This window comes from Ascaphus truei, chromosome 7, assembly GCF_040206685.1.
Source record: "Ascaphus truei isolate aAscTru1 chromosome 7, aAscTru1.hap1, whole genome shotgun sequence".
NCBI classification, from domain to species: domain Eukaryota; kingdom Metazoa; phylum Chordata; class Amphibia; order Anura; family Ascaphidae; genus Ascaphus; species Ascaphus truei.
In genome coordinates this window covers 64,404,373-64,473,019 of record NC_134489.1, presented here as the reverse complement: position 1 = coordinate 64,473,019, position 68,647 = coordinate 64,404,373, and the positions used below count along the sequence as shown (strand labels likewise).

General features: G+C 48.0%; 2 protein-coding genes across 3 annotated transcripts; one reads left to right on the top strand and one right to left on the bottom strand.

The window, feature by feature from the left end:
• Window positions 1–7,922: 7,922 nt before the first annotated feature.
• ARHGAP35 (Rho GTPase activating protein 35) lies at window positions 7,923–23,660 on the bottom strand. 2 transcript variants are annotated; one of them, XM_075608842.1, is made up of 7 exons: window positions 23,390–23,660; window positions 17,234–21,107; window positions 16,849–16,993; window positions 13,409–13,486; window positions 13,033–13,164; window positions 12,379–12,484; window positions 7,923–10,591 (listed from the first exon to the last, which is right to left on the bottom strand). In XM_075608842.1, the coding sequence occupies exons 2-7, from the start codon at window positions 20,906–20,908 to the stop codon at window positions 10,282–10,284; spliced, it is 4,446 nt and encodes a 1,481-aa protein (XP_075464957.1). In that variant the 5' UTR covers window positions 20,909–21,107; window positions 23,390–23,660; the 3' UTR covers window positions 7,923–10,281. The 2 variants fall into 2 exon arrangements, with proteins under 2 accessions (XP_075464957.1, XP_075464956.1); XM_075608841.1 differs by having other exon boundaries at window positions 23,436–23,660.
• A 118-nt stretch (window positions 23,661–23,778) lies between these two features.
• AP2S1 (adaptor related protein complex 2 subunit sigma 1) lies at window positions 23,779–45,147 on the top strand. Its single transcript, XM_075608843.1, has 6 exons — window positions 23,779–23,850; window positions 39,717–39,955; window positions 40,977–41,126; window positions 41,463–41,576; window positions 43,863–43,922; window positions 44,308–45,147. Exons 2-6 carry the CDS (start codon window positions 39,836–39,838, stop codon window positions 44,407–44,409), a joined length of 546 nt encoding a protein of 181 aa, XP_075464958.1. The 5' UTR covers window positions 23,779–23,850; window positions 39,717–39,835; the 3' UTR covers window positions 44,410–45,147.
• The last annotated feature ends 23,500 nt before the right edge of the window (window positions 45,148–68,647 follow it).

Below are 68,647 nucleotides of genomic sequence, written 5' to 3'. Positions count from 1 at the left end.
TTTAACTAAAAGAGCAGAAAATAGACTCGCCATAATTAATACCAGGAGCTGCCAGTATCTGCGATCTAAGCATTGGCATTTGATTGCAATCCATGCATGAACGAGGACGTAGTCAAAGATGTTGCATCACTTGAGCTAGGCTAGGAGCTGCTGGACTGATTACCAACCCATTTACCCTGTCATGTCCATCAAGCTGGGTCCCAAACAATGGTTGCAGCAAAAGAAATACCAATGGAAGATAATCACTGAAGGACCCAAGTAAGCAAGATCTCTTCCACCAGAGCCTCAACAAAAAATGGGTGAATTCCAACCAACAGTGGGAGAATGTTGGACTGAATAGGGCCTGTTCTGGAGCCCAAGCCACCCTCCTACCCCCTGAACCCACCACTCATTGTTTCCCTGGGGTCTCCTAAAATCCAGCTCAGTGTCCCTTCTCCCCTTGGATCTCTCTCCCCATACCTGCAGCTTCCTGTTCTCACTCGGCCACCGCACCCACAGCTACCATCAGCACTCTCCCCCCCGTTACCCCACTCCCACTCTTGCTCCGCTCAACCTATGGAGAGGGAGGGACAAGGGGTGCCCTGGTGGAATTGTCTAGGTAGGGGCGCCGTGTACCCAGCCTGCCACCTTTTTCCTGATATCCCAACTAGTCCAGGCAGCCGTATGTTAGTCCTCCTGACCTCCCTCCCCCTTCTGGGTAGCTACTTAAATTGATGTGAGTCTCTCCCTGGACCATCCTAGACTCTGCAATCCCTCCCCCACCTGCAACTACGTCTGGCCCGAGGACCCGTTCCAATCCCCACGGAATATAACCTCGCACAGCGACCTTTCTGTATGTTATAGGATTTTCGTATAACCTCCCCTTTATTTGGCTGCTGTCGACTTGTACCGTATCTTATCCCTTTTGTGTACTGCACGTTTCTCTATTAAACCCTATTAGTTTAAGAACTCTTTCCTTGTGACCTGCTGCTAGTTCATGTGATTCTTTACATTATATTGTGTGTGCTGTATCCTTTGGGGGGTATTTTGCTAGTGTGCTTTCAGGAAACCCTGTGACCTCTGCATTGGCTGAGGTCTCCTGGTCCCCAGAAACCACTGGGTAATAGTATAGAGGGGCACACTGTTTGTTATGTATTCTGGTGAGGGTTTTGCTGTGTGTTTTCTGGGAGCCCTGCGACCCCCTGAGTTAGCAGGCATCTTATTTCCCCAGAAACAATCAAGGTATGGTATTACGGTTGTGGCTGCCCCTGAGAGCCTGTGATTACTGGGAGTGGGTAGGCGGTACCCCAGACATAAGAGCGTAGCTCTTGGGTGGTCCCCCTAGTGATCCCAGTTGATGGTACTACCATCCTAGTAGGTGTTAGGCTATGATTATCTGCATGGGTGCTTGGACCCCATTTTGCCATGCCTCAGGCGGGATTCCCTCGTGGTTAATAGGACCAAGGCACTTTCCCTGGCGGGTGGAGTCACGCAGTGTGACATTAAATCACAAGCATCGGCAGCATTTGGGATGCCCTTAAATCCACCATTACCAGCACCTGCAATGAGACTTGGATTCTCTACCGGGAAACATCAAGACTGGTTTGATCAGAATGACGGGGAGATCAAAGGGCTCATCGACCGCAAGCGCAGGCCCCTTTGTGCTCGGCAGAGCAACATCAACTGATAGGAAAATACATTGAATCATCAAGAAGCCAAAGCAGTGGTCCAAAACAGGACTCGCAAGAAGAACAGGTGGTGGGAAGACAACATAGAAACATTACATTTTGACAGCAGATAAGAACCACTTGGGGCAGCTAGTCTGCCCATTTCCCCATCTGCTGTCAAACCTCCGACCATTAGCTTCCCTTTATAATTAGGGTAACCTTAGGTCTGTCCCTAGCATTTTGTTATTCCCTTACTGTATTAGCCTGTACCCCCTCTGTGGGGAGTCATGTCCATGATTCCACCACCCTCTTTTGAAGAAGTACTTCCTTACATTTCCCGAGACTGCCACTCTCCCCCTTCCAGCCTCAGCTGTTCATGCGTTGCAATTAGCTTTGAACAAAATGAGTTATCTGGGTGATCAAACTCAGGGGCGCTCAACTCCAGTCCTCAAGCCCCTCCAACAGGTCAGGTTTTCAGGATATCCCAGCTTCAGCACAGTTGGCTCAATCAGAGGCTCGGTCGATTGAATCCATTTCACAACATCATTATATAATTTGCATAGATTTGTTTCACCCTGAGAAATAACATCTATTTTGTCTGACCTGTTGTCTTTCCGAGCTCCTTTTTCAAATTCATACCCCGTTCCTACAAGCATCCTGCTGGAGACAGCATTACAGTCGTAGCTTAGACTATGTGTCACATATATTTGTTATATTCTTGGATCTAACAGGAGCAGTTTTCTTCAGTGACCACCACGCGCTATCACAGTGATTAGTCTGTGTTACGTTGTAGATATGACTGTCTGTAAGGCTATTGGAGTTGTTTAATTGCATATTGCTCTATAAACATTTACATGTAAGAGGATTTTTTTCAATGCTCACACTTTTGAGGATACGTCCGTGGTTTGATAATTGTCAATTGCGACATTGTCAAGATTAGCATCATTGGGACTGGTTTTCTCTTTAGATACAGGTACAATTTCCATGGATGTTTACTCAGTGTTTGTTTTTGCTATATACACTTAAAGTGTTCATACTGTTGTTATATATACTCTAAGAAACGTTTTCACTATGCCACTATGGGATCAATTAATATTTAGAGACGTCACATTATATTTGTCTAAATAAATATATCCGTACACGCTCTATATTGTTGCAATTTAGGTCTTTGGACTCACATTGATTCAAATAGTAACTGTCGCACCATTTCTACATAACCCCGGTCAGTATCAAATTTGTCTTGATTTTACCTGATTCTGTTCAGATGTGGAAAGAACACTTGTGTGATGCTCAACAACACATGGTAGATGATGCTGGAATTGCTTGAAAATAAAGAAAATCTTCAATGGTGCACCCTTCCAGTAACAGGATATAAATGCTCTAGTCTCAAGTATTAACTGGAAAAAATCCCACTATGCACTGCGGTGAAGATTTAACACACTCTGGTGTCCAGAAGAATATACATCAATGAATAAGAAATAAAAGACTCACATATAAGTATAAAACAAGTGATAGACAGCACTCAAGAGATAAATATTGTGCATGCAGGATGCAATGGGACCTAGGGGACCCTAATTCCCCTAAATCATATATAAAATACAAAGGTGTCCCAGCACTCACTGTCTATAAAGAAAAGTTCTACTACAAGAGTATGTCTGAAATATGCAATAAGTTTTAATGAGAACACAAGGAAAAAATGACTTGGAGTTGCACATCACATTGGAAACAGAGTCTTAGGGAGAGTGGGAAAGGGAGACAAGGTGACAACACACTACAAAAACAAGGGGAAAAACACAGTAAAAGGAGGAGGGTATGTAAGGCTAAGGCCCCGCTCCCTCAGTCAGCGCGCCTGCACTGCAGACAGGTGGGGCGCTGACAGACACAGACCGCGATATGCGGTCTGTAGGGAGTTTGGAGCCGGGGCTGGAGTGGGAGGGAGGGGCGTGGTTTAAGCGGAGGGACCCGCTACCCCAACCCCCCTCCACGGGCTCGGGCTCCCGGGCTGCAGGAGGGAGCTGCTGCGGGCTGCCCTACTCACATGCTGACACTCAGGCACACACACACACACTCAGGCACACACACACTCAGGCACACACACACAGGCAGGCACCCATGCACACACACACACAGGCAGGCACTCAGACACACACACAGACAGGCACTCACGCTGCTTTCCCTCCACACTCTCCTCCCCGCTCCCCGAAGCCTCCCCTCCTCCCGAAGCCTCCCCTCCTCATTGGCTCACAGCCACACCACGTGACGCGTTGACGCTTGGGATTACAATTCTCTTGAATCCCCTAGCGGCTGACGCGTCACAGCGTGTAGTGAGCTGTGCAGCCAGGGGGGACCGGGACCGGCTCGGGAGGATTCCCCTGCTGGTGGGGAACGCTCGTGCGGTCGCCCGTGCCGCCGGGCGCAGCGGGTCCCAGGCCTTAGGGGGCAACGACCGTTTCAAGGTACTAATCTCTTTCTCAAGCCCATTCTCTCTGATCCAAAGGGACCCAGAGGTATTTCCCTATATCCTCACTCCCCTTTATACAATGCATCCTGTCCTACAATAAGGAACAACTGAATATCTGATCAGGTAAGGCTATTGGTAATACAGATACGGACCAGCGCTTGTCAGTAGCAGAGACACAGAGGAGCAGTGACTCAGCAAAGGACGGTTTGCTTTCTTGACTTGTACATATTGCTTTATCTTGGACTCCTTTTGCTATTTCTCCATTATTGCTGCATTGCTACTTCTGTTTTGCTAATAACCTTGCCTGTCTCATATACTGTTGATCCTTATTGTAGGACATTTAAGTGCATACAGGGGGCCTTTACTGGATCTCGATTGCTTTATTGCTGGCCTTTGTTTGCTGTATTGCTGTATCTGCATTACCAATAGGTGTAGAATGTGAGGATACAGAAGGGATATCTTGCAGAATAGAATCCACCTTTGTGTTGAAATAGTCAGCAAAGTCCTGAGGTGAAATGGAAGAAAAGCAATAGGCAACAGACGTTGGTCTTAGTAGCGAGTAAAAGACAGAGAAGAGTCAGTGTGGGTTAGATTTGTGAGTGTTGATTAGTGAAGAAAAATAGGTTTATTTAGCCTGGGAGAGGGCAGAGCTGAAACAGGATACATTTGTAGGGAAGGAAGTGTGAGAGTGTGTGAGATTTCCTCCAGAAGAGCACATACAGGAGCAGAGCATGCGTGTGTGGCAGTTTAGCTAGAGTCTAGGGTTAGAATGGTGAGAGCGGGAGCAAAAAAGCTGGGCACATAGACCAAGAGAGGATAGTGCAGGGTTGTAGTTCCTGACCAGGTTGTCAGTCTGTAGCAGGGCTGAGAGAGGAAAGGGAGGAGCGCAAAGTGGAGAGAACATGCCGGGTATGTGTATATGCGAGATGCTGTTCCAGTTAGGATTATCCTGGCAACCTTGCAATGTTGTCCTTCGAAAGGTGAGGCTGCTGAGGGGTCAGAGAGTCAGATAGCTTGTTATCTGGTCAATTTAAAATCGATATTTGAAACTGTGGAGAGGGACACTTACATGAGCACTCAGGGACCTAAATATGGGCAAGTTATGATGAAGGGGAAGCAGTTAATGCTTATTGGAAGGAGCATTTCAAAGACATTCATTCGAAACTCTACTGTTGCCAAAGCGTGTTCTCAATTGCATCTCACTACACCCAAACAGGAATGAGCTCGGTACTCCCTGGTGACAAGGCGAGGAAAGCCATCACTCAAATGAAGAACAAGTCACCTGGAGCTGATGGAATCTATGACAAAATATTCAGATAGGGGCCAGAAGAACTCACATCACAGCTCTAAGTTCCTTAGCTTGTATACCTGGAATCCCAGGTGACCTTTGGGATGCCATGATTGCGATGATCTTCAAGATCTGCCCAACTGTGATAATTACAGAGGGATCATCCTGCCGACCACAGGAAAGATCATTGCGAGAACCCTCCCTAACCATCTCCTTCCCACTTGCTGAAAAACGCCTCTGAGAATCTCATTGCAGGTTTAGGATATCTAGAGGCGCGACTGCCATGGTCTTCACTGCAGCTACAGGTAAAATGTTGGGAACATACACATCTCTGCATGGCTTTCTTGGACCTCACCAAAGCCCCTGACTTTCAACGAGAAGCGTTGTGGAAGATCACTTTAAAGTACAGATTAGATCGGGAACCAGTTTATGGTTTATATTATTAACATTGTTCTGTATATACCCAATAATACCATCCTGCATTTTTTAGTAACAGAGCAGTATATACATTACTACAATGTGCTGCAATATATTAATAACATTGAGCTACCTGTACATAATTACAATATATCTTCCAGATGTGCTGCAGAATATAGTGGTTAGTGAGGTCACCCAGACCGCTGCACCCTGTATACATTCAGCCCCGGTCAGGGAATTCCTCTATCTTGATATTCACATGTTTACTTTTCTCCTCTCTGGGTCTCGAACTTCAATAGAGGCTGAATCGTGGACCCCAAATCTCATACGTCACTTTTTCGGGATGATTTACAACCTCAATACATCCCACTGACGAGGGGAGTTCAAAGCTCCGGAAAAAGCTAATGCACATATCGTTGTATACAGATCATATAAAGTAAGAGATGGAATATGATGGGTTTAACTACTCAGTACAATCACAACATGTTCTACTGAAGCAGCTTCCCAATAACATTTGTTATACTGTAACATACGGCATCTCTTTATATTTTTACTGTCAGTTTGGACAACATCCAGAGGCGGAGCTAGTGAATTGAGGGTCCCAGGGCAAGTGTATGAGCTAGGCCCCCATCGTAAACACAATGTCCAAAAAAATAAAACACAATTTGCAATGCCCCCTCCTCGCCATGCTCCTCCACACACAACCTCCTCATCATGCTGTCCCCCACATGCACCCCCTCCTCGCCATGCTCCCCCACACAACCTCGCCATGCTGTCCCCCACATGCACCCCCTCCTCGCCATGCACCCCACACACAACCTCCTCGTCATGCTGTCCCCCACATGCTCCCCCTCCTCACCATGCTCTCCCCCACACAACCTCTTAGTCATGCTGTCCCCCACATGCACCCCTCCTCGCCATGCTGTCCCCCACAAGATCCTTCTACGTCATGTTAAAATAAGCCCCACCGTGCCACATTTACACACAAAATGAATCCCCCCCCATACACCCCAAATTGCCTTACCTGAATAAGAGTTGCAGAGAGGCCTGGTGCAGAACAGAGGACCAAGATGCACATCAGTCTGTCAGTTACACAGGCTGCTCTGCATTGGTGGGGCTGGGGGGTTCATTCTGCTCCTCCTCACGGCAGGGAAGAGAGGGCGGAGGCAGAGCCTGCAGTGGCAGTGGGAAGCACACGAGGCAGTGTGTGTGTGTGTGCTGCTGACCCTGCAGAACAGCCAGGATGGGCCCCTTACTAGTCGTGGTCCTGATGCAGCTGAACCGGCAGCACATAGGGTAGTTCCGCCACTGACAAATCACTAGAAAATATTTATTGTCATAATACTGATCGTGATCATTATTTGTTTAAAAGGAAACAAGAGGTCATTCGACAATTTCATTTGTTTCAAAACATGTTTTCTAATAACTGTTTAAAATATATCATTTTAAAGGGATTCCGTTTCAACATTTATTGGAAACCGATGTTTGTTTTTTTTTCAACTCGCGTCCACTTCCTGGGAAGGGATTAAGAGGAGGGGCGTAAACAGTGTACTCCAGGGAAGAGGCACAGTTATCCAAGAGTAGACATAACAGGGGGTGTTAAAGAGGTGACATGTGATGGGGGTCTGGAAGAGGTTCGGCATAGATGGGTGTATGTAGTAGGGTACGTGTGTGTAATTGGGATATGATGTACTTATAGAGGGGTGTGTATGTAGGGCAGGTATGAAGTAGGGTACATGTGTGTACTTGGGATATGATATACTTATAGGGGTGTGTATGTAGGGGGCTATGAAGGAAGACAGGGGTAGGGCATCAAGGACAAAGTTACAAAGGTGGTGAGTGTGTGTGGATATGGAGTGCAGCGTCAGCCCTACCATCTCTGATGCTCCTGTGTCTTAACCTTGCTTGTCCCCAGCTCTCCCTGAAACCCCATATGAAACTCTCTATACAAAGACTTGTACCACCATATCGCAACATGGTGTACAAACATTCCTATCATATCACGATACAGGGTATACGTATATTCCCATCGTGCTGTGACACTGTGTATACATTCCCAGTGTGGAAGAGATGAGAAGGTTACAGACGTGTAGAAGAAGGGAGAGTGCTGGGAGTTTGTAACAAGATTTATTAGCTATGATACAAGTCACATTAAGGCCCTTGGAGTTTGTACACCATTCCAATTACAATAACAATACTCGTAGCAAATACATGATTCTTGACGTCAGCAGAAGTATCACATTCTCATGCACTAAATGACCTGACCCCTCGGTCAGAACAAATGGACAGCGATTTAAAAAAATCATAAAAAGAACCAGGAGGAATGAATCTAATCATCGACACTGCAGTAATCTCAGATCACAGCAACGCCTGCGAGGAGCGCTGCGAACAGGTCCCTCCACGCCACTTCTGTCACGTACCTCGTCCTGCACACGTGTTTACAAGTTTGGGAATTCATTCAGGGCGAGATTTAGGTTATACATGTGCTCCCTCCTGCAGGAGCCATATACACAGTTTACACATGCACTCTCCTGCACAAGCCGTATATACATGTTATACACATTCCCAGGTTACACACGCGTACTCATGCATGAGCCATATACACAGGTTATACACGCGCACTCTCCTGCAGGAGCCATATACACAGGTTATACACGCGCACTCTCCTGCAGGAGCCATATACACAGGTTATACACGCCCACTCTCCTGCAGGAGCCATATACACAGGTTATACACGCCCACTCTCCTGCAGGAGCCATATACACAGGTTATACACGCCCACTCTCCTGCAGGAGCCATATACACAGGTTATACACGCCCACTCTCCTGCAGGAGCCATATACACAGGTTATACACGCGCTCTCCTGCAGGAGCCATATACACAGGTTATACACGCGCACTCTCCTGCAGGAGTGATATTTCACAGGTTTATTTATACACGCACACTCTCCTGCACGAGCCGTATATAGACGCGCTCATGCAGGAGCCATATACACAGGGTATACACACGCTCTCATGCAGGAGCCATATACACACACGCTCTTCTGCAGGAGCCCTATACAGTTTATACACGTGCTCCCTCCACATAACACAGACCCTCAAAGAGTGAAACTGACCCTCCCTATAACATGTGATATCAGCCATCAGTGTGACTGACACTATATATACCCACTGACAAAACAATACATCTCCTTACATCTACTCTCAGCTGTATATACCCTATGTACCCACTGACAGTACAATACATCTGGTCCCAGTGTATACACTCTATACACCCACTGACAGTACATCTCATCTCGGCTGTATACACTAAATATCCTATCCTTACACTCTATATACTCAGTGATACCCCAAGAGTAGTCTGTTTTAGGAAAGAGGGGGGGGGGGGGTGTCAGTGTCAAGGGGGGCAGTCTCTGTTAAGGGTATTCAGTTTCACCCCTCATGCATGCGAAGATCCGGCCTTGCTCTGAACACAAATCAATGTCAAGTCCTGGGTTTTACTCAAGCTGTCAGGGCATTAAGGCACCTCAGGAGCTTAGTTACCACCAATGACCCCTCACAGGACAGCACTCCATGATCAACCAACTCCTGTGGTGCCTCAGGTGAAAAGCAGCTGGAGCAGCAGGGGTTAAACAGACGTTCACCTCTCAGACACATGTAACATGCGTGTGCACTCCAGCCCATCACACGTTAGTGTTTTAAATGTAGTGATGCACAAAGCATACAATGCTGAATTCATGCAGCCCCTAGTAATCCCACAGTGGGCCCCGTCTATCTGTAAGTGCTAAGATATGTAGTGTGGCATCAAGTTGTGCCCTCTGTATTAGTGTTCTAGCATCTGGCACAAAAGGGACAGGGGGTGGGAGGGCAGGTAACAGACTGCCCTCCATTTACCCTGGAATGGGGAGAATCCACAGCAACTACCCTCCCCCCACATACACACACGACAACACGGAGAGTCCTTGGTCCATATAATCCACCCTGATAAAACCCAGATCAAATTGTGACTCGTCTTGTAATCCACATGGAATGCTGCTCCTCTTGTAATCCACATGGAATGCTGCTCCTCTTGTAATCCACATTGAGTGTAGACTTAAAAAATCCAATTAATTTATAAGAACCCCTCCTTTGACTCACACAGGATGAAGGCCCCTCTCCCTTGTACAGTTCATGTACAAGGCCATTCTCTCTCACACTTGGTGTATGAGGACGCTTTATCTTGCACAGTGTATGAGGCCACTCTTTTGCACAGGTAGTGTATGAGGCTGTAGTGCACTCTCCCACTCTGTTACAGGGTCCATTCCTGGCTCAGACTCCCAGTCTCTCCATGACTGTTGTGGTCCCTGGAGCTCTGTCCTAAATATAATCCCGTCAGCTCCTCCCTTGGCCACTGGAAGTGGTCAGCGGGTGGCAGGGAGGGGGCAGACACTGCCTCAGGATGACTAGAAGCTGCTTGGGGGAGGGGAGGGTCACAGGGCGTTCTGCTCAACGGGTACCAGGGTCTGCAGGGGGGATACAGGGCTGAGTGGTGGGGACTGGGGGGGGGAAGGCTGGGTGAGGGTTGGTGTGGAGGGGGAGCTGGGTGTGGGCAGGTCCAACGGCAGGCGCTGGTAGAAGAAGTAGTGGCACTGATGGATGAAGAGCTCTATGATTGTCTGGTACGTGCGAGTTGCCGTCAGTGCATCCATCGTGGTGAAATCCGGGCGCATCAACGTCGGCCAGAAACAGATAGATAAATTCTCACTGGTCATCAGGTTCATGTGGTGAAGCTGGCTCACTCTGAGAGGGGGGGGGAGAGAGGAGAGACTTACTGGGAGAGAGGGGGGAGGAGAAGAGACTGAGGGAGAGGGGGAGGAGAAGAAAGTGAGCAGGGAGGGGTGGGGGAGAGTGAGCAGGGAGGGGTGGAGGAGAGTGAGCGGGGAGGGGTGGGGGAGAGTGAGCGGGGAGGGGAGGTGTAAAAGTGAGGGGGGGGGGGAGAGTGAGCAGGGAGGGGGGGGGAGAGTGAGCAGGGAGGGGGGGAGAGAGTGAGCAGGGAGGGGGGGGGAGATTGAGCAGGGAGGGGGGGGGGTGGTGGAGAGTGAGCAGGTGGGGTGGTGGAGAGTGAGCAGGGGGGGGGGGTGGGGAGAGTGAGCAGGGGGGGGGGTGGGGAGAGTGAGCAGGGAGGGGGGGCGGGTGGGGGAGAGTGAGCAGGGAGGGGGGGTGGGGGAGAGTGAGCAGGGAGGGGGGGGTGGGGGAGAGTGAGCGGGGGTGAGGGAGAGTGAGCGGGGGGTGGGGGAGAGTGAGCAGGGAGGGGGGGTGTTAGAGTGAGCGGGAGAGACGGCGGGGAGGGGGGGGAGGGGAAGACGGCGGGGAGGTGGGGGGAGACGCAGAGTAGAGATGGAGGGGGAGACGCAGAGTAGAGATGGGGGGGAGACGCAGAGTAGAGATGGGGGGAGACGCAGAGTAGAGATGGGGGAGACGCAGAGTAGAGATGGGGGAGACGCAGAGTAGAGATGGGGGGGAGACGCAGAGTAGAGATGGGGGGGAGACGCAGAGTAGAGATGGGGGGGAGACGCAGAGTAGAGATGGGGGGGAGACGCAGAGTAGAGATGGGGGGGAGACGCAGAGTAGAGATGGGGGGGAGACGCAGAGTAGAGATGGGGGGGAGACGCAGAGTAGAGATGGGGGGGAGACGCAGAGTAGAGATGGGGGGGAGACGCAGAGTAGAGATGGGGGGGAGACGCAGAGTAGAGATGGGGGGGAGACGCAGAGTAGAGATGGGGGGGAGACGCAGAGTAGAGATGGGGGGGAGACGCAGAGTAGAGATGGGGGGGAGTCGCAGAGTAGAGATGGGGGGGGAGACGCAGAGTAGAGATGGGGGGGGAGACGCAGAGTAGAGATGGGGGGGAGACGCAGAGTAGAGATGGGGGGAGACGCAGAGTAGAGATGGGGGGGAGACGCAGAGTAGAGATGGGGGGGAGACGCAGAGTAGAGATGGGGGGGAGACGCAGAGTAGAGATGGGGGGGAGACGCAGAGTAGAGATGGGGGGGAGACGCAGAGTAGAGATGGGGGGAGACGCAGAGTAGAGATGGGGGGGAGACGCAGAGTAGAGATGGGGGGGGGGGAGGTGGGAGACGCAGAAGAAGGGGGAGGGACTTGAGGACAGTATGTCTCATCTCTCCCCACTCCCCCTATATCTAATTGTCCATGTGTGATACAGAAAGGGTGTAGAGAGTCAGAGGAAGGAGGAAAGAGATGTGTGATAAAGTAAGGGAAATAGACCGAATGTGCGCTGGTGCATAGAAACATAACTGTGAGCTATGGGGGGGTGGGGAACAGGGGGAGAAAGTAATTATGTGAATCGGAGACATCGGGGGACATCATTATGGTTAGAGTGAAACAGAGAGGCAGGGTTAGGGTTATTTTGTGGGGTTAGGATTAGGGGAAGTTTACAATGTGGGGTTGACATTTGGGCCAGTAGCAGGGTCTCTCAATTGTTTACGTGAGTTTGGGTTAGGGGGAGATAAAGTGAGGGTTTAAAAGGGAGTTATAATATTGGGTTAGGATCAGGATTAGGAGCACTCACCGGTATAAGTGAGTTATGACGTATTTGAAGATTTCATGGTTTTCCTTGGGAAATTTCTTGAGAACGTCCTTCAGGGCCTGAAGCTTCTGTTCCAGATCATTAATCTCTGTGGGACAGGACACAGCTCTATACGGTCAGTGGAGGATCTATACAACATGCTGGTGTGCATGCATGTGCGTGTAACGGCAATCTATGTATATTATACCTCTATACTGTGTTACTAATTCTGTAAAGTGCAGCCATACATTGGTGGCACTACATAAACATATATACATCAAGTAAATACACATACCGACATGTAGTTAGCATGTATATAAATGGGCGCAGGTGTGCAGGCCAGTGCGTGCGTAGGTGTGCAGGCCAGTGCGTGCGTAGGTGTGCAGGCCAGTGCGTGCGTAGGTGTGCAGGCCAGTGCGTGCGTAGGTGTGCAGGCCAGTGCGTGCGTAGGTGTGCAGGCCAGTGCGTGCGTAGGTGTGCAGGCCAGTGCGTGCGTAGGTGTGCAGGCCAGTGCGTGCGTAGGTGTGCAGGCCAGTGCGTGCGTAGGTGTGCAGGCCAGTGCGTGCGTAGGTGTGCAGGCCAGTGCGTGCGTAGGTGTGCAGGCCAGTGCGTGTGTAGGTGTGTGGGTTTTTAGATTGTGTGTGTGTGTCGCCTTACTGTGCGCTTCCACCAGCTCTGCCTGCATATTATATGGCACCAGAGGGTCCGGTAGCTCTGAGAAAAAACTCTTCATGGCTCCGGCCACAGTGTTCACCGTGAAATCCTTCTCTGCCAGGTCCAGGCTCTGATCTGACAATTACAACAATGTGTGTATTAGATATATGAAAATGACAGTGCCACCATAACACACAAAGCTCATCCCTCACAAACATACACTGACTCCCCCCCCACCCAAGAAATCTGCGCCCGCTCCCTACCTGCACGTTTCCCCCAGTAATAAGCTCCCACTACATTCCTCCACGCTTCCCTCTAATCTGTGCCCACTGCCCACCTCAGCACGCGCCACTCACCTCCCCCCACCCCCTCACCATACCTTGATCAAACTGTCTCTGTAGAGAATCCATCTCAGACTTGTTCCCACTCACACGATAGATTCCTTCAGTGCTCATCCCTAGGTGGAAACACAGCATTATACAGATTCACCCTGATCCTACAAATAAAATCCCATGCAATCCCACAGACTGAACCTCCCAAACGCCCTAACCCCCCCCCCCTCCCACACACACACACAGACTGAACCTCCCCCCCTCACACAGACAACCTTCTCCCCCCACCGCCAAAACACAGACTGGACCTTCCTCCTCCCTCCTCCTCCTCCCCCCCCCATAGCGACTGGACCCTCCCCTCATACAGGTCAGACCCCCACTTGACACCCCCCCCTTCAGGCCTGGACCACCCTTCTCTCTCATCTTTTATTTTTATCGCACCAGCATATTTCGTAGCACAGTGCGCGCGTACGCAAACATTAACTAGTGCGCTTTGCCAATATAAATTCAGTGATTTTATTGAAGGTCAGCGTTTAAGGTCCCCAATATGGCATTTCTTAGCGTCTTGGAGGTCCTATAGGAGTCCAAAATTTCACTGCTCAATAAAACCACTTGATTGATATTTCCAAACCGCATGTTGGTTCTTGTTGATAGAGACAGATATAGATATGTATCCCTGATGTTTATGCACCTTGCTCTGTCGTTTAAAAAGAAAAAAAAAGCAACTAATATGTGTGTGTGTGTGTGTGTGTGTGTGTGTGTGTGTGTGTGTGTGTGTGTGTGTGTGTGTGTGTGTGTGTGTGTGTGTGTGTGTGTGTGTGTGTGTGTGTGTGTGTGTATGCATGCATATATGTATATATTGGTTGCGTTTTTTTTTTTAAACGATTGAACAGAGCAAGGTGCATAAACATCAGGGATACATATCTATATCTGTCTCTATCAACAAGAACCAACATGCGGTTTGGAAATATCAATCAAGTGGTTTTATATATAACAAAACAATTAATGAGGAAAAATAAATAAACAAATCCCAATTGAATATACAAGACGATCCGCAAACGTATAACTGAAGATGTAAGAAAATGTAACTGTGATATGGTGAGAAAGACTATCGAAGATAACAAAACCGCAGAGACAACAAAGCAGCGACTTATGGTTGGAAAGAAATCAAATCGTTGCACTCGACCAAGACGATGGGTCAACAATAAATGACCATGCACTTTCCAGTGGAGGACTTCTACATGAAATTGTACAAGACCAAAGATAACAGAACATAATCAAGCAGAAGACGAGCGCGAATAAACCACCAATGATGTACCATAAGCCCTTCCAAAAGAAGTGGCAAAAGCAATACAATCCACGAAGAATGGGAAGTCTCCCGGCGAAAATGGAATTACAACTGAAATCTTGAAAGAAGCTGGGGAAAGAGTAGAAAGAATCCTTGAAAAACTCTTTACATGCTGCTTGAACAGGGACATTCCAGAGTAATGGAGTAATGCCATAGCTATCCTCATCCACAAGAAAGGAGATAAAGAAGACCTCAAGAACTGCAGACCAATCAGTCTACCCCCAATCACTTACAAGATTTTTAAGAAGATACTCACTAATCGGTTGCAACAGACCATGGACTTTGCCCAGCTTCGCCTAGAGAACAAGCAGGATTTCACAATGGATACAACACAATGGACCACATCCATGTCGTACAAGAAGCGATTTCCCAAAGTAATGAATACAATCCACCACTCTGCTTAGGATTCGTAGATTACAAAGAAACATTTGATTCTTTCTACACTTCAGCGGTCCTAGATGCACCAAGACGACAGAACGTTGAAGAAGCGTATGTTGATATTATAAAAGAATATTTACGAGAATGCCACATCTACCTAATAATGATCAGCAAGGGAGTGCGACAGGGAGACACCATGTCACCAAAACTTTTCACTGCAACACTTAAAAGAATTGTTCAAGACAGATTAGGGAAAAAAAGGAATCAAAATAAATAGTCAATATTTGAGTCACCTACGAATTGCAATTAAATTCTTTTTGCCACAAGTCCAGAAGGACTCCAACAACAAATTGGAGAACTCAAGAATGTGAGCCCCTGTATGAAAATCAACAAAACCAAAGTGATGTTCAACAAACGTGTTAAGTCTGCAAAGATTTGAATAAATGGAATAGAACTAGTAGTCGAAGACTATGTCTACCTTGGCCGGCAAATAACAATGGTTGGGAACCTTTTGAATGAAATCAATTGGAGAATGAAGATGGATTGGAGCGCATTTGGAATAAACAAGACAATATTTAATGTAACCTTCCACAGTGCCTCAAGAAGGAAGATTTTAACCAGTGTGTTCTGCCCGTGATCATGTATGGATGTGAAATTTGGACCCTAAATACGAAGATAATTCAGACACACAAGACAACACAAAAAAGTATGGAGAGATGTATGCTGGGTATTTTCCTGAAGAGACGGGAAAAAGAATGAACAAGTTCAAAACCAAACATCTTCGACATCACGAGTGAAGAAATTAAAATGGCAATTTGCAAGAACAAATGACCATCATTGGAATTCCAAGGGAGATTAAAAGACCAAAAGTAAGCTTGGAGGATGAAATCAGAAAATTTGTTGGAGCAACTTGGAGAAGAAGTTTGCAATCGCAGTACCTGGAACATCATTGGGGAGGCCTACATCCAGCAGCGGATCGATAAGGCATGATTTTATAATATAATATATATATATATGTGCTGTGTTGGGCTTGTGCCAGTTGTCTAAATTCCGAGCATTACAACTGGCGCAAGCCCAACACTGCACATCACCCAGTCAACACCATGCCAACTGTCCAGCATGGTGGTGGCAACATCATGTTATGGGAATGATTGTCTTCTGCAGGGACTGGGAAGCTTATCAGGATAGAGGGGAGAATGAATGGTGTAAAGTACAGGCGAATCCTTGAGGAACTGGTTGAGTCAGTCAATACTCAAACAGAGGAGGAAATTCACATTTCAGCAAAACAATGACCCGAAGCACAAAGCCACACTGGAGTTGTTGAACAAGAAAATAATTAATGTTCTTGAGTTACCCAGTCAAAGTCCCGACTTGAATCCAATCTAACATTTATGGTGAGATTTGAAGATTGCAGTCCATCGACAATGCCAAACAAACTTTCAGAACTGGATCAATTTTCCCGTGAAGAATGGGCAAAAATGTCACCATCCCATTATACAAACTAGTAGAGACCTATCCAAAAACACTCAGCAGTAATTGCTGCAAAAGGTGCTTTTAACAAATACTGACTTAAGGGGTTTTATGCAACCAGTAAAATTCATTTGGTATTATTCCTTTGCTGACATTTAACCTCCTCCTCATATAACAGTGTTCAGTTTAACCACTACAGTTTTGTAACTTAGAATAAATAAAAAGTTAGTTAGATATATATCTATACACTCTCGTTCTTCCCTCTCCCAAACCCCCTCACCCATGTCTCACCTGTGTTCTCGATGTACTCTATACACTTCTCAATAAACACGGGGATGGGTCTATCCGGGGACACGACACTGCTCAGTGGGATACCAAAGTAATTACTCTCCCACGTGGTCTTGGTGATGGACGGACGAGATTTAGGCTTTGGCTTCTGGGAAGAGAAGAGCAGGTTAGAGGTCATCTAATGCATATGGAAAGAAAGGGGGGGTGTCATGGGGCGCATGAGAGAGCATCACGTACGTGTGTGTGTGTGTGTGTGTGTGTGTGTGTGTGTGTGTGTGTAGGGGAGCGCATTGTGTGTGTGTGGGAGTCCAAGGAGAAGGCATCACGTGTGTGCGAGAAAGGAGAGGGCAGTCATAGGTGCCCTTACATTAATACTGTTCTGAGGTACCTTAGTGGGTCTCCTCAGGCTCCGCAGGATGTTCCTCTTGCGAGGGTCTTCCCCATCTGCCTCGTAGGCATTCGCAGTGTTGTCCGCCTTGGTGCCCTGTGTTCCTGGCTCCTCCTTCTTGCGCATGGGTCCTAATTCGTCATCGCTGCCCACGCTGAGGCTGCTCCTGTAGCTGGAGAACTTCCCGAGCTTGGTGCACTTGGTACGGTACAGGACAGGCTTAGTGACGATGGATGCTTTACGTGCCCGCTCCAGGGAGCTGGTGTCCATGTCGCTGTCAGAGCCATTGCCACTGCCGTTGGCCTGGGGTTTGTTGGTGTTTCGGATGGTGATTATCTTGCCTTGAGTGCTGTCATGAGGAACAGAGTAGATGTTCTCCTCCTGGTTCCTTGGTTTCACCACAGAGTCCATGGGCTCAGCGTAGTCTGAGGGGTCGAAGGGGTCAGAGGAGGACCAGGTGACAGAAGTCAGGGACTTCCTATGTCCGTCCAAGCTCCCTGGCTCCAGGTATGACAAGTCAGGCTTAGAGATGTCGAAAGGGATGGGGGGCTTTGGTTTGAGGGGCGGAGGTACCTTGTTGTTGAATTTGCCCTCGTAGGCGCTCATGACGGAGATAAAGGGTAGTGCCCCGCTGTCCTCCAGCTCCATGGTCAGCTTTGAGTGGTCCCTGGGTGAGGCCGCCACGACCGGCTCATCCCGGAGAAGGATGTGCTGAGGGGATGGCTCCAGGTCTTCCTCCGATTCGAGCAGGTGGGAGTTGCAGAGAGGGGAGCCGGCACGGGGCGAGCTGAACACCTCCTCCGTGGTGCTGCAAGCCTCAGCTGTGTTGTCGTACATGTGCGAGGCCTCGATGATCACCTTCTTCTCCAACACATCCTTGAAGAAGGGGTTAAACATGTCCAACTTGGGCTGCGTTTGGCCACATGTCAGCATAAGGAACTTGCCCTCGATGTCTTGCGCAATCTCCTCCCCCTCCGTCAGCTGCTCTCGCGTCACATTGTCCAACATTCCCAGCGGCCCCTCAGTTAGTGCCACAAGCTGCACGGGGACAATGTCCTGCACTTCGCACAGGAAGGCACGCAGCATGGCCAGGGAAGAGCGACGCTTGGCCGAGTAGAAGACCATGTACCCATGAACCAGACGGGTTTTGCGGATGCTGAAGGAGGCATGATACGACAAGATGAGCAGCTCCAGCCGGCGCCTCTGACTCCCGATGGGCAGGTCGAGAAGCACAGAGCTGCTGAGCCCGCATTGTGACGGACGGTATGTGTGAGGCTTCAGCGCACTCAGCACATCTTCCATGTTGAAGGGGTCTCCACACATCAGGCACATGGCGATACGCAGGTCACAGTCGGCCAGGTCTTTGATGCTGGGTGTAGTACTCACCACGTTCAGGTTCCTCTTGGACTCCAGAAGCCCCCGCAGGATCTGGCTGATCTGCTTTTCATTGATGTTGCGCCCATAGCCAAGGCCAGTAGAAGCCGCGTCCAGGAACACACATTGCAGCTTGCTTGCGATTTGCTGGCCCTGCTGGTTTAGGCTGTGTGCCGTTTCCCCGCTTGTGTCCAACCTCCTGTTAACAAGGATCAGAGTGAGAGGCAGGTGGAGCAGGTGGTTTTCCCGGCGACCCAGGCTGCACTCTCTGCTCTTCTCAATACTCTCTACCACATAGGACAGCGACTCCTTGGAGTTATAGAGGCAGAGGCAGCCATGCGGTTGGAAAGTGGATGTCTGGAAGGAGTTGACAGGAAGTCGAACGTTGCCCTCGATGGGGCGTAGAGAGAGCTCGTACATCTTCCCGTCGATTACGTACTTGTCATCGTTGGTGCAGAGTGCTCGGATCTCGTTAGCAAGCTCCCGTGCCAGCCCATCCTTGCCCAGGATCACCAGGTTTATCCTGTCTACATTGAGGTCTTTGTGGGTTCTGTCAGACGGGTGTGTGCACCTGGAACTGAGCAGCTGTTCGATCTTGGTGTCCACACAGGAGGGGCTGCTGGGGCAGGTGTCCTTAGTGGGGTAATAGACAAAATGAATGTGTTTGAGGATGAGGGCATCGCGCTCCGCCTGTAGCTTCTGCAGAGCTTTGAAACGCTGCTCCTCGCCCAGTACCTCCTGGATCACACCCATTTTCTCTTTACTAGGCTTTGCATCTAACTCTAGCTCATAGAACAGCTCTGAATATTCAAGCAGCAGCTCTTGGAAGTCCTCCTTGGCCTTGTCGATGATTTCCTTCTGATGCCTGCCGTAGATTTCCAGGTAGACCGGTTCCTCAAGCCACTGGTAGAACTCCTCGCTCATGATGAAACTGCGAGCCTCCTCCCAGGGCTTCCCTGGGGTGATGAAGAGGGATGTGCACAGGTTCTCCTTGAAGGACCTCTTCATCTCTTCTTTCTTCCTGGCATTCCTTAGCTTCTCCAAATGGATGGTAAATACATCTGTGGCCTGCACCGTCTCTGTCAGGTCGTACGGTATGCGCTCATCCTCCATGTTGTCGATATGGCTAGTCAGGTCCCATGGTGTCTCCTCAAGGACCACAAACAACTTGGGAAAGTCGACCTTGGTCTCTAACAGCTTAGTCACCTTGTTCCAGCTCAAGTGGTCGATTTCCTCCAGGTTTGGCACGAGGGCATTGAGGGCGCGGGGCAGTTGTGAGAGGTAAACCTTGCGCCTCCGATCTATGTGGTCCAGTTTGAGCCGCTGCACGTGTAGCTGGAAGAGTTTCCTGGCCTTGTCAGTGCCCTCCAGGTACACATAATCCTGGTACTCGCTGCAGCTCTGCATACGCCGGCTGATGTTGAGCCACGTCTCATTGTGAGTGTTTACCACACGCCCCACCAGCCACTCATACTTGTCCTTTGCAGTCGCGATTTGGTGACTCTGTTGCTTCAGCGACTCAAAGTAGGGGATGATCTTGGACTTCCCACGACTTTTGTCAATCAGCTGCACCAGTGCAGTGAATGCCAGGTCCACGTTAATGTTGGATCGGGCTGAGGTCTCCACCACCTGTAGGTTCTTCTTGCTGAGGGCAAAGCTGTGTGCGTCACGGATGTAGCGCTCAACTCCTTCATCGCACTTGGTCAGAACCAGCACCATGGGCTTCTTGGTCTTGGCCAGCTGGGTGTATAGGTTGGACACAAACTTCAGCTGGTCATTAAAGTTCCTGTTCATGCCACGGCTAACGTCTATACACAGGAGAAAGCCATCTATCAGAAGCTTGCCCTCTGGCATCTGCTTCTGTTCAAAGTCTTGCTCCAGGCCCAGCTGGTCTGTACAGAAGTACATAAGCTTCTCAGCTGAGGCCAGCTTACTGGAGGCGGCCCGTTTGATGTAGGGCTGGAGGGCTGTGCTGCGATGAGGCTGGAAGGTCTGGTCATCTATGAACTCTGTCTGCTCCACCACGTGCACCTTGCATTCTATGCAGTCCTCCAGCGTCCTCCCCACCTCCCCCCAGTACAGGAAGTGGTCATTGTTCACTACGCGGCCCCCAAAGTCACTGGTGCTGAGAACAGACGTGTGGTCCAGGTGAAAGTTGTCTGCACTGGGTCGCACGAAGCGGTTACACAGGCAAGACTTCCCGATGCCGCACTGGCCCTTCTCCTTCTCCGTGCCAGACAAGCCCACCATGCTAATGCTGTAGGTGGGCACACGGACATCTTGTTTCCTAGCCATCATCATGGCGCTGTGCTCATCCTGACCACTTCAACAGCTGCCGAGGTGCTGTCTGGCTCCGTCGCCCCATGCACAGACGCTCCTCACAGGCAGGACACGTTAGAATGTTACTAAGAGGAACCCCCGCTCATCACTACGTCAGACATACAGGCCCCGGGACACACGCTGCGTTCAGGTGTCATATCCAAATACCGAGTGTAACAATCTGGAGAGAAAGAGAGAGAGAGACACACAGAAGTCAGCAGGGAAGACTAGAGAACAGCAAAGGGCACTAATGACATCATGGAAACTGTGTAAAATATATATGTATATGGAGAGAGCTGTGATGACACATTACACATGTAACTTGCAATGGGGCTCACATACCTCTGCCACCTTCCATTATCTCCACATCTGTATCACTGTGAAAGCAGCTACATCAGGGGTGGGCAACTCCAGTTCTCAACGGCTATCAACAGCTCAGGATTTCAGGATATCCCTGCTTCAGCACAGATGGCTCAGTCAAAAAACGAGCCACTGATTGAGGCACCTGTGTGCTGAAGCAGGGATATCCTGAAAACTCGACCTGTTGGTAGGTCTTGAAAACTGGAGTTGTCCACCTTTGGGCTATATGCATAAAGCAGGATTGAACATACACTGTGTACATTGCAGGGGAAGTATGTACGTACAGTATGGGTGCAACTATGCATTGTATATACTATATCAGCGGTTCGCAAACTGGGGGGCGCGAGATTGTCTGCGGTGGGTGCGGGTTTTAGAGGCCCTGCGCGCTTCCCGAAGGCACTTAAATTAAGTGCCGGGGAAGAGGCGAAGGCCTCTGTAAACTGCACTTACCTTGCTCCTGGAGACGCAACGCCATGGCAACGCGGCATCAAATGATGCCGCGAGGTCGTGACGCCACGTTGCCACGGCAACGGGACATGACGCCGGCACCAAAGTAAGAGAGGGATGGGGGGCGCAAAGGGAGGGGAAGAGCCAGCATGGGGCGCAGGGAAAAAAGATTGTGCTCCCCTGTACTATATACTGAACATTCATAAAGAAGGTGTATCTATACACTCAATATACTGCATGACAGGTTAAATATACATATAACAGGGGTGTATTTAAATGTATATGTCAAGTAACATCGCTACACACTGAATTTGTAGCAGGGGAACCTGGTTCAATTCCCGGTGTCGGCTCCTTGTGACCTTGTTGTGCAAGTCACTTTATCTCCCTGTTCCTCAGCTACAAAAAAAAAACAGATTGCAAGCTCTACAGGGCTGGGACTGTGTCTGCAAAAATGTCTCTGTAAAAGAGCTGTGTAAAACTAGCAGTGCTATACAAGAACAAACTATTATTAAACATACGGCTATACGTCTGTGTATCAGTCTGTCTACATACCTATCCACCAGCCAAAGAGTCTACCAGTCTGCCCGCCCACCTGTTAGTGTTTCAAATGTGCGTCTTGTTGTACAACTGTCTCTCTACCGATATGATTGTAACTTGGATTGTAAGCTCTTCAGGGCAGGAACGTCATTTTCTAAAGGTCTACTTTTATGTATGAAGCACTTATTCCTATTATATCATATGTATTACTGCTGTAAAGCGCTATATACATGGATGGCACTATAAAAATAAAGATAGACACCAGTCTCTAGAAGTGTGTGTGTATTCATAAGAACTACCGGTATTTTTGGGGTAGAAGGGCTGTACATGGCAAATCAGTGAGATACATACAGTACATTACCATAATGTATAAACCCAGAGGGGGCTGCAGTAACCCCTGTACCTAGTTCCAGGGTGCGCTGCAGCTGTCAGTCAGTCTCTAAGTATGTCTGGCTGTACAACTGTCTCTACCTATGTCAGAGATATATAGATATATGTCAGAGATATATAGATATATGTCAGAGATATATAGATATAGATATATATATAGATATATATATCTTACACATATACACACAGAATCTGTGCACAAAAATCTAATGTCATGATATCATGCTGAGGTGACAGGGATATGTACAGTATATACAGACAATGAATGGAAGATACATAGAGTAGAGGTGTATATATAAATTGTATCTATTACAGAATAGGTATACACACACACAGTAGGGATGTATATACACAACTTATATACTGTAAGGCAGGTATATACATAGATCAGGGCGTGTGTATACACACAAACACATGCAGCTATATATAACCTGTAATTGTGTGTGTGTGTGTGTGTGTGTGTGTGTATATATATATATATATATATATATATATATATATATATATATATATATATATATCTCTCATTTTATTTATATTGTGCCAACAGTGTACGCAGCGGTTTAGAAAATTACAATATAAGGTAAATAAAGTATAAACAAAAACGATTAAAGCAGCAAATAAAGGACAACATAAGGCAAACGGAGGCCCTGTCCCAAAGAGCTTACAATCTAATATATATATATAACACACACACACACACACACACACACACACACACACACACACCTGTAAGTCCTCATAATTCGGTATATATGTATAGACAGCTTTATACCTCCTCTCCCTCCGTGCACTTCTCATCTAGTTTCGCCGCTGTCCCCGGGGGTGTTCACGCCGCTTCTGGCTTTCTCCCGGGGATGGCCGGGTGGTTTCCGGGTGTATCCGGGTGACTCGGGTGTCTCCTCCTGTAATGGCGGCTCCGTCCTTCCTGCTCGGGCCTGGCGGAGGCGCGCGCGCGGGCACCTGCCGGGGGAGAAAGGGCGCGCGAGCCGGGGAGACAGCGGGAGCGCGCGGGGAGCGTCGCGATTGGATGGAGCCTCCGGAAGTCGCCCATCTACTTGCTCGGGAGGCTCCATGACAGAATTCGCCGGAAGTCGTGCGTCGCCATCTTGGTACACCCAGCCGTGGCCTTTTTTTATTAAACGGATCACAAACTGAGAAGGGGACACAGTGGTGTGCTGCATTACCAGGTCTCAGATATGTTTAACAGTGGAAGCACTCTGTCATGTAACAGCTTTTCGCCATCTTTAATCTCTGCCTCAATGTTTTTGATCTAATAGGTTTTCAAATGTAGAGCCAAAAGCCTCACTGGAAACAAGCTCCGCAGAGTGTAGCTGGATATATAAGGCAGAGTTCAGGGTGGCTGCTACGGACTCTTGTGTCCGTGCGCACATCCCCGCGTGCTCCTCCAGCCCAGCGATCTGTGTTCAGGCTGTAGGAGTCGGGTCGCGGCGTCTGGGGGCGTCTGGGGGCGTGGCGGGGGCCGGGGTGACGCAACTGCAGCCCCAAATATCATTTTTGGTTGTAGCGGCAAAATGTAGCAGCGTCAACGCTGTACTTTGCTGCCGGTGGAGTTTTCAGTTTGAACACTCCCACCGAACAACCCGAAATTGCGACAGACGTGTGCGCGTTTGCGTAGCAGCCACCCTGAACACGGCCTAAGGCTACGCTTATAGTGCCGGCGACGTCAGGCTACGTTCGCTGGAAAAATCAAATTGAGATGACTTCCAGCGATCGCGACCAAGCCGTCGCTTCGTCAGGCCGTGCGTACTATATGCGCACACGACAGCGGCAATGCATTTGTTTTGAAGCGGCGTTGCTGTCGCCGGCACTATAAACGCAGCCTAATGCGGATGGGCTGGGATGCTCACGCTCATAATACAATGGAGCACGGCTAATATTGCTGCTAATAGATAAACCTGCACACTGCACAACAGCGTCAGGGTTACAGGCAGGGGCTATACACAGTAGAGAATATATATCACAGTTGGAGGGGTTATATACAGCAGTGGGAGGGGTTATGTACAGCAGTGGGAGAAGTTACATACAGCAGTGGGAGGGATTATACACAGCAATGGGAGGGGTTATATACAGTAATGGAGGGAGTTAGGAATTTCAATACTGATCCCCACATATTTACACCTAAGGTATATGCCATTAATAGCAGTGATATCCGGTTGTATCTGATCAGGTGTTTGAACTACACAAATGTAACTGATAATAAATAATACATCACACTCGGATATTGTAAATAATATATGTAATGTTGATACAGCACAAAAGAGTAAGGAATTATATAGTACACTATATGATTGTATTGTATAATATACAGTTAGGTCCGGAAATAATTGGACACTGACACAATTTTCATAATTTTGGCTCTATACGCCACTACAATGGATTTGAAATGAAACAACCTAGATGCAATAGAAGTGCAGACTTTCAGCTTTAATTCAAGGGGTTGAACAAAAATATTGTATGAAACTTTAGGAATTGCAACCATTTTCATACACAGTCCCCTTATTTCAGGGGCTCAAATGTAATTGGACAAATTAACACAATCATAAATAAAAAAAATTAATACTTTGTCGAGAATCCTTTGCAGGCAATGACTGCTTGAAGTCTGGAACGCATGGACATCACCAAACGCGGGGTTTCCTCCTTTGTGATGCTTTGCCAGGCCTTTACTGCAGCTGTCTTCAGTTGTTGTTAGTTCGTGGGTCTTTCTGCCTTAAGTTTTGTCTTCAGCAAGTGAAATGCATGCTCGATCGGGTTGAGATCAGGTGATTGACTCGGCCATTGCAGAATATTCCACTTCTTTGCCTTAAAAAAAACTCCTGGGTTGCTTTCGCAGTATGTTTTGGGTCATTGTCCATCTGTAAAGTGAAGCGCCGTCCAATCAACTTGGCTGAATCTGAGCAGACAATATATCCCTATACACTTCAGAATTCATCCGGCTGCTTCTGTCTTCTGTCACATCATCAATAAACACTAGTGACGCAGTGCCATTGTAAGCCATGCATGTTTTACAGATGATGTGGTATGCTTCCAAGCCTTCTCCATACTTTTTTGTTCCCATCATTCTGGTACAGGTTGATCTTAGTTTCATATGTCCAAAGAATGCTGTTCCAGAACTGGGCTGGCTTTTTTAGATATTGTTTGGCAAAGTCTAATCTGGCCTTAATATTCTTGAGGCTTATGAATGGTTTGCACCTTGTGGTGAACCTTCTGTATTTGCTCTCGTGAAGTCTTCTCTTTATGGTAGACTTGGATAATGATATGCCTACCTCCTGGAGAGTGTTCTTCACTTGGCTGGATGTTGTAAAGGGGTTTTTCTTTGCCATGGAAAGGATCCTACGATCATCCACCACTGTTGTCTTCGGTGGACTGCCAGGCCTTTTTGTGTTGCAGAGCTCACCAGTGAGTTCTTTTTTTGTCAGAATGTACCAAACTGTTGATTTGGCCACTCCTAATGTTCCTGCTATCTCTCTGATGGATTTTCTTTTTTTTTTTGCAGCCTAAGGATGCCCTGTTTTACTTGCATTGAGAGCTCCTTTGACCGCATGTTGTGGGTTCACAGCAGCAGCTTCCAAATGCGAATGCCACACCTGGAATCAACTCCAGACCTTTTACCTGCATAATTGATGATGAAATAACGAAGGAATAGCCCACACCTGTCCATGAAACAGCTTTTGAGTCAATTGTCCAATTACTTTTGGTCCCTTGAAAAAGAGGGGGCTACATATTAAAGAGATGTAATTCCTAAACCCTTCCTCCAATTTGGATGTTGTAACGCGTAGCTCACCACAAACGAAGCGCGACTGCGGTGCTGAGGTAGATAATTGAGTAACGCCAACCCACAGCCATGCGGGCGTGCCTAGAATGTAGATTGGTCATGCAAGCCAGGTCAGGAGTATAGATGTGAGAGTAGTAGAGGGTACTTGCCGGATCAGGACTGGAGAGTAGCGGATCATCGGGGTACATAGCCAAGTTCAGGATTGGGGAGTAGCGGATCGTCAGGGTGCGTAGCCAGGTTCAGGAGTAGAGAGGTGCGGAGTCCAAGCTACGTAGCAGGTTCCGGCAGCTGTAGGATCAACAGACAAGGCAGGACAAGGCAAGCAGGACAAGGCAAGGCAGGAGATACAGGAACTGAATGCAGCAAGGCACGGCGTCACACAAGACTATGCTCCGCAATGGGTGTCTGGAGCCAGAGGGTATATAAAGGGAGATCCTCCAATGAGAAGCCAGGGCGGGACCAGGAAACCGAGTCCTATAGGCTACTGGTGCACACAGTTGTGCCCTATGATGCAGCCTGATCAGGAACAGAGGCGGGACTGAGCGTGCGCCGATCCACGCACGTCACTGAGGTTAGGGGGCGGAGACCGGAGCGCAAGTCACTCCCTCACCGGTCCTGTCCGTCACCAGGACGGTGTCGGAGACTGGGGCGTGAGTCAGAAGGGAAGCTGGATGAGCGCACTCGCCGCGCTCCGGAGCGGTGGGCGGAGACATAGCGGGCGGGCAGACAGGCTGCGCAAGATCCGTGTGCACGTAACGGGACCGCGAGGCTGCGCATCCTGGGGCGTCCGCGGCGGCAGGTGTTTTAAGGTGAGGAGACGGTCTCCAGCTACCAGGATGGCGGACCCTCACAGTACCCCTCCCCCCCCCCCTCTAGGAGCGACCTCCGGGCGACTCCACAAAGGCTTTTTCGGAAATTTCATATGAAAGATATGGACCAGTCTGGCTGCGTGAATCCGATGACTCGGAATCCAGGAACTTTCCTCTGGACCGAAGCCTCTCCAATGCACCAGATAATGTAGCGATCGTCTGGAAATCTTGGAATCCAAAATAGACTGAATCTCGTACTCTGGTTGGCCTTGGACCATATGAGGAGAAGGAACAGGAACCGAGTATGTGTACTGGACCACGGGCTTGAGACGTGAAACATGAAACACAGAAGGGATCCTCATGGAAGGAGGAAGAGAGAGTCGATAAGCAACAGGATTGATCCTCTCAGAGATAGAGAAGGGTCCAAGAAATCTGGATGCAAATTTCATAGAGGGAACCTTCAGCCTGATATTCCTGGATGACAGCCAGACCTTGTCACCAGGTTTGAGGTCCAGAGCCGGTCTGCGATAGCGATCTGCCTGAGTCTTCTGCCTATTGACCGCCTTCCTGATGTTAATCTGGATCCTCTTCCAAAGGTTTTGAAGATCCCTGATCCTGTCATCGGCCGCTGAGACCCCAGAAGAAGGTAGAGCGAGAGGAAGAGTCAACGGGTTGAACCCGTAATTCACAAAGAATGGGGATTCCAGGGTTGAACCACTACGCGCGTTGTTGTGGGTGAATTCTGCCCAGGGTAAGAGTTCAGCCCAGTCGTCTTGAGAGTCGGATACAAAACAGTGTAAATATTGTTCAAGGGACTGGTTGGTCCTTTCCGTTTGACCATTAGTCTGCGGGTGGTATCCTGAGGAAAAATGAAGAGCAATGCCCAATTGGAGTCAAAACGTGCGCCCGAACCGAGAAATAAATTGTGACCCTCTGTCTGATACTATCACCATAGGTACTTTGTGAAGGCGGAAAATCTCCATGATGAAGATATCGACTAATTTAGGAGAATTGGGGAGACCCTTGAGGGGTATAAAGTGAGACTGTTTCGAGAATCGGTCCACTACCACGAGAATCGTGTTCATACCCTTGGAGATAGGTAAATCAACAATGAAATCCATGGACAGGTGTGTCCAAAGCCGGTCTGGAACAGGCAGAGGTTGGAGAAGACCCGAGGAAGGATTCTGGGAGTTTTAGTCCTGGCACACGGGCATGCAGCTATGAAATTTTTTATGTTCTTTTGCATCCCAGGCCACCAAAATGTAAGGGAAATGAGATCGAGTCCTCCTGGTGCTGGGATGTCCTGCAGATCTGGAGGAGTGGCTCCACTCGAGAACTTTCTTGCGGTGCAGCGAAGAAGTGAAGAGACGAACCTGAGGAGGAGAAATGCCGGGAGGAATGTGACTTTGTTGGCGGACAATGTCGTTGAGTGCTACGAAAGAAGTGGCCGAAAGGATACATTTAAGAGAGAGGATGGGCTTTTGCTGATCCTCCGACTTGTCGTCCAGGGAGAATTGACGAGATAAGGCGTCAGCCTTGACATTCTTGGATCCAGGAAGATAGGAAATTATAAAGTTAAATCTAGAGAAGAATAGCGACCTTGGCTTGACGGGCTCTCAGGTGACGTGCTCCCTCAATGTATAACAATTTTTTGTGATCAGTCAGGATAATTATGGGGTCTTCTGTACCTTCCAAAAGATGTCTTCATTCTTCGAGAGCTAATTTCATGGTCAGGAGTTCACGATTCCCGATATCGTAGTTGCATTCCGCCAGAGAATTTAAAAAAAAAAAGAAAGCACAAGGATGCAACCTGAACAGGGTATTCTTTCTCTGGGACAGGAAAGCGCCTTCTCCAACGTCAGAGGCGTCAACTTCAAGAGTGAATGGAAGTTTGGGATCAGGAGGAGTAAGAACAGGAGCGGACACGAATGCCTTCTTGAGAAGTGCAAAAGACTGAAGCGTGGAAGTGGGCCATGAAGCAGGGTCCGCTCCTTTCTTGGTTAATGCCGTGAGCGGAGCCACTAAAGAAGAAAAATTCTGGATAAACCTGCGATAAGTTGAGAATCCAAGAAATCGCTGCACTGCTTTAAGTGTGGTGGGTTGAGGCCAATCCAGTACTGCCTTGACTTTGGCGGGGTCCATGGTGAGACCAGTGTCAGAAATGATATACTGTATCCAAGAAAAATAGTAGAAGTTTAATGTAAATGACATTTCTCGAGTTTGGCAAAAAGTCTGTTCTCTCTTAAGCGAAGGAGCACTTGTTTCACATGATTAACGTGTTTCAGTTCAGATTTAGAAAAGATTAAGATGTCATCGAGATAGATGATTACAAAGGAGTTGAGCAGATCCCTGAAAACTTCATTGACGAAATCTTGAAACATGGCTGGGGCATTGCACAGACCAAAGCGCATGACCAGGTACTCATCATGTCCATCTCTAGTGTTGAAAGCAGTTTTCCATTCGACACCCTGACGGATCCTGACAAGATTGTAGGCACCTCGTAAATCCAATTTAGAGAAAATATTAGCTCCTTGTAATCGATTGAAAAGTTCAGAAATGAGGGGAAGAGGGTAACGATTTTTCACTGTCATTTTGTTGAGTCCCCAGTAGTCTATGCAAGGACGTAAAGCCCCGTCTTTTCTTTCACGAAGAAGAATCCAGCGCTTGCAGGAGAGGTGGACTTACGTATAAATCCCTTCTGTAAATTCTCTGCAATATATTCCTTCATTGCCTTGGTTTCAGGCATAGACAACGGGTAAGAGGTTCCCCTGGGAGGCGTGGTACCTGGAAGCAGATCAATGGGACAATCGAACGGGCGATGTGAAGGAAGAACCTCAGATTTGACCTTATCAAACACACCCCGGAACTCGGCATACTCCTCTGGCAATGGTACCCTTTCCTTTTCCTCAGACACGGTGATACCCCCAATACTACTTGCTCCGAAGATGCAGTTCTTAGTGCAGAAAGAGCTCCATTGAATGGGTTCTTTGTTAAGCCAGTCCACCCGGGGGTTATGAATCTGTAGCCAGGGAAGGCAGAGGATCACGCTAATGGATGGTGTGTGAATAACATTGAATTGAATCTTTTCCAAGTGATTATTCCCAATTTTGAGATGAAGTACCTCTGTCTCTAGTGAGATAAAAGCCGGCTGATGAGGTCTTCCGTCAATGGCTTCAAGAGCAATGGGACTTCTTTTACGCTTGATAGGAACCAGATGACGTTCTGCGAACGCTTGATCAATGAAGTTTCCTGAGGAAACTTAATCGAGGAAAGCAAGCGTAGAGACTTGGAAGCCCTCCCCAAAGAGAGTGATAGGGAGAAGAATGCGAGAAGGGTTGTCAGTAGAAATAGGGGAAAGAGAAAGCATTCCCAATGAGACTCCCCCGGGTCACATGGGAACTTTGCGTTTCCCTACTTTTGGGAACAGAAGTAAGCAAAATGTCCAGATGCACCACAGTACAGACATAAACCGGCATTCTTGCGTCGTTGCTTCTCGGATTTGGAAAGACTGGTACCCCCCAATTGCATAGGTTCAGAAGTATCCGGGAGAGGAATCTCAGATTGGCTCACCTTACTGGGAGAGATCCGGGATGGAGTGGTACGATGATGAACCCTCTCTGATCTCCCTTCCTGTTGGCGATGATCCACCTTGATGCAAACGGCGATTAGTTCTTCCAAATCGGTAGGGTGGTCATAGGTTGCAGCTCATCCTTCAAAGCTTCAGATTGCTCCTGCCAAAAGGCTGCGGACAGGGCCTCATCGTTCCAATCTGTCTCTGCAGATATAGTCCTAAATTCGAGTGCATATCTAGCAACAGGGCGATTCCGTTGGGAGACATGGAATATTCATTATTTAACTGTAACTTGAATTTATTTTGGTACACAGCCGAAATAACAAAACTTGTATCAGTGTCCAATTATTTCCGGACCTAACTGTAGTACAGATAGTATAGTACAGTATAGGATAGTACAATAGTGGAGAATAAAATAGTATAGTGGAGGATAGTAAAGTATAGGATAGTATATTATAGGATAACTAGCTGAGAGACCCGGCGTTGCCCGGGATGTAAATGCGTAATAGGTAGTATTATTTATAAATCGTGGAACAATAGGTGACTATTTGTTGTAAAGGTTGGATAATAATGTTGAAAAGAAAGATGGAATAAAATGTAATACGATGTTGTTTAAAAATGGTTTATTGTAAACACACCACAGTACAATGTATATTTTGGTGACATAACAGATGTAAAAATGTGAGGCGTGTGTCCTGCTAGGGTGTGAGGCGGCAGGTGGCGCGTGGGTTGTGAGTGCTGTCTGTGAGTGGGGTTCCTGCTAGGGTGTGAGGCGGCAGGTGGCGCGTGGGTTCTGAGTGCTGTCTGTGAGTGGGGGTCCTGCTAGGGTGTGAGGTGGTGGGTCAGTGATGTCGGTGCGTAGGGGCGGGAGGCAGCAGGTGTGTGTGGCGGCAGGTATGTGTCGAGTGTGGCTGGTGTCTGTTGAGTGCATGCAGCGGCTGTGAGGCGGTGGGTGAAAGGCAGAGGCGGGCGCAGTAAGGGCGGGTGAAAGGCAGAGGCGGGTGGGCGCGAAAGCAGAGGCGGGGAGGCAGGAAGGCGGACAGGAAGGCGAAGGGTGGTGGGAAGGGGTGGAGGAGGGGGGGAAGGGGTGGAAGGGTGGGAGGGGGGAAGGGGGTGGAAGGGTGGGAGGGGGGAAGGGGGTGGGAGGGGGTAAGGGGGTGGGAGGGGGTAAGGGGGTGGGAGAGGGGAAGGGGGTGGGAGAGGGGAAGGGTGTGGGAGAGGGGAAGGGGGTGGGGGGTGGGAGGGGAGGAGGGGGAGGGAAAGGGGGGGAAGGGGGAAGGGGGTGGTAGGGGAGATGGGGGGAGGGAAAGGGGAGGAGGGGAGGGAAAGGGGAGGAGGGGGGAGGGGGGGAGGGGGAGTGAAAGGGGAGGAGGGGGGAGGGGGAGTGAAAGGGGAGGAGGGGGGAGGGGGAGTGAAAGGGGAGGAGGGGGGGGGGAAAGGGGAGGAGGGGGGGGAAGGGGAGGATGGGGGGGAAGGGGAGGAGGGGGGGGAAGGGGAGGAGGAGGGGGGGAGGGGGAGGAGGGGGGGAAGGGGAGGAGGAGGGGGAGGAGGAGGGGAAGGGGGGTAAAAGGGGAGCGGAGGGGGTAAAAGGGGGGCGGAGGGGGTAAAAGGGGAGCAGAGGGCGGGGGTAAAGGGGAGCGGAGGGCGGGGGGAAAAGGGGAGAGCGGAGGGCGGGGGAAAAGGGGAGCGGAGAAAGGGGAGCGGGGGGGGAGAAAGGAGAGCGGGGGGGGGGAAAAGGGGAGCGGGGGGAGAAAGGGGAGCGGGGGGAAAAAGGGGAGCGGGGGGGAGAAAGGGGAGCGGGGGAAAAAGGGGAGCGGGGGGGGGAGAAAGGGGAGCGGGGGGAGAAGGGGGGGGGAGAAAGGGGAGCGGGGGGGAGAAAGGGGAGCGGGGGGGGAGAAAGGGGAGGGGGGGGAGAAAGGGGAGGGGGGGAGAAGGAGGGGAGCGGGGGGAGAGAAAGGGGAGCGGGGGGGGAGAAAGGGGAGCGGGGGGGGAGAAAGGGGAGCGGGGGGGGGGAGAAAGGGGAGCGGGGGGGGGAGAAAGGGGAGCGGGGGGGTGTGAGAAAAGGGAGCGGGGGGGGGGAGAAAGGGGAGCGGGGGGGAGAAAGGGGAGCGGGGGGGGAGAAGGAGCGGTTGGGGAGAAAGGGGAGCGGGGGGAAAGGGGAGCGGGGTGGGAAAGGGGAGCGGGGGGGAAAGGGGAGCGGGGGGGGAAAGGGGAGCGGGGGGGGGGAAGGGGAGCGGGGGGGGAAAGGGGAGCGGGGGGGGAAAGGGGAGCGGGGGGGGAAAGGGGAGTGGGGGAGTGGGAGAAAGGGGAGTGGGGGGGGGAAAGGGGAGTGATGGGGGGAAAGGGGAGTGGGGGGGGGGGAAAGGGGAGTGGGGGGAGGGGAAAGGGGAGTGGGGGGGGGAAGGGGAGTGGGGGGGGAAAGGGGAGTGGGGGACAGGGTGGAGAGCAGTGGGCATATGTATTGTCATAATTTATGTATGTGCATGCCCCCCCCCCTCCGGGCGTCCGTCCCCCTGCTGGTTCGGCTGGTGGCCCGTTTCCCGTGACTCGGCCCCCCCTCCCCGTGACCCCCCCGTTCCCTGTTACTCGCGGCTCGCCCCCCCTGTTCCCTTTTGACTCGCGGCTCGCCCTCCCCCATTCCCTGTGACTCGTGGCTCGCCCCCCCCCCCCCCGTTCCCTGTGACTTGCGGCTCGCCCCCCCCCCCCCCGTTCCCTGTGACTCGCGGCTCGCCCCCCCCGTTCCCTGTGCCTCGCGGCTTGCCCCCCCCGTTCCCTGTGACTCGCGGCTCGCCCCCCCCCCCCGTTCCCTGTGACTCGTGGCTCGCCCCCGTTCCCTGTGACTCGCGGCTCGCCCCCCCCCCCCGTTCCCTGTGACTCGCGGCTCGCCCCCCCCCCCCCCCGTTCCCTGTGACTCGCGGCTTGCCCCCCGTTCCCCGTGACTCGCGCTCCCCCCCCCCCCCCGCGCCCGCTTGGTCCCCTGATGTGCCGTCCGGCTGAGTGAGGCGTGCAGGCGGCAGCAGGAAGCGCCCTGTGTGGGCCTGTGTGGGCCCTGAGGCGCGAGGCTGCGCGCCTGAAATAGGAGAGTTACTGGCGCCATAAGCTGAGGCGGGACGCGCAGTGCTGTGACTTACCTGAGGGGGAGGTAGCGCCGGGGAGGTAAGGGAGCGGCTGGGGTAGGAGGGCCGCGCTGAGGCGGGACGCGCAGTGGTGTGACTTACCTGAGGGGGAGGTAGCGCCGGGGAGGTAAGGGAGCGGCTGGGGTAGGAGGGCGCAGTGGTGTGACTTACCTGAGGGGGGGAGGTAGCGCCGGGGAGCTAAGGGAGCGGCTGGGATAGGAGGGCCGCGCTTCCCGTCCGGAGCCGGTGCAGGGCGGCGCACGTGATGGGGGGGGGGGGGGGCGGACAGAGAGGGTGTGTGTGTGTGTGTGTGTGGTTTTTTTTTGGACCTTTGGCCCGTCACTCCGCCTCAGGCCAATGAGAGGTGTGGGGGGTGGGCCAAGGGGGTGGTGTGAGTGTGTGAGGCCAATGAGAGGTGTGCGGGGGCGGGCGGGCCAAGGGACCAATGAGATTGCCGCTAGGGACAGGGAACACAGTGAAACATACATACATACATACAATGCTTTCAAAAATATATAGTAGATATACTCTAGTATAGTGGAGAATAATATAGTATAGTACAGGATAGGATAGTGGAGGATAAAATAGTATTGTACGGGGTAATAATGTACAGTGCAGGATAGTTTAGTACAGGATAGTATTTCTATAGCACAGTGCAGTATATATCATAGTATAGTACAGTATTATTGCACAGCAATGTCAATGTTACAGCAATGTACAGTTTAGAACAATATATAATTGTGGAACAATATATCATTGTGTAGCATAGTACATGTATATAGTACAGTATATCATTGTATGTCACAGTATAGTAGTTTAATTGTATTGGATAATACAGTATATCATTGCACAGCACAGTATAGTATACATGTATTCTATATAGTCGTTGTATTCTATATAGTCGTATAGTACATTATTTCATTGTATACACAGTTTAGTACTATATTATATATCATTGTATTTCATAGCACACCATATAATTGTATAGCAGACTGTTGTATAGTATATATGTGTATGTGTATATTACGGTATATTATTGTATAGTACAGTATAGTTGTAATATATAGCACAGTATAGACAGTAGATCATTATATTGCATTCGTACAGTATATTATTGTGCAGCACAGTATACTATAGTGTTTAATTGTATAGCACAGTATAACATTGTATAATATTGTATATCACAGTATAACATTGTATACTATTGTATAGCACAGTATATCATTGTATAGCACAGTATATCATTGTATAATATTGTATAGCACAGTATATCATTGTATAATATTTTATAGCACAGTATATCATTGTATAATATTATATAGCACAGTATATCATTGTATAATATTGTATAGCACAGTATATCATTGTAGAATATTGTATATCACAGTATATCATTGTATAATATTATATAGCACAGTATATCATTGTATAATATTGTATAGCACAGTATACATTGTAAAATATTCTATAGCACAGTATAATATTGTATAATATTATATAGCATAGTATAACATTGTATAATATTGTATAGCACAGTATAATATTGTATAATATTATATAGCACAGTATAACGTATAATATTGTATAGCACAGTATATCATTGTATAATATTATACACACAGTATATCATTGTATAATATTGTATAGCACAGTATAACGTTGTATAATATTGTATAGCACAGTATAACATTGTATAATATTGTATAGCACAGTATAACATTGTATAGCACAGTATAACATTGTATAATATTGTATAGCACAGTATAACATTGTATAATATTGTATAGCACAGTATAACATTGTATAGCACAGTATAACATTGTATAATATTGTATAGCACAGTATAACATTGTATAGCACAGTATAATATTGTATAGCACAGTATTACATTGTATAATATTGTATAGCACAGTATAACATTGTATAATATTGTATAGCACAGTATAACATTGTATAATATTGTATAGCACAGTATAACATTGTATAGCACAGTATAACATTGTATAATATTGTATAGCACAGTATAACATTGTATAGCACAGTATAACATTGTATAGCACAGTATAATATTGTATAGCACAGTATTACATTGTATAGCACAGTATTACATTGTATAGCACAGTATTACATTGTATAGCACAGTATAACATTGTATAGCACAGTATAATATTGTATAATATTGTATAGCACAGTATATCATTGTATAATATTGTATAGCACAGTATATCATTGTATAATATTGTATAGCACAGTATAACATTGTATAATATTATATAGCACAGTATAACATTGTATAATATTGTATAGCACAGTATAACATTGTATAATATTGTATAGCACAGTGTAACATTGTATAATATTATATAGCACAGTATAACATTGTATAATATTATATAGCACAGTATAACATTGTATAGCACAGTATAACATTGTATAACACAGTATAATATTGTATAGCACAGTATAACACTGTATAGCACAGTATAACATTGTATAATATTGTATAGCACAGTATAACATTGTATAATATTGTATAGCACAGTATAACATTGTATAATATTGTATAGCACAGTATAAACATTGTATAATATTGTATTAGCACAGTATAACATTGTATAGCACAGTCTAACATTGTATAATATTGTATAGCACAGTATAACATTGTATAACACAGTATAACATTGTAAAATATTATATAGCACAGTATAACACTGTATAGCACAGTATAACATTGTATAATATTGTATAGCACGGTATAACATTGTATAGCACAGTATAATATTGTATAATATTGTATAGCACAGTATAACATTGTATAATATTGTATAGCACAGTATATCATTGTAAAATATTATATAGCACAGTATAACATTGTATAATATTGTATAGCACAGTATAACATTGTATAATATTGTATAGCACAGTATAACATTGTATAATATTGTATAGCACAGTATAACATTGTATAATATTGTATAGCACAGTATATCATTGTATAATATTATATAGCACAGTATATCATTGTATAATATTATATAGCATAGTATAACATTGTAAAATATTGTATAGCACAGTATAATATTGTATAATATTATATAGCATAGTATAACATTGTATAATATTATATGGCACAGTATATCATTGTATAATATTATATAGCACAGTATATCATTGTATAATATTATATAGCACAGTATATCGTTGTATATCGTTGTATAGCACAGTATATCATTGTATAGCACAGTATATCATTGTATAATATTATATAGCACAGTATAACATTGTATAATATTGTATAGCACAGTATAACATTGTATAATATTGTATAGCACAGTATAACATTGTATAGCACAGTATAACATTGTATAGCACAGTATAACATTGTAAATATTGTATAGCACAGTATAATAGTGTATAATATTATATAGCATAGTATAACATTGTATAATATTATATAGCACAGTATATCATTGTATAATATTATATAGCACAGTATATCATTGTATAATATTATATAGCACAGTATAACATTGTATAATATTGTATAGCACAGTATAACATTGTATAATATTATATAGCACAGTATAACATTGTATAATATTGTATAGCACAGTATAACATTGTATAATATTGTATAGCACAGTATAACATTGTATAATATTGTATAGCACAGTATAACATTGTATAGCACAGTATAACATTGTATAATATTATATAGCACAGTATAACATTGTATAATATTGTATAGCACAGTATAACATTGTATAATATTGTATAGCACAGTATAACATTGTATAGCACAGTGTAACATTGTAAAATATTGTATAATATTATATAGCACAGTATAATATTGTATAATATTATATAGCACAGTATATCATTGTATAATATTATATAGCACAGTATATCATTGTATAATATTAAATAGCACAGTATATCATTGTATAATATTATATAGCACAGTATAACATTGTATAATATTGTATAGCACAGTATAACATTGTATAATATTATATAGCACAGTATACATTGTATAATATTATATAGCACAGTATAACATTGTATAATATTGTATAGCACAGTATAACATTGTATAATATTGTATAGCACAGTATAACATTGTATAGCACAGTATAACATTGTATAGCACAGTATAACATTGTAAATATTGTATAGCACAGTATAATATTGTATAATATTATATAGCATAGTATAACATTGTATAATATTGTATAGCACAGTATATCATTGTATAATATTATATAGCACAGTATAACATTGTATAATATTGTATAGCACAGTATAACATTGTATAATATTGTATAGCACAGTATAACATTGTATAGCACAGTATAACATTGTATAGCACAGTATAACATTGTAAAATATTGTATAGCACAGTATAATATTGTATAATATTATATAGCATAGTATAACATTGTATAATATTATATAACACAGTATATCATTGTATTGTATAATATTATATAGCACAGTATATCATTGTATAATATTATATAGCACAGTATAACATTGTATAGCACAGTATAATATTGTATAGCACAGTATAACATTGTATAGCACAGTATAACATTGTATAATATTGTATAGCACAGTATAGCAGTGTATAATATTGTATAGCACAGTATAACATTGTATAGCACAGTATAACATTGTATAGCACAGTATAATATTGTATAGCACAGTATTACATTGTATAGCACAGTATAACATTGTATAATATTGTATAGCACAGTATAACATTGTATAATATTATATAGCACAGTATAACATTGTATAATATTGTATAGCACAGTATAACATTGTATAATATTGTATAGCACAGTATAACATTGTAAAATATTATATAGCACAGTATAACATTGGATAATATTGTATAGCACAGTATAACATTGTATAATATTGTATAGCACAGTATAACATTGTATAATATTGTATAGCACAGTGTAACATTGTAAAATATTGTATAATATTATATAGCATAGTATAACATTGTATAATATTATATAGCACAGTATTTCATTGTATAATATTATATAGCACAGTATATCATTGTATAATATTATATAGCACAGTATATAGTATATAGTACAGTGTAACATTATATAGCACAGTGCAGTACAGTATATTATTGTGTAGCACAGTATAGTACACTATATAATTGTATAGCAACATCCAGTACAGTATATCATTGTATGGTGCCATACAGTACATCAGTGTATATAGTACAGTATACTTTATTTTGTAAAAGTATATCATTGTATAGCACAGTATAGTATATCATTGTATAAACAGCGCAGTATGGGGCAGTAAATCAATGTATTATATAGCACAGTATATAGTACAGTGTAGTACACTATCATTGTATAACACAAAATATCATTGTACAACCCAGTAGGGGGCAGTATAACATTGTATAGCACAGTATACCAACCGTTTGGTGTGCTCACTACATTATAGCAAAGTACAGTATTATTGTATTGTATATCATTGTACAGCACAGTGAAGTAGTTGTGTTGTATACAGGAGAAGGAGCGGCTGTATTGTATTTGATATCATCTTACATCATTTATTATATAGTGGTGTTTCTATCATTGCACCGAACGTATTGAGAGATGTCTCTCTGCGCCCTCTGCTGGTCACACACGGGCATTACATATCAGCGTGTCATTGTATTGTACAGTACAGTTACATTACACAGTGTAAATAGATGTCTCCTCTACGCCCTCTGCTGGTCACACAGTTATTATCAGCAGGATCTGCCTCATCTTTAATACCTCTTTCCGGTCCTCGAAGAGGTTGCTGGGAGGTTGTATGATCCGGTGCCGCGGGGACTGATGGGTGCAGCGCCCTTCTGGTTCCATGGACTACATTTCCCAGAACCCCATACGGTTCGACCGGTATTCCAGAGCTGGTGAGAGTGACAGGAAGGGTTGGACCGACAGGCAGAGAGAGCGAGAGATATTGACAACCGTAGAGATGGTGAGAAAGAGGATATATATATATATATATATATATATATATATATATATATATATATATGTTATATATCCACACACACGCATATATATCCACACATGCATATATATATATATATATATATCGCCCCCCCCCCCCCGTCCCCAACTGTGCCCATTCAGCAGGTACTGTACCTGTTTTAATGTCTTGTACCTATTTTTGCCAATGGTTAAAGCTCAGAACCTTCAGCTAATTAAAGCATCTCGGAGATTGATGACGTTTCTGATAACATAAGTATACACCAAACACCCAGAAATACACCTTGTATTGATAACCTGATCTTTGCATATTGTAAATTGCATGTGTTACAGAGCCTCCTTACGAGGTGTCGCAGGCTTGGAAGCACTTAATGTGTGCTTAATCACACACTAATGTAGCAAATAACTGCAGACCGAAACGTTGGCTGAGGTGCCTGTATTTCTTCAATACAATCTACATTTGAAATATACTGCTGGTGTGCTGACTCCAATCTGGTAATATTCACTATATATACACACACATATAGGGGATCGACATGCTGAAGGTGTATGTGTATGTATATATATATATATATATATATATATATATTTGTATTTTGTATCATCGTATAGTACAGTATATCATTTTACAGCACAGTATATATTTGTACAGCACGGAGTAGCATAGTGTATCCATGTGCAGCACCGTGCATCTTAGTGCAGCACCGTACATCTTGGTGCAGAACCATAGGCAGCAGCACTGACAGAAATGTCCTAGGTGCATTATGTAAAAAAATAAAAAAAGTCATACACAAATAGAATAAACACGCGCAGGTCTTAAAAAGTTTAGCGAAAATGTTTAATGTAAAAAAATCTACGTTTTGATTTTATCAAGAACATTTTTCTATAGAACCAAAACATATTTCTTTTTTGCATTAATATTTCCCCCTACTTGAGACCAGTGAGTGCCTTGTTTATACTATATATGTTTAATCTCCTATCTATCCACACTCCCTCTCTTCCCTCAGATCCGCTTCATTCTGATTCAGAACCGCGCAGGAAAGACTCGCCTGGCTAAGTGGTACATGCAGTTTGATGATGATGAGAAGCAGAAGCTGATTGAGGAGGTACATGCCGTGGTGACTGTCAGAGACGCCAAACACACCAACTTTGTGGAGGTACAGAGCCCCTTCCTGGGTGCAATGTGTGTCCCCCTCTCCCGTCGCCTTGCGTGTCTTCCCCTCTCCCGCCTGCATCCCCCTTTCCCACTGGTTCACGCGCGTGTCCCCCCCTCTACCGCGCGTGTCCCCCCCTCTCCCGCGCGTGTCCCCCCCTCTCCCGCGCGTTTGTGTCTGTCCCCTCTCGCCCGCCGGATCGCGCGCGTTTGTGTCCCTCTCCCCCGCCGGATCGTGTGTGTGTGTGTGTCCCTCTCCCACTGCCTCATGTTCTCCAACCGCCAGACTGTCCCCTCGCCCCCGCCCTTGTGTGTGTGTAACTCGCCCTCTCCCCCTCAGTTTAGGAACTTTAAGATTATATACAGGCGGTATGCAGGCCTGTACTTCTGTATCTGTGTGGATGTGACGGACAATAACCTCGCTTACCTGGAGGCCATACATAACTTTGTGGAGGTGAGTGGGGCATGAGGGACCCTGGGATAAGTAAGATATGAGAGGGAGGAGTGAGGGACCCTGGGATAAGTAAGATATGAGAGGGAGGAGTGAGGGACCCTGGGATAAGTAAGATATGAGAGGGAGGAGTGAGGGACCCTGGGATAAGTAAGATATGAGAGGGAGGAGTGAGGTACCCTGGGATAAGTAAGATATGAGAGGGAGGAGTGAGGGACCCTGGGATAAGTAAGATATGAGAGGGAGGAGTGAGGGACCCTGGGATAAGTAAGATATGAGAGGGAGGAGTGAGGGACCCTGGGATAAGTAAGATATGAGAGGGAGGAGTGAGGGACCCTGGGATAAGTAAGATATGAGAGGGAGGAGTGAGGGACCCTGGGATAAGTAAGATATGAGAGGGAGGAGTGAGGGACCCTGGGATAAGTAAGATATGAGAGGGAGGAGTGAGGTACCCTGGGATAAGTAAGATATGAGAGGGAGGAGTGAGGGACCCTGGGATAAGTAAGATATGAGAGGGAGGAGTGAGGGACCCTGGGATAAGTAAGATATGAGAGGGAGGAGTGAGGGACCCTGGGATAAGTAAGATATGAGAGGGAGGAGTGAGGGACCCTGGGATAAGTAAGATATGAGTGGGAGGAGTGAGGGACCCTGGGATAAGTAAGATATGAGAGGGAGGAGTGAGGTACCCTGGGATAAGTAAGATATGAGAGGGAGGAGTGAGGGACCCTGGGATAAGTAAGATATGAGAGGGAGGAGTGAGGGACCCTGGGATAAGTAAGATATGAGAGGGAGGAGTGAGGGACCCTGGGATAAGTAAGATATGAGAGGGAGGAGTGAGGGACCCTGGGATAAGTAAGATATGAGAGGGAGGAGTGAGGGACCCTGGAATAAGTAAGATATGAGAGGGAGGAGTGAGGGACCCTGGGATAAGTAAGATATGAGAGGGAGGAGTGAGGGACCCTGGGATAAGTAAGATATGAGAGGGAGGAGATAGGGACCCTGGGATAAGTAAGATATGAGAGGGAGGAGTGAGGGACCCTGGGATAAGTAAGATATGAGAGGGAGGAGTGAGGGACCCTGGGATAAGTAAGATATGAGAGGGAGGAGTGAGGTACCCTGGGATAAGTAAGATATGAGAGGGAGGAGTGAGGGACCCTGGGATAAGTAAGATATGAGAGGGAGGAGTGAGGGACCCTGGGATAAGTAAGATATGAGAGGGAGGAGTGAGGGACCCTGGGATAAGTAAGATATGAGAGGGAGGAGTGAGGGACCCTGGGATAAGTAAGATATGAGAGGGAGGAGTGAGGGACCCTGGGATAAGTAAGATATGAGAGGGAGGAGTGAGGGACCCTGGAATAAGTAAGATATGAGAGGGAGGAGTGAGGGACCCTGGGATAAGTAAGATATGAGAGGGAGGAGTGAGGGACCCTGGGATAAGTAAGATATGAGAGGGAGGAGTGAGGTACCCTGGGATAAGTAAGATATGAGAGGGATGAGTGAGGGACCCTGGGATAAGTAAGATATGAGAGGGAGGAGTGAGGTACCCTGGGATAAGTAAGATATGAGAGGGAGGAGTGAGGGACCCTGGGATAAGTAAGATATGAGAGGGAGGAGTGAGGGACCCTGGGATAAGTAAGATATGAGAGGGAGGAGTGAGGGACCCTGGGATAAGTAAGATATGAGAGGGAGGAGTGAGGGACCCTGGGATAAGTAAGATATGAGAGGGAGGAGTGAGGGACCCTGGGATAAGTAAGATATGAGAGGGAGGAGTGAGGGACCCTGGGATAAGTAAGATATGAGAGGGAGGAGTGAGGGACCCTGGGATAAGTAAGATATGAGAGGGAGGAGTGAGGGACCCTGGGATAAGTAAGATATGAGAGGGAGGAGTGAGGGACCCTGGGATAAGTAAGATATGAGAGGGAGGAGTGAGGGACCCTGGGATAAGTAAGATATGAGAGGGAGGAGTGAGGGACCCTGGGATAAGTAAGATATGAGAGGGAGGAGTGAGGGACCCTGGGATAAGTAAGATATGAGAGGGAGGAGTGAGGGACCCTGGGATAAGTAAGATATGAGAGGGAGGAGTGAGGGACCCTGGGATAAGTAAGATATGAGAGGGAGGAGTGAGGGACCCTGGGATAAGTAAGATATGAGAGGGAGGAGTGAGGGACCCTGGGATAAGTAAGATATGAGAGGGAGGAGTGAGGTACCCTGGAGCAAGTAATGGATAGGGGGGAGTGAGGTATGAGACGCTCTTGACTTGTTTCCTCTTCTCTCCGCCTGTACCTGTAGGTGTTAAATGAATATTTCCACAACGTGTGCGAGTTGGATCTGGTGTTTAACTTCTACAAGGTCTGTAAAAAGCTCCTACCTCGCACGCCTGCTGCCCTCTCCCCTTGCACGCCTGCCGCCCTCTCCCCTTGCACGCCTGCCGCCCTCTCCCCTTGCACGCCTGCCGCACTCTCCCCTCGCACGCCTGCCGCCCTCGCACGCCTGCCTCCCTCTCCCCTCGCACGCATGCCTCCCTCTCCCCTCGCACGCCTGCCGCCCTAGCACGCCTGCCTCCCTCTCCCCTCGCACGCCTGCCTCCCTCTCCCCTCGCACGCCTGCCGCCCTCTCCCCTTGCACGCCTGCCGCCCTCTCCCGCCGCCTCCCGCCCTCTCCCCTCGCACTCCTGCCGCCCTCGCACGCCTGCTGCCCACTCTGGCACTCCTCCTCTCACGCTTCTCTCTATCAGGTTTACACTGTGGTGGATGAGATGTTTCTGGCTGGTGAAATTCGGGAAACGAGTCAAACGAAGGTTTTGAAACAACTGCTGATGTTACAGTCCCTGGAATGAGTGCGATCCCTGACCTCTGCCCTCCCCACTGCCAAGCTCCTGTCCTCTTCTCATTCCCCAGGGACACACCTGTACATACATATTCTTCATTCCCTCCTGTCCTCCATCTCCCAGCGTAACCCTAACCCATTGGTAGGCACCAGACTGCCCTAGGGCAACGTTTTCCTGCTGAGGCTTTACTTGCGGCCCCTCAACCACTGGCCATCCCAGCTGCCCGTCCAGCATTCCCAGTGCTGAGGGAGTGGAGGTGTTGCTGGTGTGGATTGTAGCTTCTTCCCGCTCTCTGGGCTGCCTGATGACCGTGCTCATTGCTAGATTCCAGGGTAAGGAGAGGAGTGAAACAGTATTAAGGAGTGTGCTGGCATTAAGAAGCTGACGGGAGGGAGCGGAGAGAAGCTACAACTCACGGCTGCCTCAGAGAGAGATATTAATGACGTGCGGCCCGTTTGAGGGCGGTAAGGGTTGCACATGCGGCCCTTGAGGTATACCATCTTGCCTACCCCTGCCCTAGCCACTCATGCTCCCCCCCTCCTCTCTGACTCGCTCTGTTTCCTCATCTTTCTCCTTTTAGAACATTCCTTGCAGACTACACGCACGCTATCTCTCCGGACTCTCTCTTTCCTGTCTCATTGTGCTCTCTCGCTCTCCTGTTCTCCTTTGCTCTTTCCTGTTTTTCTATCTCTCAGGATTTTCTGCCTGTAAATGTGAAAACAATAAAAAGGGTCTGTGTATGAATCATTCTGTCTTAGCACTGTGAAGGGGCGGGAGAACACGCAAGAGAAGGGTGAGAGGGTGGACTGATGGAGAGGGGTGAGGAAGCGGGGGTGAAGATGGGCAGATGGAGGAGGTGGGAGGTAGAGGGGGGCCACTTAGGGAGGGGGGTGACGGGAGATAGAGATGGGGGGAATTGAGGTGGTGAGAGTGGGCGGGAAATAGAGGGAGGTGGGTGAGAGTGGGAGAGATTGGGGGGTGAGGGAGGAAGAAGAAAGGGTGCGAAGAGATTGGGGCAAGGGAGGTTGAGGATGGGGGAGGGTGTGAAAGATGGAGAAGGGAGAGGATTGGGAGATAGAGGGAGGGGAAGGAGAGGAGCAAAGGCAAGATCGTGAGAGCTGGGGGGGCAAGGTTGGGGGCAGAAAGACGAGAGTGTGAGGGGTGGTGGAGAGTCCTGAGGGAGGAAGAGATGGGGGGCAGAGGAGAGGTGAGAAGGCAAGCGAGCGGGGTAAATCAAGGGGCAAGGTAGATGTGTGAGCGAGCATGCACGACAGTGTGAGCGGTAGAAGAATGTGTGTGCAGTCAAGGGAGAAATGAGAGCCAGGAAAGAGTGTGAGCAAGAGCAGGCAAGGAATGAGTGAGAGGGTTACATAGGGCAAGGGTCAGATGACGTGACCGCTCCCAGGCAGTTTACAGAGTAAGCTGGAGGGAAGCATCAGCAAGATAACAATAGGGAAATGTATTTAAAAAATGAGAACAGCTAGCCTCCAATAGTGCATTCAAAGTGTTTATTAAATACAAAAGATTAAAATACTGTTACTGGTGCCTGTCTGCTCTCTTACCTGCTGAGAATCGCAGAATCTCCCCCCCCAGGTTCCTTGTGCGGAAAGAACCTTAGCGTAGAGCAGGCCTGCCCAACTTGTAAAGTGAGAAGGGCCGAACTGCTCCAAGGAAAAAAAAATTGGTCCGCACGGGTTAAATCATCATCATCATCATCATCATCTCTCCTCCAGCACCTCTCATCATCATCATCCTCATATCTCCCCCAGAACCCCTCACTATCAACCTTTACGATACTCCCCATCTATCTCTCATACCCCCATCTCTCCCCCTCACCCACACAATACCCCCCTCCACATCAAACACACAATACCCCCTCCACATCCCCATCCCATTCCATGTCAGCAGCCCCCCCCAAGTCAGCACCCCCCCCATGTCTCTCTTCCCTCAATATGACACTCTCTCCCCCTCCCCTAAATGACACTCTCCCCCTCCTCTCAATATGACTCTCTCCCCCTCCTCTCAATATGACTCTCTCCCCCTCCCCTCAATATGACTCTCTCCCCCTCCCCTCAATATGACACACTCTCCCCCTCCCCTCAATATGACACTCTCTCCCCCTCCTCTCAATATGACACTCTCTCCCCCTCCTCTCAATATGACACTCTTTCCCCCTCCCCTCAATATGACACGCTCTCCCCCTCCCCTCAATATGACACTCTCCCACTCCCCTCCATATGACACACTCTCCCCCAACCCTCAATATGACACACTCTCCGTCTCCCCTCAATATGACACTCCCAATCCCCTCAATATGACACTCTCCCCCTCCCCTCAATATGACACTCTCCCCTTCCCCTCAATATGCCACACTCTCCCCCTCCCCTCAATATGACACACTCTCCCCTCAATATGACACACTCTCCCCCTCCCCTCAATATGACACTCTCTCCCCCTCTCAATATGACACTCTCTCCCCCTCCTCTCAATATGACACTCTCTCCCCTCCTCTCAATATGACACTTTCCCTCTCCCCTCAATATGACACGCTCTCCCCCTCCCCTCAATATGACACTCTCCCCCTCCCCTCAATATGACACACTCTCCCCCTCCCCTCAATATGACACACTCTCCCCCTCTCCTCAATATGACACTCTCTCCCAATCCCCTCAATATGACACTCTCCCCCTCCCCTCAATATGACACACTCTCCGTCTCCCCTCAATATGACACACTCTCCGTCTCCCCTCAATATGACACTCCCAATCCCCTCAATATGACACTCTCCCCCTCCCCTCAATATGACACTCTCCCCTTCCCCTCAATATGCCACACTCTCCCCCTCCCCTCAATATGACACACTCTCCCCTCAATATGACACACTCTCCCCCTCCCCTCAATATGACACTCTCTCCCCCTCTCAATATGACACTCTCTCCCCCTCCTCTCAATATGACACTCTCTCCCCTCCTCTCAATATGACACTTTCCCTCTCCCCTCAATATGACACGCTCTCCCCCTCCCCTCAATATGACACTCTCCCCCTCCCCTCAATATGACACACTCTCCCCCTCCCCTCAATATGACACACTCTCCCCCTCTCCTCAATATGACACTCTCTCCCAATCCCCTCAATATGACACGCTCCCCTCCCCTCAATATGACACTCTCCCCCTCCCCTCAATATGACACACTCTCCCCCTCCCCTCAATATGACACACTCTCCCAATCCCCTCAATATGACACGCTCTCCCCCTCCCCTCAATATGACACTCTCCCACTCCCCTCCATATGACACACTCTCCCCCAACCCTCAATATGACACACTCTCCGTCTCCCCTCAATATGACACTCCCAATCCCCTCAATATGACACTCTCCCCCTCCCCTCAATATGACACACTCTCCCCCTCTCCTCAATATGACACTCTCTTCCAATCCCCTCAATATGACACTCTCCCCTCCCCTCAATATGACACTCTCCCCCTCCCCTCAATATGACACACTCTCCCCCTCCCCTCAATATGACACACTCTCCCAATCCCCTCAATATGACACTCTCTCTCCCTCCCCTCAATATGACACACTCTCCCCCTCCCCTCAATATGACACACTCTCCCCCTCCCCTCAATATGACACTCTCTCCCCCCCTGCAACTCACATCACACTGTCCCCCTGCAACTCACATCACTCTCTCCCCCCCTGCACCTCACATCACTTCCCCCCCCTGCACCTCACATGTCAGCAGCCCCCCATACATGTCAGCAGTCCAGCCCCCTCACATGTCAGCAGCCCACCCCCCCTCACATGTCAGCAGCCCACCCCCCCCTCACATGTCAGCAGCCCACCCCCCCGTCACATGTCAGCAGCCCACCCCCCCTCACATGTCAGCAGCCCACCCCCCCTCACATGTCAGCAGCCCACCCCCCCTCACATGTCAGCAGCCCAACCCCCCCTCACATGTCAGCAGCCCACCCCCCCTCACATGTCAGCAGCCCACCCCCCCTCACATGTCAGCAGCCCACCCCCCCTCACATGTCAGCAGCCCACCCCCCCCTCACATGTCAGCAGCCCACCCCCCCTCACATGTCAGCAGCCCACCCCCCCCTCACATGTCAGCAGCCCACCCCCCCCTCACATGTCAGCAGCCCACCCCCCCTCACATGTTAGCAGCCCACTCGTTTTTTTTTCTTTTCATTCCACATGTCTTCACCATTTTATGCTCTACCTATTTCTTTGTCCGAGCCGCTGTATACTGGACGCCCCCTCGCTACATCACGTCTTAATATTACATTTTATTTTGGTGCACTGTTGGTTCCCATTTCTAGTGAACTATCTGCCACTGAAATAGCATGACACTACGCTGCTTTATGATGTAGGGCAAGGGTTCTCCACTCCAGTCCTCAAGACCCACCCAACGGGTCAGGCTTGAAGGAGATCCCTGCTTCAGCACAGGTGGCTCAATAAGTGGCTCAGTCAAAGACTGGGATCTCCTTCCATCCTGACCTGCGGGGGGGGGTCTTGGGGACTGGAGTGGAGAACAACCCTGATGCAGAGAGTCGTTTACTCCTACCGTGGTGATTGTGCGTTCAACGAGCGAAACATTCAGGAGGTGGAGGATCGGGAAGGGGGGAGACCTCTCTGACTTGACTTTACAAGTCCTGTAATCCCAGCATTCAAGGCACCAACATCCTTCTAATTATACCTCATTAGAGGCTTTGGGGATTAGGTAATGGCTCACAAAATCACATCGTAAAGCATACCCTGGAGCAGAGCGCCACCCGAAAGGACGTCAGCCGCTGGATCTGCTGCTCCTGTTATAAGTGACGAAGAGCCGGGAGCGTTTGGCAGGCGCTCTGATATTAGACCATGTAGTAAGACCCTGCGCAGCACATAGGAATGCACAGTCATTTTATCGGTGACGTCTGGTAACCGTAATGGATAGTGACAGTGATGCCCCAGTAACAATAACGGATAGTAACAGTGATGCACAGTAGCAGTTACAGATAATAACCGTGATGCTTGGTAACAGTAATGGATAGTAACAGTGATACCTGGGTAGCAGCAATAGCGCCTGGTAACAGTAACCTAGTATGGGTGATAATGGATAGTAACAGCAACGTCTGGTAACAGTTCCGGATAGTAACGGTGACGTACGGTACATGGTAGTAATAATGGATAGTAACAGTGACGCCCAGTAAGAGTAACAGTACCAGATGGTAATATGTGTGTGTCACCTCATTTACAGGTACATCTTGAGCCTGTTTTTATAGATTTCCAGAGAGGGGCCTCTCCAACTATACGAGGCAGACTGATCCAGAGAGTGGGAGCAGCGTGGCTAAGAGCTCGGGCCCCAAAGGAAGTCAAGGAGATTCTGGGAACTGTTGGGAGTCCTTCATCTGCAGATGGAAGTGAGCGAATGGGAGTGTAGGGAACTAGAAGCTCTTTCAGATAGCGCGGACCCTGCTCATGCAGTGCTTTGAATGTCAACAAGCCTCCTACTCTTTGGAACAGTCTGCCTCGTACAATCCGAGAGGCCCCTCTCTGGAAAGGTATACAACATACTCAAGACCTACTCGTTTACCCAGGCATTTAACTAAAGAACCACAACCTGTCTGGTTTTTAATAGCTACAGTACTGTCCCAGCCCATCCTGTGTTGTATCTTTCCTTGTGTCTGGTCTCTTTTATAACCTTAAATGTTTCTTCTTTTTCCATTTTGGTAACTGAAGCCCCTTGAGTCTCATTGGGAGAAACGCGCTATACAAATAAAGTTATTATGATTTATAAGATTATGTTGTCCCCAGTTACACTTTCCTAACGTCTCAGCAAGTTTCTAGTGACAAGGGGACAGTCCTCTCTGTCACACAGCTCAACTCCTGCAGTGTCACTGAGCCCAGCAGATGGCACTGTCACAGCACGTGAGCTGTCTTTGCTTTGCAGAACATCGCTCCGTATTTATCTCCCAGCAGAGCATTGCTCAGCGCGTCTTCGTAGCTCCATGTTTCTCCAGAGCAGAGCATCACTCTGCGTTTATCTTCCCTGCGAAGCGTCAGTCCACACGTCTCTTCCCTGCAGAGCATTGCTCCGCATGTCTTTTCATTGCAGTGTCACTGTTTCTCTTCCCTGCGAAGCATCACTTCCCATCTCATCCCTGCAGAGCATTGCTCCACTTGCTTCTTCCCTGCAGAGCATTGCTCCGTGCAATGCACAATGCTGGCTGTGCATTAGTGTTTGTAGGTGGGGTATTCCTGAGTCATGCGAAGCTATGTAGAAATCTGATTAAATAAATGTATCCCTCCTTACCCAGCTCTAAAGGAGGTCACATTAGACTAGTGCGTGCGTGTGTGTGTGTGTGCAGAGGATACAGTGCAGCTGTGCGTGTGTGTGTGCAGAGGATACAGTGCTGCCATGCGTGCGTGTGTGAGCAGAGGATACAGAGCTGCTGTGTGTGCGTGTGTGAGCAGAGGATACAGAGCTGCTGTGTGTGCGTGTGTGAGCAGAGGATACAGTGCCGCCATGCGTGTGTGAGCAGACGATACAGTGCCGCCATGCGTGTGTGAGCAGAGGATACAGTGCCGCCATGCGTGTGTGAGCAGAGGATACAGTGCCGCCATGCGTGTGTGAGCAGAGGATACAGTTCCGTGTGTGTGTGCGTGTGTGAGCAGAGGATACAGTGCAGCTGTGCGTGCGTGTGTGAGCAGAGGATACAGAGCTGCCATGTGTGCGTGTGTGAGCAGAGGATACAGAGCTGCTGTGTGTGCGTGTGTGAGCAGAGGATACAGAGCTGCTGTGTGTGCGTGTGTGAGCAGAGGATACAGAGCTGCCATGCGTGCGTGTGTGAGCAGAGGATACAGTGCAGCTGTGTGTGCGTGTGTGAGCAGAGGATACAGAGCTGCCATGCGTGCGTGTGTGAGCAGAGGATACAGAGCTGCTGTGTGTGCGTGTGTGAGCAGAGGATACAGTGCCGCCATGCGTGTGTGAGCAGAGGATACAGTGCCGCCATGCGTGTGTGAGCAGAGGATACAGTGCCGCCATGCGTGTGTGAGCAGAGGATACAGTGCCGCCATGCGTGTGTGAGCAGAGGATACAGTTCCGTGTGTGTGATACAGTGCCAGTGTGTGTGTGCGTGTGTGAGCAGAGGATACAGTGCAGCTGTGCGTGCGTGTGTGAGCAGAGGATACAGAGCTGCCATGTGTGCGTGTGTGAGCAGAGGATACAGAGCTGCTGTGTGTGCGTGTGTGAGCAGAGGATACAGAGCTGCTGTGTGTGCGTGTGTGAGCAGAGGATACAGAGCTGCCATGCGTGCGTGTGTGAGCAGAGGATACAGTGCAGCTGTGTGTGCGTGTGTGAGCAGAGGATACAGAGCTGCCATGCGTGCGTGTGTGAGCAGAGGATACAGAGCTGCTGTGTGTGCGTGTGTGAGCAGAGGATACAGTGCCGCCATGCGTGTGTGAGCAGAGGATACAGTGCCGCCATGCGTGTGTGAGCAGAGGATACAGTGCCGCCATGCGTGTGTGAGCAGAGGATACAGTGCCGCCATGCGTGTGTGAGCAGAGGATACAGAGCTGCCATGCGTGCGTGTGTGAGCAGAGGATACAGAGCTGCTGTGTGCGTGTGTGAGCAGAGGATACAGAGCTGCTGTGTGTGCGTGTGTGAGCAGAGGATACAGAGCTGCTGTGTGTGCGTGTGTGAGCAGAGGATACAGAGCTGCTGTGTGTGCGTGTGTGTAAGAGGATACAGAGCTGCTGTGTGTGCGTGTGTGAGCAGAGGATACAGTGCCGCCATGCGTGTGTGAGCAGAGGATACAGTGCCGCCATGCGTGTGTGTGCAGAGGATACAGTGCCGCTGTGCATATGTGTCTGAGCGCAGAGGATACCGTGCTGCTGTGTTTGCACACAGGATCCTGTGCCGCTGTGTGTGCTTGTGCAGACGATACATGCTGCTGTGTGTGTGCAAAGAATACATTCCATTGTGTGTGTGTGGGTGTGCCCAGAGGATACAATTTTGCAGTCTCTGTGCAGAGGACGCAGTGCCGCTGTGTCTATGTGTAGAGGATACAGTGTCACTGTGTGTGCAGAGGGTGCAGTATTATTGTGTCTGCAGCAGAAGATGTAGTGCTGCTGTGTATGTATGTGTGTGTGTGCATACACAGAGCAGACAGTAAACTGCTTTGTGTGTGTGTGTGTGTACAGATAGAGGATACAGTGTTGCTGTGTTGGTTCGCGCAGAGGATATAGTGCCACTCTGTGAGCTGATGGTGCAGTGCCGTTGTGTGTGTGTGGGTAGAGGATACAGTATGTGCGTCTGTAAAGGATACAGTGGTGCTCTGTGTCTGTCAGTGTGTGTATAAAGATGATACAGTGGAGCTGTGTGGGTTCACGCAGAGGATGTAGTGCCATTGTATGTGCAGGGGGTAGTGTGTGTGGAGAGGATACAGTGCCACTGTGTGGGTTCGCGCAGGGGATGCAGTGCTTGTGTGTTTGCGCGTAGATGTGTCCTGTTTCCTTGATGGAGTTGGTGACAAGTAATCTTAGAAATGTCACATTCAATGTCACACACTTAGGTATGTCCCAGCCCAACACACACACACACCCTAATCCTATCACCTCTCCTCCCTCCCCCTCCTGCAGCTCCTCTCCCACTGACACCCATTACAGACCAGCGCCCCTACAATGCACACATAACATTCACCATCACAGCTGGAATAGCAGAGGGGGCTGTAGAGCAGGATGGAGGTGCAGTGACAGAGCTCTGCCTGGTGCGGGGGGCACTACAGGAATAGAAGGGTGGGTACAGAGCAGTGCAGTGCTGGGGGTTAGGGTTGAGGTACATGCGTGCTAGAATTGAACACGTTAAGTCACACGCTGTCTGTACAAGTTTTGGGTGGAGCTCTGGAGTCCTTACATTTACAGGAATTCATTAGCTGTAATTAATGTAGAAATTAGCCTACGAGGGGCAAGCAGAGCCATGATAGATAGACAGATAGATGCCGAGATAATGACACACACACAGATAGATGCAGAGATCAAGACAGAGAGATACTGTATAGATGATAGATTCCTTCCACAGAGCCTAAAGAGGAAAGAGTTTGATCAGCGTATTGTGCCTGTGCTCACGTATGGATGTGAAACTTAGACCCTAAATGTGAAGCTCATTCTGAAGCTTCAGGAATTGATGGGCTGTAAACCAGTCCCGAAATCCGGGAAAGATTAGAGGATTTGCCTGTATCCCATTTATATGGATTTTACTCAATAAATATTGCTGTTTGGTCACTGCGTCCAGCGTTGCTATTTTGCTGTGCACCGGCTTTTTTCCTATTCGGATCCTCCCTCTGACATTCAGACGCTTGAGACAACTCACAAACGAAGAGACGGGAAAAAGATTGCATGGGTTCAAAACAAAAGTCTGTGACATCATTACAAGGGTGAAGAAATGAAAATGGCAGTGGGCCGGACTTATTGCACGAAGAAATGACCAGATGGTACGCAACTGGATTCCAAGGGGAATTAGAAGACCAACACGGTGATAAAACATAAGATGTGTGAATGAAATCCGAAAATGTATTAGAGCAACTTTAAGAAGAGAGGCTGCAACCGCAGTGCCGGGAAGGTCATTGGGGGAGGCCTTCACCCAGCAGTGGGTCAACAAGGGTTGAAGATGATAGTATAAATAAAATTTAAAAATATATATATTCCCAGGCATTCTGCGGTCACCCCACTCTGAGCCAAACATACAGCCTGCTGTTCTTATTGTTGTGTGCACCAGGAATCCATTTTTTCTGTATATATATATATATATATATATATATATATATATATATATATATATATATATATATATATATATATTGGTGAAAGGCCGGGTTGCAGACCTGTTTAAGACATGTGAATGTGCTCACAAGTGATATTCTTTATTCGCTACAGTATATATATATGATGTTTGATGTGTACAGGTGTGTATCTATATATACTGTAGACGCACACACGCGTCAGTTAGTGTATATAATATGTATATATACTCACACATATCTGAGGTTTGATGTGTATGTGTGCAAGCGTGTATCTATATATAGATGCACACCTGCGTCAGTCAGGGTATGTATGATATATGGTGTATATATATATATATATATATATATATATATATATATATATATATACATACATACATACATATATAAATATTTATAAAGCAGAAAATAGCCGTGTTAGTCCAGTTGCGATATTGCAGAATAAATGAGTTCTTCAGTATTAGGTGATACCTATTTTATTGGACTAACAATTTATGTCATAGGACAAGCTTTCGAGAGTTATCCTCAGTATTGCTTGACCTGAAGAAGAGAGGATAACTCTCGAAAGCTTGTCCTATGACATAAATTGTTAGTCCAATAAAATAGGTATCACCTAATACTGAAGAACTCATTTATTCTGCACTAAATATATATACATATACATACACATATATATATATATATACACATATATATATATATATATATATATATATATATATATATATATATGTATATATATATATATATATATATGTATATGTATGAGGTTTGGTGTCTACGTGTACAGTCGTGTATCTATATATAGATGCACACACGTCAGTCCATGTATATATTGATCACTGGAAGGTTATTGTATATCCAGGACTGTGAGGAGGATGCAGTTTCCATGGAGACAACTCTTAACATGAGACCCGAAGGCGGCATCTGGTTACCACGGAAACCACATTTGATGAATAGCGAGCTGGGGGATAGTGAGAGGTATGAGGACATACACTTCCCAAAATACCCTGAAAGGAAACTGGGGTGACTGGAGCACAGGAAACATAATTATCAACAGGGTGACAGATCCAAGCTCACGAGTCACACACACAGTGTGTGCCATGCTGCAGTCAGGTGATATGGCACAGGATACACCTCCCGGCTGTGGCACAGTAAACAGCATCCTATTAAGCAGAAATAATACAGACACACCCTCACTATCTCGCTAGTCCTGGTAAGTCCGCCTCCCCCATTATCAAATCAAATCAAATCAAATAAGCTTTATTGGCAGGACGAAAGAAAATTTCAGTATTGGCAAAGCGTGAATAATAGGGGGTAGGGTACAAATGGTTACACAGTACTTAAATAATAGGGGGTAGGGTACAAATGATTACACAGTAGATGAATAATAGGGGGTAGGGTACAAATGATTACACAGTAGATGAATAATAGGGGGTAGGGTAAAATGGTTACACAGTACATGAATTATAGCGGGTAGGGTATAATGGTTGCACGGTACATGAATAATAGGGAGTAGGGTATAATGGTTGCACGGTACATGAATTATAGGGGGTAGGGTATAATGGTTGCACGGTACATGAATTATAGCGGGTAGGGTATAATGATTGCACGGTACATGAATTATAGCGGGTAGGGTATAATGATTGCACGCTACATGGGTAACGGGTTATTATCTCTCAGTCACACACATTCCTTCTCTCCCCCTCCCTTTTCCTCCAACTCCCTCCATCTTTATTCCTCTCCCCCCCCCCCCCCCTGTCACTGTGCCTCCCTCTCCCAGTGCCTCCCTCTTCCCCCTCTCTGTAGCTCCTTGGACCAGATGAGGAGAGTTGTACCCTGTGATTAGGATAAACAAAGGGAAGGGGAAAGGAATACAAAGGAGATTTTAAACAAGGAAGGAGGGGAGGTGCTAGTAAACTTCTAAATACTAAATGTAATTGGTTAGAAAGGCAGGAGGCAGCAGATCAGATAACACTAGCACAAACTGGTACAAACCATTACACATGCTTGTTAATGCGAGACGCCAGACAGATACAACGGGGGAGCTTGAATTAATAGCTAGATGGGAGCAGTATGATATCATAGGCATTACTGACACATGGTGGGATGAAACTCACGACTGGGCAGTTAAATTAGAGGGTTATTCCCTTTTTCAGAGGGATCGAGCAACTAGAAGAGGTGATGGAGTATGTTTATATGTGTAGCCCCCGCTCCCCCCCGGGACTCCTAATTAGTGCAAGGGGTTAACAGCCTTAATGGGTTAACTGTGGTATTGCCCCGCCCCACTATGTGATGTAGGATGTCTTGTGACTAGTGTCGGGGCTGGCTTGTTGGCAGTGCTATCGGTGCCACTGCACCAAGCCCCATGACATCTCCTACCTTGTCCGGCGGCATCTCCTCCTGCAGCGTCTCGTTGCCATAGCAATGTGAAGTCCCATGGTGCCATGTTGCCATGACAATGCAACACAGTATGGTGCCACATTGCCTTAATAATGTGACACCACATGGCGCCGCAGTGTCATGACGCTGTGTCGTTGGAAGAGGATATGCCACGCCGGAAAAGGTAAGAGGCCTCGCAAAAGCCTCTGCTCCGAGCCCCACAAAAATCCCAGCAGTGGAGAGAGAGAATGGTATATATAGCTCCACCCAATGATTTTGAACCGTGGTTCGGCGGCCGCCAGGGGGGGGAGAGCTGGGACAACTTTCCCATCTGTCCCAGGCCTGGTGGTGCGGCAGCACCCCACATAGCAGTGACCCGGCTGCTCTGGAGCTCAGCAGTAGCAACTGCCCGGTCGCTGCGATCCTTCCTCTCTCTGCCTGCTCCAGTTGGCGCCGGAAGTCGCATCAACTTTCGGCTTACAGAAGGGAGAGGAAGGATCGGGCACACGTGTTTGTGAGAGGGGGAGCGTGTGTGTGTGTGTACGTGCACGGGCAAGGCGGAGAGTGTGAGGGGGAGAGAGGATGTCCTGTCACCATTTATTGTTTTTAGTTAAGGAATGTGCCCTATTTAGTTAGTGCCCATAGTAATGGCCCAAGATTGTTCTCATGCAGAAAGAGGTGTCAGCAAGGGCTCAGTAGTAGCTCAGGAGCCTAATCAGATCGTCCCCATCGCAAGATCCTTAGCAAAGGATCCAATATATGGACAAATAATGCCGTACACAATAACGGGTAATGAGCCCAGAAAGTAGTGTGTCCCCTAACACGGGTCCACCTGAGATGGGGCATTATAGACGCTACACAGGAGATTGCCAATCTAACCAATACTAATGGAAACAAGCATAAGTACCTCCCCAACGTAGGAGTGAGAGCTACAAGGGGCAGAAGCACAGAGTAACCATATTGTTTGCCACCAGTTAATGTCCGTAGAGACGTCTGTCTTTTGTATGGCGAGCATTATTAACGGATGTGAATAACGCTCTTATTGGTACTATAAATGTTCCTGGCGCCCATCCTTATTCTATCTGCATAGCCACACCCAGCCTGCACCCTGAACAGGTTTGAGACTGAGCATTGCCATGTATAGTGTTCAACTCAATGTAAACTCCTTTAGAGCCAGGCAAGGAGGGTTTGATATGTTAAACCGGATTTAAAACCTATTATAAGGGAAAATGTTTATGAATAGATTATGAAAATGTAGAGACCTTGTGGACAGAAATTAGCAGTGGAGGGAAAAGCACAAAGAAAATGTTTGTAGGAATATGCTATAAACCACCAAATATCTGTGAAATTGACGAAGCCAAAATACTTTTGCAAATGGAAAAGGCAGCAAAACTAGGTCATGTTTGCATAATGGGGGATTTTAATTATCCAGACATAGACTGGAGCAATGAGAGTAGCATTATAACTAAAGGGAACGGGTTTTGGGGGTGCTTAAAGACAATTACATGACCCAAATGATTGTGGAACCAACCAGGAGAGGGGCTAAAGATTTGCTTCATTAGATGGGTGTAAATAAATGTCCCACCTTTCAGTGATATATCAAATAGTCCACAGCCCGGTTCTTGTCTCAATTTATTCAGAGGCAAATAGAACACATCTTTTACAGCATCAGTTCAGTCCGTTACATCAGGTTTTCAGGCAGACATATAGAATGTGGGTATAGAGTGGAGAATCTTCAGCTTGGTTGATGTTAAATTATTCTGAATTCCCTACATCTAAGCACAATCTTTATACATTTTCCTTAACTTAGTAATCACCAGTTTTTCTCACTGACAGCAATGTCCTTGGTTAATCATCAGAATTAGAACAAAGTCTCTTAATTTAGCAATATTTACTTTGATTTACAAAACCCCTTGTCCTGCCACTAAGTAACTATAGGATTAACTGTGTTCCGTGTCCCCGATCTCTATTGTATTGTTTTACTAACTCACTATTTAACTAACCTTTGATTAGAAACTCGTGACCCTATACTATTCAACTCAGCAGACATTAAACATACCAAGTTTTATACAAAATGGAAATGAATAAAACAAGATAGATTCTTAAGTCGCATAAAACATTTCTGCACCTGCCTGTCTTCAGACTGATTTATGCCTTCTAATCTTTGCAGAGGCAGCTAATCATTTTCCAATATCATTTCTAACTTAATACTAGTACTAGTAGAGAAACAGAACCCCAGCGGAGAGCACTCAACAGTGCACAATATACAATGGAAGAGGTAGTGTGGGATGTAATATGTATAGTGAGTTTATTAAAAAAACATTTATTAGAGTCTTAACTCAATTAAAATAAAACGGACGCTAAGTACCAGGGTGATAGGTGCTAGTAGGCCAAAAAAGCGCAGCGAAAGTAAAAAATCTTTAAGATTTACTTACTATATACACAGATACCTGTGGCTGTTTACAACATCTGACTTTACCCTGCACATATCATCAAGGGTAACAGCCAACACTTTACACTTGAGGTCTGGTGTTTTTTACTTTCGCTGCGCTTTTTTGGCCTACTAGCACCTATCACCCTGGTACTTAGCGTCCGTTTTATTTTAATTGAGTTAAGACTCTAATAAATGGTTTTTTAATAAACTCACTATACATATTACATCCCACACTACCTCTTCCATTGTATATTGTGCACTGTTGAGTGCTCTCCGCTGGGGTTCTGTTTCTCTACTAGTACTAGTTCATATCCACCCCTGATTGTAGCACCACAGACTTTACTTTTCCAGCAGTTGCGAGGGTATATTCCTTCCCTTCCCCCTCCCCAGCCTTTCCCTGAGTTCGTAACTTAATACTTGTCACGGGTGCTCACCACAAACCAGGACCTGACCACGAGGCTGAGGTGGGGATATGAAAACACCGACCTAGGCCGCGAAGCCGGGTCCAAATTGCGCAGCTCGTGGTCGTGGTTGCCGGGTCCGGGCAGGAGAGGGTAGGATCGTAGGAGGTACTTGCCGTATCAGGGTTGGAGAAGTCGAGAGTAGTCAGAGTCCGAAGCCAGGGTCGTGGGCAGGAGAGAGTAGAAGTCCGATGAGAGAGCCGAGTCCAGGGGTGCCAGAGGTCAGGAGTGCGGATACAATGCTGCGATCTAAGTACAAGGAGACAAGACGAATGCAGAGACGTGGCTTGTAGCAAGCACAACTAAGAACTAACTATGCTCAGCAATCAGCCCAGGGCTGATTGAACTAAATAGCCGTGAGGAGCCAATGAGAATGGTAGGCGGTGAGGTCACAGGTAAGTGGACCGCTGATAGGCCGAGGCTGGGTGCAGGGCAGGTGCTGAGTATTCCAGGAGATTGGTAAGGGCAGCCATATATATGCGTGCGCCCGCCCGCAACTGAGGCTCAGAGCTGGGAGGCGCTGGTGTGCGCGGCGGTCTGCCCCGGCGGCGCACGCAACCCGCAGCAGGAGCGCAGGTCACTACTGAGCGGGAGGGGGTGGCGATCCGGGCGCGGCGTTCACGCGCCTCTGCGACGGGGACTGCAGGAAAGCGAGGAGCGCGGGAGGAGAGGAGCAACGTGGAAGGTAAGGAACGCGGCGCCCTTACCATACTATGTTCCTTATTTTAACTAGTTACATGCTGAATATATATATATGTATATAGACAATATAGCGTAATTATTATTCATGCTTGAGATCGTCCTATCTTCAGGGCCAATGCTGGATTTGGTCATATCAAACAATGTAGAAGTAATAACAAATATTCAAGTCAGGAAACATTTGGGAAACAGTGATCATAACATGGTCTCATTTGAAATAAATGATCAAAAAAGCATATTATATAGGTTCAACAAAGACTTAACATTTCAGAAAGGCAGATTTTAATAAACTGTGGAATAATCTACAAGGAATAAATTGGGATTATATTTTTGCAGGAAAACATGTGGAAGATAAATGGGCAGTCATTAAAACATTGTTAGAAAAGCACACTTATCTGTATACACTTGGGTAATAAGTATACAAGAAATAAGTCTAAACCAATGTGGATAAATAAACAGGTAGAGGAGGAAATGGAAAGGAAGAGACAGACATTTAGATTATCGAAGTCAGAAGGGATAGAGGCATCATCAGAATTAAAAGAAATGTAACAAAAATTGCATAAGGGCAATCAAATTAGCAAAAATTGAAAATGAAAAAAGGATTGCAATAGAACGTAATGTTGTCATGGAACAAGAATCACATTTCTGTTTCAGCCCCCCCCCCCCTTTTCTTTGCAGCTTCTGCTTGTCAGTTTCTCATTTCCAGCTGCATGTATTTTGCTCTGTACACACACACAGTGCCTGTGTGTTAGACACAGTGTTGCAATCCCTGTCTCTGCATTATGCCAGTGAGTTGCTACAGCAACCTCAGCCTTTCTATCAGAATGGGCTAGTCTGCTCTCTCCCCCTCTGCCTTGCTGACAGATGGTCTGTCCCCAGGCTATCTTGTTACCCAGAATACACTGGCACTTCCTTTTCACATTCAACACTGGCTGAGTGAGTACGTTTCTGTTTACTCTCTACTGGCAAGGCCTCATCCTTTTCACCTGCCCTTACTACAAAGCACCTACAGAGAGACATTATTCCAACACAAACATCTCATTCACAAGTGCCTGTCTTTGTTGCTGCTTTCCTTAATAAAGTGAAGAAAATATACAGGACTTGTTGTGTTTTGGAAAGAGGGCTGAGTTGAACCTATCTGGGCTATTCATACCACACATGACTCTGGAATAGTGAAAAGGAAGACTGTGTGTCTTGGAGATATAAATACAGGAGCTGCTACTCTAAGCCTTTATGCTAACACAGAGCAGTCTCTACACACAGCCTGCAGCAGCTTTACAAACAGCAAGCAGCTTACACTGCACACAGCCTGCAACCTACACTCAAAGCAGCAGCACTGCAGTCAGACTGCAATATACACAGAACTTTGATTGCTCTTTTCTGTCTTTGAGTCCACCCTCTGCACAGCTCCATATTGAAGAGCTACCATCTCACCTACCCATGCGCACGTCCCACGGCTAGCGCCACCAAGGGCCACGCCACCGGACACCTGCCAGGACACGGGTCAGAGCCACCGGACACCTTTGAGTACAGCTACCCCTACGCTGAACGCTGCAGGACACCGCTCGGCATCATCTGAGACAGTCGCCCATCGCTGACACAGGTAACAGACCGCACGCCACACGCACTGGCTAAAGGCCTACACACACCTACAGCATGGCAGAACTCAGATCCTCACCAGACATCACGCAGGAGAGTGACCACTCAGACACAGAGACCGCTGCGCAACTGCAACAGGCGCAGGCAGACGCAAGGCCTAAACTGACAGTCACACTGACACAAAAGACCCGCGAAAAATATGAGACTGACATTGAAGCGCACCGCGCTAAATTAGAGTTGGCCTGGGATACAACCACACTTGGGATACGCAATGTCGCCGGCGCCGGCAATTATGTACAACAGCTCGAGCAGGCAATAACTCAATTGAAGATAGATCACTCGCGCTACCAAGCGCTGTCACAGGCCTATTTCACCTATCTAACAAGAACTAACACGGAAGATAGCCTGCGAGAACGCGACCTGCAAAAGGTGATTGACCTAGAACGTGATGGCATCGTGCAAACCGCCATCACGGAAGCTGAGAATAAGAGAAAAGACCTTTTGCAGGAGACCGCATCGCAGCGCTCAAGCACATCCAGGCATTCATCAAAGTCAGCAAGATCAGCGCAATCTAACGGGTCCAGTGCAAGCGCAAACGCTACCAAGGCACGAGCCACCGCAGAGGCCGCACGTGCCAGGGCCGAATATAGTCGGAGAGAGGCAGCCGTAAGAGCAGAAAGAGCGCGCATAGAAGAGGAGGAGCAGACAGCCGCCGCTAATGCTGCTGCCGCTGCCACCGCCGCTACTGCCGCCGCCACTACACGTAGGAAAGCCGGAACTAGAGGCGCTTAATCAAGAGAAGGAAGCCGCTGCCGCCATAGCCCAAGCTGAAGTCCTAGAAGCAGCCGCGCAACAGGACGGCGGGGAGCAACCATACAGACGGATAGCCTCAGAGGATCCAATCCAACGCACTGAAGACAACGTAAGGAGCCTCTTCAGTGTAAACACCAGCGCACAATCTCAACACAACAGGAGCGACTTCACAGACACCGAAGACTTGCTAGGTCCACGTGGAGAAGACGCTGTTCCTTCAATGGTACATGCTGCCTGGGACTGCCACAGCCGCAACCGTGATCCACACGCCAGCGCGCACACGGATGCACTACAACAGGCTCGCAATCCAGGTACACCCACACGGGAAAACACAGCCCCTCACACCAACCAGCAGTCATCACGCGTCCACTCCAAGAAAGAGGCGACCGCATGGACCCTCCCAGCAACTACCTCAGAACGTGACCAACGCGCCAATGCTCAGGCCTGACAGACATAGCCAAGTACATGATCCGGCGTGACTTGTTGCAAACAGGACTCACCAACTTTGACGACCGTCCTGAGAACTACCAGATGTGGAAGTTCACGTTCAAGGACGCAATCAACAGCCTGGGCTTCTCAGCAAGAGAAGAGCTCAACCTGCTATCCAAATGGCTGGGAAACGAATCCAGAGAGCACGCGAAGAGACTTCGGACGGCAAACGCGAACCACCCCCAAGTAGGTCTTGACCTAGTATGGGAAAGGCTAGAAGAGTGATACGGTAGCCCCGAAGCAGTCGAGGATTCACTCTTCAAAAGAGTCGACAGCTTTCCCAAGATCACAGCTAAAGACTACTCGAAGTTACGAGAGCTCGGGGACCTGCTGCAAGAGCTGGAGTTTGCAAGGAAAGACCATTCCTTAACAGGTCTCAAAGTCTTGGACTCAGCTCGTGGAGTGAGACCCATCTTGGAGAAGCTACCCTACAACCTCCAAGAAAGATGGATTTCACAAGGCTCCAAGTACAAAAGGGAGAAGCAAGTCGCCTTCCCCCCATTCTCATTCTTCTTGAGCTTCATCCGCGAAGCGGCAAGGACAAGGAACGATCCCAGTTTCATCTTGGGTGCGCAAACCACACACAGTGCAAGCAGCCGAGAAATGAGAGACCAGTGGCGAGATACAGTAATGTAAGGAATCGGGGAACACGCCCCCTGCGGCGTGCTCCCTCCTTACCTGCCGCATCTCTGTTCCCGCTCTCCTTATGGAGCACGCACCCAAGGTTTCCTACTCGTGCCTCGGAGCTCGGCCACCCCCGGTCGCGTCACGCATTCTCTCACGCATGGCACGTACACGTGACGGCGTGCGCCGCTCTCTAGCTGCGAGTCAACTTCACGCCCCCTTGTGGCGTATTCTCTACCCATGCCTAGTTTCCCTGATGTCTCCCTGTATGGCATGCGCCGCCCTCTAGCTGCGAGTCAAGATTCCCTGTTGATTCTCTGTGTGGCGGGCGCTACCCTCTAGCTGCGAGTCTATCTTCCTATGCATCGCTGCCCCTTAGTCTGTTGGATCGCTCGGAGTGTTCCTTCCTTACCTGTTTACTTCTGATCGCCGCCCTCTAGCTGCGAGTCAAGATCCTGTGTCTTTAAGGATTCTGAAGCAAGCAACGCCATCTTGCTTCCTGGCAAATCCTGCCCTCTTCCTCCTGACAGGAAGTAAGCCTTTCTTTGACTTTCTCTTTGCATTTAGTCTTTTGCTGCCTGCACTGGTGCCTGCAAAGTACTACCCCAGTACTCTATGCTGTTCCTGCCTGAACTTCCTCTGGGACCTGTATTCATCTCCTTTGGATTCCGGAAGACTGGGACAGTCCCTCATTCTACCACTGAGGTTAGTTTACCGTCGGGTAGTGTAGGTACCTGCTTAGTAGGGTTCACCTTGACGTGGTAGCAGGCTTATAATTCCTTGGCCAATGGATTAGACTAAGAACCTTTATGTTAGGTTTAGTTTCGCTGCACCTTGCTGTTTCTGGCACTATGCCTTTAAGAAGTTTGGACGTTCTCCAAGAAGCAGTCCTTCTCTGGATGTTCCTTGTGCTCTGGACTCCATGCCCATGTTCCTGTTCCATGTTTCCGTTTCCAGACTCCTGTGCTGAAGCGTTGGCTTCCCACAATCCTGCGTTGGTGCCTGAGAGCGTGCGCACTCCCGCTCTGCCGTCAGAGCATGCGCGCGTGTGCAGCTGGATCCCTCGTGTCTCTGAGCAGGCACCGCACCTCCGGACGCGTCGCGCACTCATGCGCGCGGCGCGGTCACGTGACTACGTGCACCGATCCCCAGCTGCGCGGCAACTCACTCCCTTCGTATCCCCTGCGGCCTCCCCACCTCGCTAACGGGTCCTTCCCTTTTTCCCTGTGCTTGTGAGGAGAGCACAAGCGTGACAGGTAACACTCAAACACCCATCTCGGTCCACAGGACGGACGTGTCTCCCACGACCCAAACTACTCCCGATCAGTCGGTCGCCGGAGACGAGGAACCAAGGGACCCAAACAGGGAATGTCCCATACACAAGAAGCCACACCCACTTAACAGGTGCTTTGGGTTCAGGATGAAGTCCCTAGTGGAACGCAAGAGGTTACTCGGAGAATTCAGAGTTTGCTTCAGGTGCTGCGGTTTCACGACTCACGTAGCCAGAGACTGTAAAGAAGAAATCAAATGTGCAGTGTGCAAAAGTGACAAGCACGTAACATCTTTACATCCAGAGGCGCTGACACTCCACCAACTCAACAACCCATCCTCTGTAGCGGAGCATGGCGGGGAGGAAGGAGAAGGAGAGCCAACATCTGTCACGTCTCAGCGCACCGAGGTTTGAGGAAAAGGAAGTGACAAAATGTCCTGTTCCAAAATAGACCTTGTCGCAGTGCACCCCCAGGGACAACCTGAGAAGGCTATTCGGATGTATGCAATCCTCGACGATCAAAGCAACAGATCATTGGCGAAGACGGAGTTCTTCAACTTATTCAACTCACAAGACAATACCTCACCCTACACCCTCAGAACCTGTGCAGGGTCAACTGAGACAACAGGGAGAAGAGCAAGCGGTTACGTCATACGTTCAGTGGATAACAGAGTGAAGATAGCTCTCCCAGAACACTCATCGAGTGCAACCACATGGCCACAAACAGGGACGAGATTCCCACACCAGACGTGGCACGCCATCACCCGCACCTCAGAGGAATAGCCAACTACATCCCGCCGGTAGAACAAGGCGCCAAGATCTTGCTGCTGCTCCGTAGGGACATCTTGAGTGTACATAAAGTCCGTAAACAGCGTAACGGACCCCACAACGCACCATACGCCCAAAGACTTGACCTAGGATGGGTGATAGTGGGCAACGCGTGCACTGACAAAGGGCACGGACAAGACTATGTTGACGCCCGCAGAACGGTGATAACAGAATGTGGACACACATCCCTCTCTGAACCATGTCTTGGCCATTCTCAAGTGACAGGAGGGCCAAGTGAAGAGAAGAGACAAGGTCATACCCCTGAGATCGACAAGAACATCCTCACATCAGAGGGATGTGACAATGGCCTAGGATGCTTAGTGGTTAAGACAACCAAGGATAACGAGTCAACTCCACCGAAGGAAGAAAGTAACCTCCCAAAGGTTACCGACAAAAGGATCTCCCAAAGGAAAAGAAACAATCAGACAGTTCCCTTGAGAGCAATGACACAGCTGAGACGTACAGCCATTCCTCTCCACAGAGTGTCAAGCGACAAGGCAGCCAGCTGTCACGGCTGGCATAGCCGCAAAACATTGCGCCCTGCAGGTGAAGCCACAGTGGCAAAAAGACTGTCCTCTCGCATGTCAAAAAAGAGACAGTCGCAGAGACATTTCACAAAGGGATTTACAAGGACAAAAGAGACTGTTCTTCGTCCTGTCCTAGGAGAAAACAACCTCCTGACTGCAGTCAACAAAGAGACACAAAGGCGTATCACCAAAATACGTGGAGACGTTCTCGTGCAAGAGGAATGCACCGATGACTTAGGGTGCACAGCGTTCCAGACCACAAGGGACGTCGACAAGCAAACACCATCGATGGGAGATAGAGGATTCCTGATGTTAACGGTCAAGGATCTCGTCAAAGACGGACCGGGCAGTTGGGTGAACTCGCTACCATTCCGTTCACCAAGAAGGCGCCTCCCAAACAATGGAGAACATGCCATCTCTAAGTTCACTTCGCACCTCTGCGACCTACAAAGGGAACCGGAGACCAAAAACAGCTTTGTGGCCTTCATCCAGAAGCTATTCCTTACCGGCCATGCAAAGCCAGCACCTCTAATAAAGAAAGGTGAAGAATGCTGGTACCTCCAATCATCTGAGGTCTACCACCCTCAGGAACCCGATCAAATCCGTGTAGTGTTCAGCCCCAGTGCTCAGCTCCAGGGAGTCTCCCCGAACGACGCCCTGTTTACTGAACTAGATTCGACAACTAGTCTTCCGCAAGGAGCCAAAAGCCATCTTCTTCTGCCAAACGCCAGGTGTTAGAGTGACAGGCTGCCACAACTGGCATACCTACAAGGGGATGCACACTATAGGTATAACTACAGAGACAAAAGGACTGTTCCTCCATAAGTTAGAAAAGAAACAGTGCCAGAGACATTCACCAAGAGAGACACTGTGGTGCACCCAGCTAACCTGGAGTGGTGCATCCACTTTGCATCCTTTGCCCAAGAACCTTGGCCAAGGGACTTTGAAGCCAGTGATGCCAGTCGGTGTCACATCGCTATGTGGACATGGAATTTTGCATTGTTTATTATGTTTGCATTGCACATATGTTCCACATACTTTATTATAGTGGTATCTCCAGATCCCAGACGGGGAGTGTCATGGAACAAGAATCACATCTCTGTTTCACCCCCTCCCCTTTTCTTTGCAGCTTCTGCTTGTCAGTTTCTCATTTCCAGCTGCATGTATTTTGCTCTGTACACACACACAGTGCCTGTGTGTTAGACACAGTGTTGCAATCCCTGTCTCTGCATTATGCCAGTGAGTTGCTACAGCAACCTCAGCCTTTCTATCAGAATGGGCTAGTCTGCTCTCTCCCCCTCTGCCTTGCTGACAGATGGTCTGTCCCCAGGCTATCTTGTTACCCAGAATACACTGGCACTTCCTTTTCACATTCAACACTGGCTGAGTGAGTACGTTTCTGTTTACTCTCTACTGGCAAGGCCTCATCCTTTTCACCTGCCCTTACTACAAAGCACCTACAGAGAGACATTATTCCAACACAAACATCTCATTCACAAGTGCCTGTCTTTGTTGCTGCTTTCCTTAATAAAGTGAAGAAAATATACAGGACTTGTTGTGTTTTGGAAAGAGGGCTGAGTTGAACCTATCTGGGCTATTCATACCACACATGACTCTGGAATAGTGAAAAGGAAGACTGTGTGTCTTGGAGATATAAATACAGGAGCTGCTACTCTAAGCCTTTATGCTAACACAGAGCAGTCTCTACACACAGCCTGCAGCAGCTTTACAAACAGCAAGCAGCTTACACTGCACACAGCCTGCAACCTACACTCAAAGCAGCAGCACTGCAGTCAGACTGCAATATACACAGAACTTTGATTGCTCTTTTCTGTCTTTGAGTCCACCCTCTGCACAGCTCCATATTGAAGAGCTACCATCTCACCTACCCATGCGCACGTCCCACGGCTAGCGCCACCAAGGGCCACGCCACCGGACACCTGCCAGGACACGGGTCAGAGCCACCGGACACCTTTGAGTACAGCTACCCCTACGCTGAACGCTGCAGGACACCGCTCGGCATCATCTGAGACAGTCGCCCATCGCTGACACAGGTAACAGACCGCACGCCACACGCACTGGCTAAAGGCCTACACACACCTACAGCATGGCAGAACTCAGATCCTCACCAGACATCACGCAGGAGAGTGACCACTCAGACACAGAGACCGCTGCGCAACTGCAACAGGCGCAGGCAGACGCAAGGCCTAAACTGACAGTCACACTGACACAAAAGACCCGCGAAAAATATGAGACTGACATTGAAGCGCACCGCGCTAAATTAGAGTTGGCCTGGGATACAACCACACTTGGGATACGCAATGTCGCCGG

What these genes read in the sequence shown, in the direction of transcription:
- AP2S1 (XM_075608843.1), top strand. Translation starts at nt 39,836, where the DNA reads ATGGACTACATTTCCCAGAACCCCATACGGTTCGACCGGTATTCCAGA. An exon ending in AACACACCAACTTTGTGGAG is followed by an intron (nt 41,127 to 41,462) that starts GTACAGAGCCCC and finishes TCTCCCCCTCAG; the next exon opens with TTTAGGAACTTTAAGATTAT. An exon ending in TGGTGTTTAACTTCTACAAG is followed by an intron (nt 43,923 to 44,307) that starts GTCTGTAAAAAG and finishes TCTCTCTATCAG; the next exon opens with GTTTACACTGTGGTGGATGA.
- ARHGAP35 (XM_075608842.1), bottom strand. Translation starts at nt 20,908, where the DNA reads ATGATGATGGCTAGGAAACAAGATGTCCGTGTGCCCACCTACAGCATT. An exon ending in GCCTGAGGAGACCCACTAAG is followed by an intron (nt 16,994 to 17,233) that starts GTACCTCAGAAC and finishes TTCTCTTCCCAG; the next exon opens with AAGCCAAAGCCTAAATCTCG. An exon ending in ACAGAGACAGTTTGATCAAG is followed by an intron (nt 13,165 to 13,408) that starts GTATGGTGAGGG and finishes TGTAATTGTCAG; the next exon opens with ATCAGAGCCTGGACCTGGCA.